At 37.6% G+C, this 68027-nt stretch overlaps 2 protein-coding genes across 2 annotated transcripts; both read left to right on the top strand.

The window, feature by feature from the left end:
• Positions 1-30171: 30171 nt before the first annotated feature.
• Positions 30172-41589, top strand: LOC145641733 (mRNA-decapping enzyme subunit 2-like). Its single transcript, XM_081692665.1, has 8 exons — positions 30172-30299; positions 30969-31120; positions 31417-31544; positions 34521-34616; positions 37513-37665; positions 38445-38548; positions 38632-38699; positions 41115-41589. The coding sequence occupies exons 1-8, from the start codon at positions 30220-30222 to the stop codon at positions 41297-41299; spliced, it is 966 nt and encodes a 321-aa protein (XP_081548791.1). The 5' UTR covers positions 30172-30219; the 3' UTR covers positions 41300-41589.
• Positions 41590-43140: 1551 nt separating this feature from the next.
• Positions 43141-50508, top strand: LOC145555861 (GCN5-related N-acetyltransferase 4, chloroplastic-like). The gene is made up of 3 exons (XM_081617577.1): positions 43141-43436; positions 44509-44902; positions 50014-50508. Exons 1-3 carry the CDS (start codon positions 43250-43252, stop codon positions 50303-50305), a joined length of 873 nt encoding a protein of 290 aa, XP_081473703.1. The 5' UTR covers positions 43141-43249; the 3' UTR covers positions 50306-50508.
• Positions 50509-68027: the final 17519 nt, after the last annotated feature.

Here is a 68027-nt window from a genome sequence, read left to right as displayed (position 1 = left end):
TATAATTGTGATTTTTAATAAAAGGGTGTGATTATCCATTAAAAAGGAGTTTAATTAGGGGTTTTTAAATAATTTTCAGATTATTATAAGTTATTTAAAGTGAGTTTAAGTTGCTGGAAATTGTGTATACAAGGGTAATTAATATAGTATTATTGTCTCTTTATGTAGGAGACTTGGTTCGAGAATTATTGTAGAGTACTCGGTTATTTTAAGAGCTTATGTGAGGTACGTACGCGTATTTAACATATTTTGATGATGTAGAATCATGCTAGGTTTGATTTCAATCAATTACAAGTAGTATCATGCCAAGGTTTATGTATGGAATTGTGAATTTATGGTGTTTGTGATTGAATTGTGAAGCATGAATTATTTGTGATGGTTATGGATTGGAAAATTATATTTTGGGCATGTTGTGTTTGAACCACATTTTTATTTATGGCATGATTAATTAAACTACATGTTTAATTATGTTTGGAATATTGAAAAGAAATTTTATTATGGTTCAAATAATTTTTTATTGATGCTTTAAGCATGAGGAAGGAGCTATATAAGTGCCTATGTACACAAGGAATAAATTGTATGTTGGTGCCTTTGTGCATCTAAGGTGTTTTTAACACCGAGGGATAGGATTTTTGGCGCATTATGCGTTTAAGGTGTCTTTGACACCGAGGTAGAATTAAAAAGGGTTCAACATTAAATAATATGTGGTCACTAAGTGTTCAAGAATTAATTTGGTATGTTTGGTTGATTGAATAATTATTGTTGATTGTTTTATGATGCTTTAAGAGTCATCACCAAGTCCAATAAAAGGTAAATAACGTAAAGTGAAAGAGATTACGCACCAAAACTCTTGGAACGTATATACCTTGAGTATGAACAATGGGGGGAGTTATGGGGTTTTATATTTAACCATAACTTCTAATGGAGTACAGGACGTTGTACATTCCTTTTTATTTATTATTATGCGCAGGAATTCCGCCACCTTTGAGTGGTTTTGTCGCTGACACGGTTAGCTCCCGTGTAAGTTAACCTCAATTTATTTGGGGGAGGTTAGGAGGAGGAAACCCGTTCGATGCGTAATCAACGCTAAATGAATTATTTAGTGTCTAGTTAATGTGTCTTGTTGATTGTTGTGTGTGCTTGTAAACAGGTGCAATGAGGTAAGTGTGTGTTGATAGGTGAAAGCATGTTAGTGTGTTTAATTACGCTTATGTACTCAGCTTTGCTGATTGTGTGTGTTTGGCCATGTCTTTACTTTGGCCCTATGACAACCCATTTTCTAATGGCGAGTAGTGGGGACAAGTAGAGAGGAGGTTTTCAGGTGATGAAGCATATTCATGAATGGGCATGAGTGAAGAGCAAATCATGCTAGTTTCTATAAGTATATGATGTGTTTAATGCTTTAATTATTTATGATATTATTATCATGCATGACTAACGCAAAAGTTTTAAAGTTGGTTTGGTTTTAATAAGGGCCTACAATGGTTCCAAGTTGTATGATGGTTTTATTTTACTTCGTTTGACTTTACTTTCGTTGGTTGACTTTTTAAGTTGACTTGTTTTGAATGGTTTTAAAATTAGTCTTCCGCTGTGTGTCTTTGATGGTTGCCTTAGCCGTTTTCACGGTGGCGGTAATTTCTTAGATATTCCTATTTAAATTTTTAAACAGGGCAAAACAGGTGTAGACACCTAAAAATGTCTCCCCAAAACCAAGCCCGATGATAAATAACCTTTCACCGCCACTGTTGGTCGGGTTTAGTATTTAATCCCGAGAGTGCTTAAAAAATCGTATTTTATTAAATTTATATTTTTGAAAGGTCCATGGATCAGTCTTGGTGTTTGGTAAAAGCATAGTTTTAATTTGTTAATTAATTTTAAGCCCAAACCTTTTTTTATTTTTTTATTTTTTTATTATTTTTGGCCCAAATATTTTATTTAATTTTATTTATTATTTTCTTATTTTAGCCCGAATATTAAAAGTCAGAAAAAAGCCCGTAATCATCAATCGGCACTCAAAAAGCCGAAAGAAATTAGGGTTAAAAATGAATTTAGACGGAAAAGTGAACTGGAATTGACCGTGTCACGGTCAAGCTTGACCGTGTCACGGGAACACTTCCCGTCTGACGGTGGGACTTCCCGTGACACGGGAGGTCTGCCGTGATACGGGGAGTTCCGTGTCCTTTCCGCGTAAACCCTTAACGCGTTTTCCGTTCCGTTTTCTGAAAATTTCCCGCGACACTCCAAAGACTGACCGTGTCACGGGAACTTGTACCGTCTGACGGTACTGTCTAACCGTGTCACGGTACAGTCTGACCGTGTCACGGGATATTTTTTTTAGGGTTTTTATCATTTTAGGGTTCCGTGTGCTCCCTCAGCACATTTCCCTATAAATACCCCCTCATTTCTGATGAACGGGGCAACGAGAATTCTATTATTCTTATTCTTTCTCTCTTCTATGCTCTTAACCTAAACACTAGCCTACCCTTTTCACTTCAAAATTCCCTCTTCAAGCACTCAAAGGAGTCCATATTTTACTCGAGGTTCTATCCTTAAACCAAGGCGTGAAAGGTAGAATCGTTTGAGGGTTTGGCCCCAAAATTAACCTTGTTTTTTTATTTAATTTAATTTAATTGTTGTTTTATTATTTCCTTGAAGTTACTAACTCGTTTTATTATTTTGTAGTTGCAAGCAAACAGATTCAAAGTAAGAGTTATGCTCTTTTTATTATTATTTTTCTAACAATTTTTCTGTTGTTAGAATTATGATTAAATTGATTCTTTTTATGTTTATATTGATTCTATTATTTATTTTGATCACAATATTGCATGTTAAAGGGAATATGTAATTGAAAATCACGACTAATAAGATAATTTGGACAACCGGTTTAGGTTCCTTTTTAATCTTGTTGTTTAATCAAGTGATCACCAAATATTTAGAATTATGTGTGCATTAATTTTGAACCAATTTAGTTAAATAATAGTTTGGAGCGAATTGAATTATTGTTTGTATGCCTTTGAGATCACAGGAATACTTTTCACTATAAGAATCGAGTAGAGGCCAATACGGGCGAATGTGACTCCATGACTCACTTCGTACCATCATCCCCGATCCTCCTTTCGTGGTTCCGAACCATATGGAGTTAGTAATCTCATGGATTATGAATGGGGTGTAACCTTCGCGGGTCAATCGTTGCCTTCGTTGTCCCTTTATCGTGGTTGCCTTTTTATGATCCGTGAACGGTTTACAAGTTCCTAAAAAACTTGTTGGCGGCTCCCTACTTTATTTGTCCCTAATCGTAATGTCAATTCCCACTTCCTATGAGTGCCAAGCATATTCACAACATGCTTTTAACGTAGGCGCACTTCGAGCGACGCCTACAATTTGGCGACTCCACTGGGACTGAACGGTTTACAAGTTCCTAAAAAACTTGTTGGCGGCTCCCTACTTTATTTGTCCCTAATCGTAATGTCAATTCCCACTTCCTATGAGTGCCAAGCATATTCACAACATGCTTTTAACGTAGGAGGGTTTTTTCTCACATAGTAATTAGTACGGACTTAAAATCGATTAAAATAAAAAAAAAAGTCACAAAACTGACCTGGAACTGTGCACCGTGTCACGGCATTTTCTGCCGTGTCACGGTGAACAGTGCCGTGACACGGTAAAAAATACCGTCTGACGGTTAGTCTTAACCGTGTCACGCCAGTCTGCACCGTGACACGGTGCCCAGGAAAATGTCCCGTCAGTCTTTTTTCTCGATTTTGTGTCCAGTATTAAGTCGTGTCTAGTTATATGGTCAAAACACGCGTCTATAACCTCACCTAATCACTTACATGTTATGTCCACACACTTTTCTTTTAGTCGTACACCACTTTTGACCGTATTTTAGGGAAGTCTCGTTTTTTGTGTCGTTTTTTTTTTCGGAGTAAGTCGGATGGTATCCTCCCATGTTTTTTTTTTTTTTTTTTTTTTAATCCGGATGGGTTAAGGTTAAGTGTGGTCATTAAAAGGTGTATTTGTTTCGGTGTCACAACGCTTGGGCAAGAAGCAAGGGTAGATTGTTACGGTGCGAGTCCATACCTCAACAACCTCTCGTACCAAAGAGGCGTACAAGGAAACCACCTCAGTCATCTCCACAAGATCCGTCTACAGTCTACTTTCAACCAATGGCCACTAAGGAAGACATCGAGAACCTCAACAGGACAATCGAAAGGTTGTCTGACATGATGCAGACACTCACTACTAGAGTCAGCACTGTAGAGCAAGACAAGCAAAACAGTGTTACTGCTGCTGCGATGGACAAGATCAAGGAACAGATGAGTAAGATTTCAGAAGAGTTCACTTATGTGGAACAGCCTGTCACTTCCGCGTCCATAAGAGAGAAACTCCCTGAAAAATTTTCAACTGCTGATATTCCCAAGTTCAAGCCTACTGATAACCCGTTGTTCCATTTGAAGGCTTTTTCTGCAACCATGGCTCTTAAGGGAGTAGATGTGACACTCTTCCCTACGGTGTTTCCTCTTTCCTTAGAGCATGCCTGTCAACAGTGGTTCTATTCCCTAGAATCCAAGCATGTCGCGACCTGGGAAGATGTTGCTGAAAGCTTTATGAACCGATACAAGTGCAACATTCAGGCCAAGACTTCTGAACGTGAACTCTCCATTCTCAAACAGAAAGAGAATGAAGGCTTCACTACTTACCTAAGTAGGTGGAGAGAAACAGCTGCACTCCTGGTAGACCCTCCCAAGGAGAAGGAAATGGTTCGCTTGTTCATTTCCAATCTGACGCATAAATACAAGCAACACTTGAAGTTTCTGCCTTTAAGTACCTTTGAAGCTGTATACGATATTGGAATCAATATCGAAGATGAACTGATGAAGTCTGTTGGTAACAACAATAACAGCAGCACTTGGAAAAACAAGAAGAACGACACTCCTTCTTCTTCGTCTTCTAAGCCCAATAATGCTACCAACAACATCGACATTAGTGATGTGCTGGCCCTTAATGCTCCTCCTCAAAAATTCCAAAGGCAAAGGAGGATTTATACGCCTTTGGGAATGACTTATGATGCTGCTTATGACCGTCTTCATAGTAAGGGATTGATTATGCCAATTGGACCATTCCCAGAACCTCGACCTGAGAATAGGACCGCTAGTTATGACCCCAATGCTTATTGCAAGTATCATCAAGGCAAGGGTCATAACACTGAGAAGTGTTGGAGGCTGAAAGACGCAATCCAAGACCTGATAGATGCTAACCAACTTCCTGTCCCTCCGGGGGGCAAGAAGCCTAACATTCAAACAGGTCCTCTTTCTGATGCTCTGGCTATCATGGGAGATGAAGTCTCCTTTGATCCGTCAATACTCATTCAACCTGTGAATGAACCTCTGCCAGAAGTTGTATTTATCTCAAGCACTGAAGAAGTGAATGGGATTTGGGATAGCGATGATGAAGATATCTATCTCAAAGATATAGCCTGTTCGTCTCTCGGCACCAGTGAAGATGTTTGGGGGGACCTTGAGGTCAAGGTTCTCACTAGAAGTGGACGGTTGCAACAACCTAACCCACCTCCACCTCCACCACAATCAAATCCGATAGTTGATCCCATCGACCCTGTGAATAGTGATGAGGTCAAACAGCTACAAAAGACCAAGGTGGAGATGAATGTATGGAAGCTTTTGGCCACTTCCCACGAGCATCGAAAGGCTGTAATGAATGCTCTGGTGAAGATAGGAGTCGATGACGACATGACTCCCCAAGGACTGGTCAACTTCCTCACTACTGAGCTGCCGAGTACCAGCAATTTGATTTCTTTTTCTGATAAGGATCTACCCCCGGAAGGGGATCAACATAATAAGGCCTTACACCTCACTGTGGTGTGTAGGCAGATGAATGTTCCTATGAGCCTGGTTGATAATGGCTCTGCAATCAATGTGTGCCCACTCCGTACTGCAAAGAAGTTGGGTATAAAGAATGAAGAGTTGACTCCCTCCACTCAGGGGATTCGCGCTTACGATAATACTCGCCGTCAAGCCGTGGGTACTATCATACTGAATATAACCACTAAGACCGTTGAGCGTCGCACCAAGTTTCAGGTGGTGGATATCAAGGCCTCTTTCAATCTGCTGTTAGGACGCCCTTGGCTTCATGAGCTAAAGGCGATTCCGTCGTCGCTCCACCAGAAAGTGAAAGCCATAGTGGGAGGGATTCCGATTACTATCGATGCTTCTCCTATGCGCATTCAAGTTATTGATACCCCTATCGTCCATGTTGAACACGACGAGGAAGATGAAGATCTGTGGGGTTTTTCTTTAGATGATGTTCTTGCGATCGAAGAAGAGGAAAAGTGTCATCTCGACTTCGATCCTTATTCAAACACTAGTATCAACGCCATTCTGAAGAAGCAAGGTCACTTTCTTGGAATGACCCTTGGGCTCAAGAAGAAAATGGCTAAATCTTGGGGCCATCCTGATGCAATCAAGAAAGACACTTTCGGCTTAGGATTCGAACCAACAAAGGAAGACTTGAAACGGGCCGCCTTGAAATTGAAGGCTCGCAACAATGCTCGAATCACGAAGACAGAAATGGCCATGGATCCATATCCGTTCACTCTCAACGGCCAGTACATCAAAGAAGGGGAAGACTTCCCATGCTATGAATTCCCCGAGCCATTTGTCCATGATGGGATCCGTGAACCAGGATTCGAAGTATTCCTCGATTGTGACTTCCTCGATGAAGAACTCTCCACAGTCGAGAAGCCAGCCAACCTGAACTCTGATGATCTGGGAATTAATCTTCTTTTTGGAATGGAGAAAAATGAATCCAAGCCGGTCTGCAATGATAACTCTGAGCTCGTTCAAGCGGTCATAGAAAACAAGGAGTTTGATCCCTCCGAGTTAATCGTCCAAGCTGACAACATTTCAAGGGGATGGCGCAAGACATTGAAGATTACTACGCCAAGTGGAGAGAAGTTGGAAATAACCGCTGGGGAGGGTCCTATGTTTGATGAGCCTGAATCATCTGGGTTCGAGTCCGAGTCTGAGTCTAAGTCTGTAGATGAGTCCTTAGAGTTTGAGGCCGACCCTCTTTCTGCTATAGAGTTCAGCCCTGAGTCTTTTGTTGAGCCTTATCTTTCTAGTCCTAATAATTCTGGTGAGGTCGCAGCTGACCTTGCCTCTCTTGATATTTTAGCCAGTGAATTCAATAAAATGAATACCTTTGCTTACGATGTGTGCCATTTCCCTAGCCCTGATCAATATTGCTTTGCTAATGATAAAAATGACAAAGAAATAATAAAAGCAATGGAAGAACACGAAAATAAAACAGCAGTTATTGAAGATACAGAAACAGTTAATATTTCCAATGATACGACTGTTAAAGAAGTAAAAATTGGATTAACGCTAAGTCAAGATGAACGCAAAGAGCTAATTAACTTGCTTAGTGAATTTGTTGATGTATTTGCTTGGTCATACCAAGATATGCCAGGAATTGACAGGGATATAGCTCAGCATACGATACCACTCATTCCAGGTATGAAGCCGGTCAAACAAAAGCTGCGCCGAATGAAACTAGATGTGGCTCTCAAACTCAAAGAAGAAATCAGGAAGCAATTGGCCGCAGGTTTCATCAGAGTATCCAAGTATCCGGAATGGATAGCAAATGTGGTCCCAGTTCCAAAGAAGGACGGAAGAGTCAGAATGTGTGTTGATTACAGGGATCTCAATAAAGCAAGCCCAAAAGATGGGTTCCCTCTACCTCATATTGACATTCTGGTCGATAATACAGCAAATCATGCACTCCTGTCATTCATGGATGGTTATGCCGGATATAACCAGGTATTGATGGCCGAAGAAGACATGGAGAAAACCACATTCATCACACAGTGGGGTACATATTGCTATACGGTAATGCCATTCGGGTTGAAAAACGCGGGTGCCACCTACCAAAGAGCAGCTACAGCACTCTTACATGATATGATGCATAAAGAGGTGGAGGTCTATGTCGATGATATGATTGTCAAGTCTAAAGATCGCCCAGGCCATATTGTCGCACTTCGCAAATTTTTTGTAAGACTCCGTAAGTACAACATGAGATTAAATCCAGCAAAATGTGCATTCGGAGTCACATCAGGCAAATTACTTGGATATGTGATCAGTTCTCGAGGGATTGAAATAGATCCTTCAAAAGTAAAAGCGATCATGGCCATGCCACCGCCCAAAAATGAGAAGGAGATTCGAGGTTTTATTGGAAGGTTGCAGTACATAAGTAGGTTCATATCAAAGCTCACAGCGATATGCGAACCTATATTCAAGAAGCTTAAGAAGAATGTCCCAGTCACGTGGGATAATGACTGCCAAAAGGCTTTCGACAAAATCAAAGAGTATTTGGCAAACCCACCCGTGCTAGCGCCGGCAATACCTGACTTTCCTCTTCGACTCTACCTTACGGTCACAAGAGAAACGATGGGGGCGATACTAGCACAAGAGATCAAAAGCAAGGAGAATGCAATCTATTACCTGAGCAAGAAACTCCAAGGATATGAGACGCGATACACGCCACTCGAGAAATTGTGTCTCGCACTTGTATGGGCCGCACAAAAACTGAGACATTACATGCTCACTCATACAGTGCACGTCGTGTCTAAGATGGATCCTCTCAAATATCTGTTCGAGAAAGCAACACTCAACGGCAGATTATCAAGGTGGATAGTCAATCTAGCTCAATTTGACTTGAGATTCATGCCACAAAAAGCCATCAAAGGTTCTGCAGTTTCTGACTTCTTAGCAGATTTTCCGCTAGAAGAAGCTGAAAAAGAAGAAGATGAGTACGATTTCCCTGACGAAGATTTACTCATGACCGAAGACGATAGTTGGACGCTCTATTTCGATGGAGCTTCAAACCAAAAGGGATGTGGTGTGGGAGTCTTGCTCGTATCGCCCAATGAAGAACACATCCCGATTTCCATGAAGCTCGACTTTGATGTCACCAATAATGCCGCAGAATATGAAGCATGCATTTTGGGATTAGAAACAGCTGTCGCCTTGGGAATCAAGAAACTCAGAATCTATGGTGACTCCTCACTAATCATTAACCAAATCTCTAAAAGATGGAAAGTGAGGAGTGAAAGTCTCGCTACGTATCAAGCTCATCTGGAAACTCTCACGGAGCAACTAGATGAAGTGGAATATACGTATTTGCCAAGAGAAGAAAACCAGTTCGCCGACGCACTAGCTAAGTTAGCATCAATGGTGCGAATTCCAGCTGACACGATCAGAATGCCACTGACCATAGAGAGAAGATATGAACCAGCTTATGTTCATGCACTTGATGATGAACAAGAAGAAGATGAAGAACCATGGTATACAGACATCCTCAATTATGTGACAAGAGCAGAGTATCCTCCTAATACTGATAAAAGGGCACGCCGTGCTTTGAGGCTCCTGGCCTCACAGTATGTGCTCATCAGGGGAGAACTCCATAAAAGAACCGCAACAGGAAGGAATCTCTTATGTGTAGCTAATAAAGAAGCACATAAAACCATGGAAAACCTTCATGCTGGTATATGTGGAACTCACATGAATGCAAAGATGTTAGTCCAAAAGATTCAACGACAAGGTTACTATTGGACTACTATGGAGCGAGATTGTCACGAGTACGTCAAGAAATGTATGAAGTGCCAAATCTATGCAAACTTACAACATGTTCCACCTTCACTTCTCTACACGTATACTTCTCCATGGCCTTTCTCCACTTGGGGCATCGACATCATTGGAAAAATCACACCACCAGGACAAGGGGGGCATGAATTCATTCTCGTAGCAATCGATTACTTCACCAAATGGGTTGAGGCAGCCTCATATGCCAAGCTGACGGCAAAACATGTAGCTCAATTCATTGAGAAAAATATTATATGCCGCTATGGGGTACCACATGAGATGATCAGTGACAATGGAACACATTTCCAAGCCGAATGCGCGGAATTGTTGCAGAAATATCACATCAAACATCATCGATCATCACCTTACAGACCACAAACAAACGGAGCAGTCGAATCGGCCAACAAAAACGTGAAGACCATCATCGAAAAGATGACGGAAAATTATAAAGATTGGCCAAGTAAGCTACATTTCGCCCTTTGGGGTTATCGAACCTCTGTCCGTACATCGACAGGGGCTACCCCCTTTTCCTTGGTCTATGGCGCCGAAGTTGTACAACCAATCGAGCTCGAGATACCTTCTCTCCGAATCGCATTGGAAAGCCAACTAGATGAAGTCGACTGGATTAGAGCAAGATACGACGAACTGGTCTTGCTTGATGAAAAATGCTTGGCAGCTTTGCATCATGTCCAAACCTACCAACAGCGTATGGCACGACATTTTAATAAAAAAGTCAAGACCAGGAACATCAAAGAGGGTGACCTAGTGCTTAAGGCCCTCCGCAAAAATGTGTTAGATCCAAGAGGAAAATTCAGACCAAACTGGTCAGGACCGTACATTGTTAAAGCCATTCTGTCCGGCGGAGCGGCACAATTGGTAGACATGGACGGTAACGGCTTCCATAATTTAACCAACTTGGATCAACTCAAAAAGTTCTACGCCTAGTCGCATGGGTTCATGACCCAATAGAGCTACGTCTGGCCTGATTCCTTTTTAGGATACGTAGGCAACCCCTCAAGGGGGCCCGGCCACTCTAAAATAAAAAAAAATGCTCCCTCTATTGATTTAATATGTGCCCGGTTCAACATTGCGTCACGGCCAAAAAAAAAAAAAAAAGGGTACATATGCCGCGACACGGAAAGAATTCCCGTCTGACGGGAGAAAATCCCGTGTCACGGCAAAATCTGAAAAAAAAAATCTGAAAAAAAAAAAGGGTTTTGCCGTGACGCGGGAACTTTAACCGTGTCACGGGACCTTTTGACCGTGACACGGCGGTTTTTCAGTTTCCCGTTTTATTTATTGGCGCATTCGTTGCGAATTTCCGGTACTAGCTTTGTTCTTCCATTGCGTCCGACTCCTTGACTCGGATAATATATAAAAGTCATCGTAATTTTTATTTAAGAAATAAATGCGCTATAAATGCGACTACAATATTGGCATCATACGCCTTATTTTAAATAAAAATTAAATAATAAAATGCAAAGCACTATTGATCTAATCTCTCTTCTCTTTAGGAACATCCTTCTCTTGCTCAATTAGGTCGGCCCTCACCATTAGTGTGTCTTTTGTAGCCCGAACCGTCACACCCCTAGTCGAGCTTTCGCCCCTTTCACCTTTCTTGAACTTTTTTGGTTGTTTTTCCCTATACACCATCTTTTCTTTACCCTTTCCTTTCACATAGGTCTTCTTCCTTGGCATCTTAGGAGTCTTAAACTCAATTCCTTGTGTTCTCGGACCTAGGCGATCTTTAAGAGGAGCTTTCTTATCTCCAAGACGACTCTTCACATCAGACTTGCGTGATCCGAATCGTTCCCTCTTGCTTCTAGGGTTCAACTATGCCTTGTATGCACTAGATAAGGGAGGAGGAGCTTGGTCACTTGCAGAAACGGTCCACAAAGGTCTTCCAATCCAATAAGTCTCGTACTTGTGAACGTTACTTTCATGCAACGATACTTCACGAGGACTATCGTTATAGCGTGGAATTACTTGTTCAAGTCCATACTGCCGCATCAGTCGAGAGGGACAGTAAAAGGTCAATTTGGAGATACTAGGAACACGGCAATATGGTGTTTCATTCGTGCCAACCATCCTAGTAAGCCTCCACCAAGGCACCACCCAACGAATGGAAAATTCTCTCTTTGCAAAGAAATTTTTCCAATCTTCATACGACATGTTCGCAGAATAATTCTTCTTCCTACGGACTAAGTCGTTAGGGCCATATTTTTCAATGTCATCGGGGGCTTCAAATAATTCCAAACGCTCCATCAACCAAATCTGCAAAACAAAAAGACCATTAATCGTCAAAAAAAAAAAAAAAAAAAAAAAAAAAAGAATGCAGATTCCCGTGACACGGCAGTTTTGACCGTGTCACGGCAGAACCTGACCGTGACACGGTGACTGTTTTGTGTCACGGGGGCTATTCAGAGCGTATTTTTACCAGAGAGCCCTTCCTGATGGCTTTCCGGTCAGATTTTGCCTCATCTAAACCACGAAATGTTTCTCCAAGGCACGTCGGCATAGGAGATCTTCCGGATTCCACATGCTCAAGCACAGACGCTAGACAAGCATGTCCTACCTTACCGTTTGCAAAAAGTAGCTTGCTAAACATGCAAAAAATATATGCCCTTCTACGATACACATGATAAGACTCAGAGACAGGGCGATTAAAATATAAGTTAGCAAGTTTTTCTATGTCTACTTCATTACCACAAACAATTCTATTTAAATCTGGATCTGTTAGATTCAGATGGCGTTCAAAGTCTTGGTAATAGTATTCACGTAAGGTAGGCATGGCTATAAGATTCCTAGCAGGAAATCCAAAAATTGCGCCAAATTCCTCCGGCAGAGGACAGATTTCATCATAATCAAATTTGAAACAGTGCGTTTCTGGACTCCAATAATCTAATGCTGCCCTAAGAAAATCATGTTCAATAGCTACATGTCGCAGGGCTAGCAAACCCCTGACATGAAATAGTTCTAACTCCTTTTTTTCAGCATTGGTCAAAGAATAAGACCAGTCGCGCAATGTATTATCAAAATTCTGAGACATGATTATTGAAATATGAAATTCTAAATTATTTTGTGTTTCGTAATTATGCATATCATGAATAATCTGGTCTTATTTTATAGCAAAAGCGCTCGGAACTGCCCAGAATTTATCTTTTCGCACGCGTAAAACAAACTGCTGAATAATAAGCTTCCCGTGACACGGGAAATTCCACCGTGTCACGGGAACCTTTGCCGTGACACGGCAGGTTTTGCCGTGACACGGTGAACAGTGCCGTGTCACGGCACCTTACGCGCCTGCTTTTGTTTCATCTTTTCCGTATCTATCCGGATTTTTTTTTGTATTTTCTTATCTTTAACATTTGTTTTTTTTAGTCTTTTATGAGAGTTCTATTCCTAATAAAATTCTCACCTTTCTATTTTATTTTTATCTTTATTTTCCGATGCTTTTTATTTTTTATTTTTTATCTTTATTTTACGATGGTTTTTATTTTTTATTTTTATTTTTTATTTTATTTTTTATTTTTCTCTTTGGGGAAGGTAATTTTATTTCTTTTCTTTTGGGGAAGGTCGGTACCCTCCATTACTCCACTTATGTCTTCTTTCATCGTGTCATTACTAAGTACACAATCACACACAAAGAGTCTCAAAACACACACTAACACACACAATAGTAGATATATAAACTGTAAATAATGTACAAAGAGTCGTAATACATAAATGTATCAAGTGTCATCACAGTATGCATATAAACCCTCGGTCAAAAATCTCTAGAATCAGAATCGGTCTCATCTTGTCCCTGTGCACGTGGACCCCCCTGTGTGTATGGAAACGGCGAACCAAAGAGTCCCTCGACCATCCGAGTACGGGGAGTAGCGTCCCTACTAGTCCCCGCAGGCCCAGTAGTAGTCAAGCTCAAAGCAGGACCCGTCCAGCCGGAAAGCGGAGTAGACTGGCCAAAAGATACTGGAATCGTCGGCGAAGGCATCGTCCCATATAGCGGAACCGAGAACAGGCCCGACAGTGGTGGAGGAACCCCGGATAATGGGGCCGAGAATGAACCAGGATCCAAAGGAGACCCAAACTCAGGAACTGGAGGCTGTGAAAATGACGGACGCTGAGAAGACTGCCCCTGCTGCCACTGAGCCTCCTGGAACGGCTGAGTAGTCTGCGGCTCTCGCTGAGAACGCCGGTGAGCCTCAGGAGATCGTCTACTACGACCAAGCTCCTCCTCGTCCGAGCCTCTGGGCCTCGAGCGCGAGCGGGACCTCCGTCGCTCCTAAAAAAAAAACACAAAATCAAAAGGTGTCAATGATGCAAAACAAAACAAATGGTGGAAATGAAAAAGTAATAAGTGATACAAATGGTGGAAATGAAAAAGTAATAAGTGATACCTCAAGGACGTCGCTAGAGCTCCGACAACTCGCACCACGCCGAAGCTTGATGATGCAATACTTCAGCGCGTCCACCAGCTTCATAATTCCCATCACCTCCGGGCGGTTAGGCTGAGGACAAAACAAAGAAAAATCAGTAATAAGCAGCATTAAAAGAGTGGATAATACGTCGAAGAAAACTCACCGGCTCAAAAGCCTCAGGCACTGACTCCTGCGCCTGTCTATAACCCTCCGGCGCGTCAGCAATATGGTCCTCCGTGATACCGATCGGCCCAGGGTAGCGGACAGACTGAGGAGGAATCTGAATCCTCCCCACAGGGTGAATGGTCGTCTGAAAATATGATCGAATAATCAAGTTATTCGACTATTTAAAACAGAGACCAGTAAAGAAGATTCTCAAAATCATACCTCGGGAAGACGGGGTGGAGGAGCCAGAGAGGGAAGCAAATCCCGCGCGTAGTCACTCTCCATGTGAACAAGCTCCTGCCACGGAAAAGTGTAGCGCTCTCCCCTGTTGATCAACCCTCTGATCAAGCGGGAGTCCAGCATCGACTCTGGCGGGGAAGAAGGCACCACAAAGCGATCGCCGCTATGCTGACGGACGACTCGCTCCCCCAAATACCAGACGAAGCGCCCAGTACCAACCAAAATGGTACGGTACACTGAAAGACGTAGGGCCTCGGGCAGATCAGTCATCCCGGCCCAAGGACGATACTGAACATCAATGGGAACCTGAAAACCATAAAATGTTAGGCGTGAAACGACAGAAACAACATCAGAAGGAAAAAACGCAACAAAGCTAATCCTTACGCCAACGGAAGAGGTGCCTCGGCGTAGTACCCCACGAAGCGCCGGAACAGACTCCACCCGTGACTCTCCTCGGTCACGCCAGCTGGCCCCGACGGGGAAGTCATGGACCACTCCCCGACGCCGGCGAGGAGCCAAGCCTGGGAAGTACTCATAGAACCATAACTGCAACAAAAATAACATTCAGCATACGAATCGAAAAGCCGAAATGGAACAAGAAAGGGAAAAGATCATCACCTCTACGACTCTCCACAGGCCGTAAACAGTGACAGGGGACTCGTCATTCAGCTGACGGCAGCCATGACGTAGAGATAGAAGAAGATCCGCGTATCCAAGACTGGCCCAGCTGTAGGATCCTATCTCGGAAATCCTGGCCAAAGAAGGGAGGTAACAGAGGAGCACGCGTGAACTCCTGTCAGGAGAGAGGGTCATAGAGATCAGGATCAAGATGAAGATCCGCACCCGCTGCTCGGCCGTCGTGTCCTCCATATCGAAGCCGCGAGCAAGAACTGAAGCCGACTCCGATCGTCCACTCCTAGGACCACCTCGTGACACCGGACGAGTCCTGATGTGCTGAACGATCGGACCTAACAAATCAGCTACCTCAGCCGATGTCCAGGATAGATCAGACATCTGGCCTACTGCCCGGTCGGTAAAGCGCAGTCCGCTGATCATGCTGAAGTCTAAAGGGGTCACCGTCATCTCCCCCCAGGCAAAGTGAAACGTGTTGGTAGTATCCCAAAAATACTCCAACAACGCACGAACAACCGTCGCGCCGCAACCCCGGGGGCTGCGAAACCCTACAATCGCCGCATAGAAATCGACCAAGCCAGACGACTCCCATAGGGCGCTCGTAGCAGGATCCTCCGTAATGACCTGGTGAAGTCGAGGGATCAAATCACCGGCCCCGGAACCATGTTGGCGAAGTGTGCCATCGACTATGCCGGAGAGTGCACGATGAGAAACGTGGTTCTCACGGCAGAAAACCAACTGGTCTGGAGTCCAGGGAGGTGGAACCCACCTACCCCTACTCGTAGAAGTCCGAGGCTCGGACTCCAAGACGTCGTCGTCCACGCCCTCAGGGACAGTGGGAGTGTCCTCCCGAAAAGCCCGACGCCGACCGCGGGTAGAAAGGTCGCAATCTCGTCGTCTAGGCATGCTATTGTCAAAATCTAAATGTTTAGCATCATTTCCTAAACATTTTAAATTGCAAAATAATAATCTAAATACTTGGCATCATTTCCTGAGTTATTTAATTGTTTATTGAATTATACGCTAAAATTTTACCTCAAGGCTAAAAATTGGCAAAAATTATAGTATTTAGTTTCTCCATGACAAACTAATGCTACAGTGCTCCTAGCCGCATGATACTATGTTCTCCATGACAATATAGTACATATACATCAACACATCATTTCACAAGATTCATCACTATTTTTTCACCATTTCTAAGCATGAACATTATCTCACAAAGTAGCACCCAAAAATGGGTGATTTGCTCAATTCTCCATCAAATCATGCAAATTTTGTCTCAAATTCCTCACAAACACACATGTATACATATACAAGTAAAATCATGGCAAGAATTTCAACATAAAGCTTCAAAATCAAAAACCCCCAAATTGATTTTTTAGGGTTTGTCATAAAATTGTTTATGTGAAGCAAATTCAAAGAAAAAAATCAAAAGAAACTTACATGAATGTTTGTAGAGGGTCGAAAATGAGGAGAATATCAGAAATTACAGCAAATTGGTGAGATCGAACTCCAAAATTCAAAAAAAATTTCCGGCCACCAGCAAAACTGCCGCGACACGGTCAACAACAACCGTGACACGACGAAGGAGTCCCGTGTCACGGCGAGCTTCAAAGCCGACGGAGCTCCGATGATTTAGGCGGCAGTTCCGGCAGACACAGCAACAACAGCAGCAAACAACAGCAGCGAGGCAGCAGCAAAACGCGACAAAAGAAAATAAAAAAAAAAAAAAAAAAAGAAAACAAAAATCAGAACAACCGTGTCACGGTTGCCATTTACCGTGTCACGGTGACCTTTGACGGCCGGCGGTTGACCTTAAACGTGGCTCGGCAATTTTGGTAAGCAAGGAGCAAAAATGGAGAAATGAAGAGGAGGTGTGAAATGGTGAAGTGTGAAAGCCAGTATGCGAATTTAAAGACAGAAAGGGACAAAAAGAAAAGAGCCGTTGTTGACTGATTCAAACAGCGCAAATGAAAAAAAAAGAAAAAAAAAAGGAAAACATGTGTCCCGTGACACGGGATACTAGTCCCGTCAGACGGGAATCCCTGACCGTGTCACGGGAACCTTCTGACGTGGCGCGGCAAATCCGAGTCTGGTCAGGGAATATTCCTAGCTTTTTGACCAGTTTGGCTGACTTTCCGGGTTTATTGGGAGATTATTTTTTTCGCTGCAGTTACGCGGAAAATCCCAACTGATGTTTAAGGGGGACTAAAATTACCATTTTACCCCTGGCAAGCGTCAAAGCCTATTTTGCGGCATTTTATATGGTCGGATAATCGGTTTCAAATTGTGAATCACTTATAGCCCATGTTCGGGGATAATCAAACCACCATACATTTATCAATTTTCAGCAACAGTCGGCTTTCCTCAGGCTTGGAAAGCGTTATCGGTGGATTTTTCTTCAAGTATAGAAAACCGCCAAGTCAGCTTTCCTCAGGCTTGGAAAGCGTTATCGGTGGATTTTTCTTCAAGTATAGAAAACCGCCAAGTCGGCTTTCCTCAGGCATGGAAAGCATCATCCGTGGATTTTTCTTCAAGTATAGAAAACCACGAAATTCCTTTGTCGGCTTTCCTCAAGTATGGAAGGCATTATCGGTGGAATTCTTCAATATTCCTAGCTTTTTGACCAGTTTGGCTGACTTTCCGGGTTTATTGGGAGATTTTTTTTTTCGCTACAGTTACGCGGAAAATCCCAACTGATGTTTAAGGGGGACTAAAATTACCATTTTACCCCTGGCAAGCGTCAAAGCCTATTTTGCAGCATTTTATATGGTCGGATAATCGGTTTTAAATTGTGAATCACTTATAGCCCATGTTCGGGGATAATCAAACCACCATACATTTATCAATTTTCAGCAACCGTCGGTTTTCCTCAGGCTTGGAAAGCGTTATCGGTGGATTTTTCTTCAAGTATAGAAAACCGCCAAGTCGGCTTTCCTCAGGCTTGGAAAGCGTTATCGGTGGATTTTTCTTCAAGTATAGAAAACCGCCAAGTCGGCTTTCCTCAGGCATGGAAAGCATCATCCGTGGATTTTTCTTCAAGTATAGAAAACCACGAAATTCCTTTGTCGGCTTTCCTCAAGTATGGAAGGCATTATCGGTGGAATTCTTCAAGCATAGAATGACACCAAATTCGTTTGTCGACTTTCCTCAGGCATGGAAAGTATTATCCGGTAGCTCTCTTCAGGCTTAGAAAGATACCAAACTCTTCAGTCGGCTTTCCTCAAGCATGGAAAGCGTTTCAACCAATGTCACTCGGTAGATTCCTTCAAGTATAGGAAAATACCAAACTCGTTTGTCACTGACACACTGGTGCCAGATATGTATTCTATCCCTTACTCTTTTATCTGTAGAACTAACATTTTTCTGCAGGTATCGGCGTATACAGATTGATTTAGGATCGCAGAACGTCTTAAATCATTCTCCGTCCCTATCGACTACTTTGACTATCGTTTTTGAAACTGACGTTTCTACAAACTCAGTCAAAGTGGGGGCTTCTGTAGACACCTAAAAATGTCTCCCCAAAACCAAGCCCGATGATAAATAACCTTTCACCGCCACTGTTGGTCGGGTTTAGTATTTAATCCCGAGAGTGCTTAAAAAATCGTATTTTATTAAATTTATATTTTTGAAAGGTCCATGGATCAGTCTTGGTGTTTGGTAAAAGCATAGTTTTAATTTGTTAATTAATTTTAAGCCCAAACCTTTTTTTATTTTTTTATTTTTTTATTATTTTTGGCCCAAATATTTTATTTAATTTTATTTATTATTTTCTTATTTTAGCCCGAATATTAAAAGTCAGAAAAAAGCCCGTAATCATCAATCGGCACTCAAAAAGCCGAAAGAAATTAGGGTTAAAAATGAATTTAGACGGAAAAGTGAACTGGAATTGACCGTGTCACGGTCAAGCTTGACCGTGTCACGGGAACACTTCCCGTCTGACGGTGGGACTTCCCGTGACACGGGAGGTCTGCCGTGATACGGGGAGTTCCGTGTCCTTTCCGCGTAAACCCTTAACGCGTTTTCCGTTCCGTTTTCTGAAAATTTCCCGCGACACTCCAAAGACTGACCGTGTCACGGGAACTTGTACCGTCTGACGGTACTGTCTAACCGTGTCACGGTACAGTCTGACCGTGTCACGGGATATTTTTTTTAGGGTTTTTATCATTTTAGGGTTCCGTGTGCTCCCTCAGCACATTTCCCTATAAATACCCCCTCATTTCTGATGAACGGGGCAACGAGAATTCTATTATTCTTATTCTTTCTCTCTTCTATGCTCTTAACCTAAACACTAGCCTACCCTTTTCACTTCAAAATTCCCTCTTCAAGCACTCAAAGGAGTCCATATTTTACTCGAGGTTCTATCCTTAAACCAAGGCGTGAAAGGTAGAATCGTTTGAGGGTTTGGCCCCAAAATTAACCTTGTTTTTTTATTTAATTTAATTTAATTGTTGTTTTATTATTTCCTTGAAGTTACTAACTCGTTTTATTATTTTGTAGTTGCAAGCAAACAGATTCAAAGTAAGAGTTATGCTCTTTTTATTATTATTTTTCTAACAATTTTTCTGTTGTTAGAATTATGATTAAATTGATTCTTTTTATGTTTATATTGATTCTATTATTTATTTTGATCACAATATTGCATGTTAAAGGGAATATGTAATTGAAAATCACGACTAATAAGATAATTTGGACAACCGGTTTAGGTTCCTTTTTAATCTTGTTGTTTAATCAAGTGATCACCAAATATTTAGAATTATGTGTGCATTAATTTTGAACCAATTTAGTTAAATAATAGTTTGGAGCGAATTGAATTATTGTTTGTATGCCTTTGAGATCACAGGAATACTTTTCACTATAAGAATCGAGTAGAGGCCAATACGGGCGAATGTGACTCCATGACTCACTTCGTACCATCATCCCCGATCCTCCTTTCGTGGTTCCGAACCATATGGAGTTAGTAATCTCATGGATTATGAATGGGGTGTAACCTTCGCGGGTCAATCGTTGCCTTCGTTGTCCCTTTATCGTGGTTGCCTTTTTATGATCCGTGAACGGTTTACAAGTTCCTAAAAAACTTGTTGGCGGCTCCCTACTTTATTTGTCCCTAATCGTAATGTCAATTCCCACTTCCTATGAGTGCCAAGCATATTCACAACATGCTTTTAACGTAGGCGCACTTCGAGCGACGCCTACAACAGGTATTTTAAAAGAAAGGAATTTCTAGGGTGTTACACTACCACCCTTTAAAAGAAGTTTCGTCCCGAAAGTTAAACGATAAAATCCCAACTTTAACACTCCTTGTAGTAAAAATAAATCTTGAACTTTTTCAAACTCAATATGTTGGTTATTTTTGCTGTACTCTTATGGTGTCTACTCATTTAACCTCATCCAAATTTGGACCATCAAAGTTAAAACTGCGTGAAATTGCACTAATTTTATTTGATGAAAAAGTATTAGGGAAAAGTGCGAAATTCTACCATACTCTACCTGTAATACCCTAAAATTTTCTATTTAAGTTTTGGGGACGAAACTTATTTTAAAGAGAGTAGATTGTAATACCCGAATATTTTATGATTTTATATAATATATTTTATAAAAATATAGTTTATTTTTATTTAGATTTCGTAAAGTTTTAAAACCCTATCTTGTTTAAATAGCACTGTACAATTCAAAACGTATATAAATTATTTTAAACCCTAAAAATATTCTTAACTCTCAAAAGATATTTTATTTTAAAAAAAAAAAAAATCTGTACGAATCTCTTTTGTGCGTGATGACTTCCATGATCCAACCCCAAAACTTGATTTTTCATTAAAGTCTTTCTTTCATTATTATTCTCCAATCTCCATTCAATATTTAATTCTCCAAACTCCATTGGATTTGCAAAATCAAAGCCCACAAATTGCAACGTTCAGTGCACATATTTTGTCTTGAATGTTGTGGTCCGATTGTAACTAGTCGGAAGGTAATCACCCTATCTTAATTAATTTTTTTGATTATAAAATGTTAGTATAAATTGTACTCCGTATTGTTATGTGTAAATTTTATAATTTGTGAATTATATATGATCATGATTTTTATATATATATATATATATATATATATATATATATATATATATATATATATATATATATATATATATATACATATACATACATGATTAGTGTGTGGTATAATATGATTCTAATTGCCGTATTATTTTGTGATATTGATTGATTGTGTTTTTTTTTTCTAGGGTTTTAATGTTGTTGTTATATGGAGTATTGTTTTGAGGTTTTAGGGTTGTTAATGCAGAGTATTATTTTTGGGTTGAGAATTAATTATTTTTGGGTACTAGTATTATTTCCCTAAGAGTTGAGATGTTTTTGAATTGAATTGTTATGTTATTTGGGAACATGTGCCATTGTTGAGATTGTTTATGAATAATTATTTGATCGATGTATGAGATCAAAAGGTTGAGTATTATTATTTTGTTATTGGTTTGAGGCTCGGCGTTATAGACCTTAGTCCTTGGCATGTTGGTAATGAGATAATGATCATGAGTTAAGAATGAGATACAATCTTTATTATTTATTTTTCTATGGTCCCCTACTGTGGGAATTGGCCCGTATGTGGACTTGTTCAAGGTGTTTTCTGGTTATTGGGAGTATTCAAGTTTTTATACTTGTTGGTTTTATTCGAATTACCCATGTCCAAGGCTAGGTATAAAACAAAGAGCATGGCACACTTATGGGTTATATGAGTTAATTGAGTAAAAGTTCGTATTATTATTCGAGGTTGAGTTGGTAAAGGTTGTTTTTCAGAGTATAATGTGTTATGTAGTTTTGAACTACATTATTTAATTGAGCTAGTAATGTTGATTATCCTATTATACTTTGTATTCTGATATGTGGTGATTACTCAGCTCTTTGCTGACGTGTGTGTTGTTTTATTGTGCTATTTGTGTTTGCGGCCATGTCTTTTTCTTATGGTGGCCCTACGACGATCTATTTTGGAATTTGTCCTTAATGGTGAGCAGTCAAGATTATAACAGGTTGATCTAGTGATGATCGTAGCTAAAGGAGCTCATGTGTTTCAATTAGTTTGTTATAACAAGTTTAATTTATAAAGTTGTACAAATAGCTCACTTAGATTTATTGGGTTGTAATTATTGGGATTTTTGTAAGCCTTAACATTTGACAGGTTGTTGAGTGTGGCGGTGATACCTCCGATGTAGGAGTATGCTTCCGCAATTTTATTTAAAGGTTGTCTATTTTCCCTTTAATTCTTATTTTTTATTAGCTAGTAAATCGGGGGTGTTACACTACCCCTTTAAAAAACGAGTTACGACCCCGTAACTCAACATACCTTAAACAACTCAGGATATTTCTTTCTCATCTCATCTTCTGCTTCCCATGTTGCCTCTTCATACTCTTGGTTGGACCACAATACTTTCACTATCTTGTCATCTTTATTGCTTGAAATATTGTAACACCCCCAATTTACTAACAAATAATAAACGAGAATTAAAGGAAAAATGAACAACCTTTAAATAAAATTGCGGAAGCATACACCTAAACCGGAGGTATCACCGCCACACTTAACAACTTGTCAAGTGTATGTTAAGGCTTACAAAATCCCAATAATTACAACCTAATAAATCTAAGTGAGCTATTTATGCAACTTTACAAACTTGTTATAGCAAACTAATCGAAACACTTGAGCTCCTTTAGCTACGATCACCTGATTAACCTGCTTAGACAAACTTGATTGCTCACCATTAAGGACAAATTCCAAAATAGATCATTACAGGGCCACCATATGAAAAAGACATGGCCGCAAACACAAGTAGCACAACAAAATAACACACACGTCAGCAAAAAGCTGAGTAATCATCACATATCAGAATACAGAGTATAATAGGATAATCAACATTACTAGCTCAATTAAATAATGTAGTTCAAAACTACATTACACATTGTACTCTGGAAGTAACCTTTGTCAAACCCAACTTCAAATAATGCTACAATCCTTCACTCAATTAACTCATAACCAATAAGTGTGTCATACTCTTTGTTCTATACCTAGTCTTAGACATGAGTAATTCGAATAACAAACCAACAAGTATAAAAACTTGAATACTCTCAATAACCAGAAAACACCTTGAACCAGACCACATACGGGCCAATTCCCACTGTAGGGGACCATAGAAAAATAAATAATAAAGATTGTACCTCATTCTTAACTCATGATTATCATCCACTTACCAACATGCCAAGGACTAAAGTATACAACGTTAAGCCTCAGACCAAGAACAAAATAATAATTCCTTAGCCTTTTGATCTCATATATCGATCAAATAATTATTTATAAACAACCTCAACAATGGCACATGTTCCCAAATAATATAATAATTTTCATAAATATCTCAACTCTTAGGGCAATATTACCAGCACCCAAAATTAATTAGTTCTCAACCCAAAATAATACTCTGCATTAATAACCCTAAACCTCAATAAAACAATACTCCATATACCAACAACATTAAAACCCTAGAAATAATTAATTATAAACAATAAAAGCAATACGATACTCATATCCAATCAAATCATATAATACCAATAATCAATCGTATACATATACAAACTTGATCACACAAATTACAATTATAAACTTTACACATAATAATAATACAGAGTACAATCAATAAATATATTATAACCAAACAATTTTAATAATTTAATGCAATCACATTATAATTAAGCAACTTCAAAAGATTGATAGTGTGATTACCTTTCAGAAACAATTAAACAGATACGAAGTATAGAGCAAGGTAAAGCATTGCGGTCTTTCGACTCACGACTTGCAATTCACACGCATGATATTGAAAAGATAAGTGGGCTCATATAGTATTGTCTAAATAGAAAGTTTGTTGGAAGAATTAGGCTACAAAATTGGCTGATGATTTGATAATCTAGAGTAAGTGGAAATTGTAAACTCTTTAATTGACGGAAGCATGATAATATTTATGATGATCAAAGTTTTGGTTTTGGTTAACAAATACCACCCACAAGAAGGAAAACGGCTGCTCCCTTTTTTTTTTCTTTCTAAAATACAATAATTTATTAGGGTTTAAATAATTTATAGTTCGTAAACAAGAGTTCTACTAGACGTAAAATAGGTTTTAAAAATTACTTTATTTTTTTTTCTATAAAATATATTATATAAAATCGTAAAATATCCGGGTATTACAAATACGCACCTTATGGCCGGTCAAGGATTTTGACCGATTTCTTCTTATAAGTCATTTTTTTTATCGAACTCTATTGTTTAGGGTTGCAAAACTAGAGATTTATCAGGAATGTATTTCCGCAATTGCAACACATGGAACATGTCATGTACCTTGATCAAGTCCATTGGCAAGGCTAGCCTATAAGCAACTTTGTCTATTCTTTGCGATATCCCATATGGTCCAATGAACTTCGAGCTTAGCTTTCTCTTTTTCTCGAATCTCATTATTACTCCTTTCATTGGAGACATTTGCAATAACACCTTGTCACCTACTTCAAATTCTTTCTCCTTTCGTTTCAAATCTACATAGCTCTTTTTCCTATCGTAGGCTGCCTGAATCTTAGCATGACTTTCTTTTACTTGCCTTACTAAGCCTTCAATCATTCGAGGCCCAAAGACTATCGTTTCACTAATATCATTCCAATACACTTATGTCCATATAGTGCCTCAAATGGTGCCATACTAATATTCGCATGGTAGTTATTGTTGTATGAAAACTCTATTAAATTTAGGCTATCTTTTCAACCACCATGAAAGTCAATTACACAAGATCTCAACGTATCTTCTAAGGTTTGAATTGTCCATTATGTTTGGCCATCAGTTGGGGGATGAAATATTACTCATCCTTTAGTGTAGTACCAAAGCTTTCTTGGATACTTTTCCAAAACTTTGAAAGAAACCTAGAATCTCTATCGAAAACAATGTCCTTTGGAACCCCATGCAGCCTTACAACATGCTTGATGTAAGCCTCTCTTCCACGTCTCTTTCATTAGTATAAACACCATAGACTTAGTGGTCCTATCAATCACAATCCAAATAGTATCATTTCCATTCCTTTGAGTTAAGTAAACAAGTTACAAAAGCCATCGAGGTGCAATTCCACTTCTAATAGGGAATCTCGAGTAGTTGTACTTGAGGTCTTTTGTGCTCTATCTTGACTTTTTATCAAGTCAAGCATTTTTCCAAGAATTCATCCACTTCATTCTTCATCATAGGCCACCAATACACCTTTTTCAAATCCTTACAAAGCTTGTCCCTTCTGATCCCGGGTGTATTAACTATGGTATATTATGTCCTTCTTCCATAATTTTCTTCTTTAATTCCTCATACTTTAGAGGTACACACCATCTACCTTTGTACCTCAGGCTTACACATCATGAATATTAAAGTCTTTTGCCTTTCCTTGGCTTATTTTCTCATGAATCCTATCCAACTTGACATCTCCTTTTAGATACTCGCCAATTTCATCGAATATTGTAAGTTGAATACTCAGGTTATACAATATCTATTGCACTCCACCACATTCGATGATTTCTAGATTCAACTTCCCCAATTCTATGTACAATTATTCATTGATCACTACTAATGCCACATTCACCCCATGATTAGACTTTCGACTTAGGGCATCCGCATGCAACTGCATTTGCCTTTCCTTCATGATATTGGATGTCCAAATCATAGTCTTTAAGTTATTTCAACCACCTATGTTGATGCATATTTAAATCTCTTTATGTAAAAATGTACTTAGACTCTTATAATTTGTAAAAATCCTGCATTTTACATCATAAAAGGTAATGTCTCCAAATCTTCAAAGCAAACAAAATAGAAACCAATTCTAAGTCATGTGTAGGGTAATTTGTTTCATATGGTTTCATTTGTTGAGATGCATATGCAATCACCTTTCATTTTGCATCAATACACATACACCCCAATCCATTGTCACTATATACATTGTAAGAATCACTGTCGTTAGGCAAAGTCAACACAATTACATAAGCGTCATCGTTAAACGCTCCTTCAACATTGAAATGCTTCCTTTTACTTATCACTCAAAACGAACTTACAATCCTTCTTCATTAGGGGTGTCGTGGGATTAGCTACCTTCGGAAAATCCTTAACAAACCTCCTATAATACGTAGTATCATGCTTGTAACACCCCAATAATTCTCTCTTAAAACCTGTAAATACCCTGAACAAAATCCAAGAGAATTACTGGCGTGCTACCGCCACGTGTTCAAACGTTAAGGCTATATCAGAAATTAGCAGCGGAAAAACTAACTCAGTTATAAATAAGTTTCAAAACCAATAACCAAAACCAAACTAAATCTTACAAGTTGGAACCATTAAGGCCCTTATTCAAAACCCAAATTAGTTAAAATAGTATAAAATGAAATTGAGTTTAATGAATTAAAAAGTAAGTAGCAAAATAAGTAGTGAAAAGTAACCAACACTCCACTCAAAATCCCACAACCCTGATGCGAATGCTGCGTATGTAATAACCTGTGGTTAATCTGCTCCCCAATATTACAAGTGTAAAAATTGGATCGTCACAGGGTCATTGAAAGGCGAAGGCCATGACCAAATAAAGACATATAAAGCACGCAATCAGCAAAGCTGAGTACATACAAGCTGCGAAATAAATTAAGAAATACCAAACATGCTACTAATAATCAAGCATAAGCATCATTAAATTATAGACTTAGCACATGACTCAACCATCAAATTTATTAAGACTTCACTAGTTAATATTAACTAACTCATTTATTTATTTCATTGGATTTAGCAATAGACAAGGTTGTCCAACCCATGTCCCATTTGGAACATCAATAAAAGAAAAACCCCATGCCTCCTTTCGGAAACATCAATAAACATCCAACGATCACGGGCGCGACTCCGTGACCGTAGTTAGTATGAGATCTCACCTAACTCCTTGTTTTAAAAAAATAATATTTGAAATAGGAGACTCGTAGATCAGACGGTCTCAAAAAAAGTACACGGCTAATACCCCATGTACCCCAGCCCCTGATTGTCATTACTCCAGATGTGCACCAATCCAGAGTTTTATTGCTCATCCATCTTGCACTTTACGTGATTTACAGGTTTAGATTTGGTGATGACTCATATACATTACAATACAAACATTCCAAAGACAATTCAACCAAACATGGCAAATTCCCAATTTAAATTCTTGATTTATTAGTGACAAACAACATTTATTAATTATTCCTTTACTACCTCGGTGTATAAACACCTTGAGTGCATAAGGCACCCCAAAACCTTAACCTCGTCATATAAGACTTGAATTCCTCCTTTACTCATCCTGTTTGCATAATCATGAATGAGTAATAATTTAATCTTTACACCAATCACATACCTTTGCCTTTAAGCGCACCTTGCATAATTAGAGCACAAATAATACTTGCAGTATAAACTAGCTAGTGTACATCATTTGAAATTCACAATGTATAACCAAACAATTTAACCCAGTCAATCCTATACATGATACTAAGTTCTCGATCCGTCCTTAAACATGCACCTACAAGCAAGCTAAGGTTTCGTAACTTGTACGTACCTTGAGCAAACGAATTGGTATGCCACTTTACTAACTATAAATCACCTTCAATAAACTCCTCTACTAAACCAAATAATAACATCTCAATCAATACCTAATCAATTAAATTTACAGCGATACTAACTTACTTTTAAAACCTTCAAAAATCCAAATCAAACAACACTTTAAAACCTTCCCTTTAGTTAAAATTCAAGGTTTATATATAGTTCTTTAAGTTTTCTTCATAAAAACCTTAAAATACACTCTTATACATGAAATTACAGCAAGTTTAAAGTTTAATAAAAATCTTAAAATTATTTAAAAACCCCTAATAATCTCCCTTTTTAATGGGTGATTAAACCCTCTTTATAAAACATCAAAAGTAATACTTAGAAACTATTTCGAGCACTTAAAACTTCAATAAAACATATATTTATGCTTAATTAACTTTAAACATAATTAATTTTATTAATCAAACTCAAGGATAATATTTTAAGTATTAAAAAACTTCGTTAAAATCAAAAACTGCCCAAAAATCATATTTAAAGGCTGAATTTGGCCACGAGAGGGTGATGCTCACCACAAAAGATGGTGAGCCTTTCTTAAAACGTTGTTTCCACATGAAAAAAACTAATTTTTCACCAAAATCGGATGAGTTCAGAACCTGATTGGGATTAAAACGGGATTAATATTAACGAACAGAAATCTAAAAATTAAAACCCGAATTTAAGTGTTCAAAATAATCTGGAATTAAGTTAAACTAATCATTAGTTATAATCACCAAAATTTCAAAACATCATTACTATAAAAGCCCTAAATCAATTGTTCATAAAAACCCTAAAATCATGATTTTCAATAATTAAAAACCCTAGGTTATAAAATTTACAAAATCTGAAAATTATGACATTTATAAAATCTGAAAATTCATCAAAATACAATTTGATACTAATTTAATTAATTTCAAACAATAAAATCAAAACCCATAAATCAATAATTATAATTACACAAATTAATAAAACAAAGGAGAAAGAAAACAAGACTAACCTTTTTGTGTGTGAAATTTTTGGGGATTCATGGGGTATTTATAGGAGAGAACGTTGTAGGGTAAATAGAAAGATTGAGTCTCATAAAATTAATGGGCCAAATGAATGAAATGGACTAAGCTTTAGTTGTATTAAAATAAATTATAGAATGAAGGTTCATAAAATAATTTGTACCAAAATAATTTTTGACCCAAATTAATAATTTGAATATTTTGAAATTAAATTACGAAAAAATACAAAACAATATTATAAATAAAATTAAATTTCATTTATAACATATTTAAAAATACAGGGGATTACAATGCTAAGCCCAAGAAACTTCTAATGTCTGACACTATCTTGGCGTTGGCTAATCCTTCACAACTTCAATCTTAGTTGGATCGACTTCCACTCCTTCCTTAGACACAAAGTGACCTAAGAATGCTACCTTTTTCCCACCAAAATTCACAACTTGAAAACTTTGCATAAAGTTGATTCCCCCTTAGAGTTGCTGGGACAAATCTCAAGTTATTTGCATGATCTTCCTTGGTCTTCAAATACACTAAAATGTCGTCAATGAAAACAACCACAAACTTGTCTAGAGAATGATTTAAATTCCCTATTCATTTACGTACACATATACTTTGTAGTTACTAAGAGGTGTAAGGAGCTTTATTATACAAACTACATAGTAGTAATTATCAAAAATTGTAGGTCTCGTTGGTTTATTGGATCTAAACGCTTCACAAAATATTTCAATTAAAGAGCCTTTTCCCTAAATAATGTTGGGAAAACACAATTTCCAAAATACAGCTGATTTTTTTTTTAATTCCCACCGTACCGTCCACTTCAGCTAAGGAAAACAAACCTTTTTTTTTTTTTTTTTTCGATCCAGCAACAAACCGCTACTTCAAGTAGCGGTGTTAAGAGAATAAACCGCTACTTGAAGTGGCGATTTTCCTCAAAACACCGCTACTTCATACACCGCGGTTATGATTTTGTTGGATTATTTTACAAGGAAAAAGGAGAAAGTGATTTTGTTAAAAAAAATACTTAATAAATTAGTAAACCGCTACTTGAAGTGGCGATTTTTAGTAACACACCACTACTTCAAGTAGCGGTTTTTAGTAGTACACCGCTACTTGAAGTAGTGGTTTTTAGTAGCACACCGATACTTGAAGTAGCGGTTTTCTAATGAACTCATTTAAAAAAAAATGCCCACTGAACCGATGATGTGGACGGTATGGTGGGAATTAAAAAACGATTAAATGTAATTTGAAAATTAGATAATTTCCCAACATTATTTAGGAAAAGAACTCTCAATTAAACCCGATCCAACTTTAAAAAAAAAAAATCCAATTCCATTTAAAATTACCCAATAACATCCCATAAATAAGCATCGAGCCCCTTGTTCCTCCTTCCTCGGGGATCAATTGATCAGCGACACACACAGACAGTCTCGGAGCGACGGAGTGATGTCAGGGCTTCACAGATCTTCTAGCGCTCCATTGAAGAACGGCCTTCCTCCTCAAGAACTCCTCGATGATCTCTGCAGGTTTCCATCTTCTCTCTCCTCTTTTTCGCCATTTTTACCACCTTTAATTCTCTCTATTCTACTCAACTCAACTTGCATTGTCAATTTAATTTTTAATTTTTTGCTCTCAATTTCAGCTAATTTGTTAATTTAATTGATTTAAGTTAATTTTCTGCTTATGATGTTTAAATTCGAGCCTCTACAGCTTTCTCGACACTTTGTATAACAATAATTTTTTTGTCCTTCAATTTTATTTTATTCTTCAATTTTTTTTTTGTTTGTATTGTGTTTGAGTTTGATTTGGGTAAGTCATCTTAAACCCTGTAAGATGATGAGAAAATGTTGATGTTGATCTACTTAATTTTGCTACTTTGTAATTCCTAATTACCTATGTGTTACAAGTAGAAGATCTAAATTGATGTATAGGCGCCACGGTTTAGTAATATATCTTAAGCTCACTCTATCTAGATAAATTGTCACGTTACTAGTTCAAATTACAGTATGAATAAGAGTAACAGTTCCGGACATAACAAAAAATTCTCCTTGGGTGTCATAGTATTTCATGCTTAATTTGGGGGATTCCTATTATGCACAAATTATGCTTCTGTTTGACCATGATCAGATGACTTTAGATATTTGTGCTGCTCTAACGCCTTATTTCTCCTGTTATATTGTTTTGAAATTGTGCAGCCGCTTTGTCTTGAATGTTCCTAAGGAAGACCAACAATCTTTTGAGAGAATCCTATTTCTGGTCGAGTATGCACATTGGTTTTATGAAGATAATACAGTGGAGAAGAATCCATCGTTGAAATCATTTACTCTCAAAGAATTTACGTCTTTAAGTATCCTTTAATCATTCATATTTCATTTTCATTGGGCGAATATCCCTTTTCCTGTTTTTCTTTTTCAAAGTTGCGCATGAATGCATATCTTGAACTTGCTTCCTTACGTGTGAAGAACGATTGTAAAATTTACATTTGAGATTGTGTGTGTGTGTGTGTGGGGGGGGGGGGGGGGTTGGGTTGGGGTTATGACTTGTGTTTGATCTAAGTTGGTTAAATTGATGGTCTAGTTTTGACATTTACTGCAAATTTTGTACTTAATGATTAAACACTTGTTTTACCTTCAATCCTTCTAGTGTTTAATAGTTGTGAGGTCTTGAAACCCTATGTTCCTCATATTGATGATATATTCAAGGACTTCACTTCCTACAAGGTTCGGGTTCCCGTCACTGGAGCAATCATTTTGGACAAAGCATACGAAAGGGTAATGTCCATGAATTTTCATCTACTCTCTTTGTTTTACTTCTTGATATTTTGTCTTTACATTGTCGTATACTCGTATGGGAAGCTGAAAACAGCTGTTACCTTGTGCTAGCACTTTTATTGGACGTATTGTGTTGGTAAGGCTTTGAGGTTTAGTGGAATCATAGACATTCGTTACCCGAATTATAGACATTTGTGAAATGTGGAAATAAAAAACTAAAAGGAATAGTTTTTTAATTTTATTTATTTGTCTGGTTTTCTTTTGCATAAGTTTCAATTCAATATTATACTCGTAATAATAGTATCTCTATGTACACATTTAAAAAAAAAAGTTAAAATTATTAATTAAGATGAAACTAGCTAATTCCATTTGCAATAGAATCTCTCCAGATTCCAAGTGGGACAAATAAAATTAGCATGGAACGCTATTCAATTCCTCTTTCTCTCATGCATTTTCAAACCTTAATAAGAATGCCATTAGGCCATCTACTTTCTTCAATCCCATCTTCTTTAACGTCATTTTGATTTCTCCCTTTTGAATCCTTCACATAAACTCCCGATAAACCATATCATGAGAAGTATTTGTATCACTAATATGTTAGGTTCGATCTCCATTGAATAGGTTATCAAAGTAAGGTCTCCATCTATCTTTTATCTCCTTGTCTCCAGCATGAACTTTTTGGTCGATATCCTTCACACACTTGACCTTTGCTCTCGCAACTCATCCCAAACATTTTACATCATTCTTGTTTGTTCTTTATCGCTGTAGCACTTCTTCATTCCACAAAGATGTGTCCTAACTTGATGGCATGCTTCCATTTTATTCTCCCAAGATTTCTTTTGCCATTTCATTTATGCCATGCTCCATTTTACTCCACATTGAATCCACATCCAAGTTAGTGCTAGTGGAATAAATTCTTGCATCGTCTATCTTTCCTACAAATTTTAGTTGGTTTTACCGTCAAAGTTTGCATCACTTAATTGTAGGCTCCACTTGCGGTCTCTGTCTTTTACACGTCCGCGACCTCGAAAATTGAGCACCAGTAGTCTAGGGATCACCTTGTCAACGTAACTCTTCCTCGGTGCATCCCTTACTACAAAGAAATTAGTTTAACATGCAGTACCCCACTTATAATTCACTAGGTGAGACCCAGAAAGCGCAGAGGAGGATATCAAGTTGTTCGTCCAGGATATTAGATCTGAAGCTGGTAGGAGAGACTATGTAGTATGCTTAAAGCTAGATAGAACAAATGTGGGTCTAGCACATAACATTGCTGTTAGAACCAGAATAATTGGATAGTGGGGTGTCCCACATTCTCAGTCCGTCTAAAAAAAAAAAAAAAAAGTCACTAGGTGAGACCGTGAGAGATCCTTTTCACAAACCAAGTGTTCATGATACTCAAGTCATATGTCAATGCAAAATCCAAGATTTTTATTTCTAACTTCATTCCTGTTTTCATAACCAAAACCTCCATGAATACTATCAAAGCCACCCCTCCTATTGCCCACATGTCCATTGAGATCACCACCAAATGACCTATTCCACACATTTGGGACTTGTTGCACCACTTCTTTGAAGTCTTCCCATAATTTTTGTCTTATAGAGGCATCCAATCTTACTAGTGGTGCATAAGCACTTGTAGTTACGACCTCATCACATATCAATCTATCATATGCTTAACACTCACAATTCGATCACTCTTCTAGACACTTCCATCACATCATCAACATATTTTCAATTAATGAGGATACCTACTCCATTCAAAGCTTACAACGCATGGAGCTACTTCCTTTGTCTTTGTCCAACCCACTTTCTTTTAGGCACATTATGTTAATTCTCCTCCTCTTCATTACCTCTACTAACTCAACCAATCTCCTGATCAAACAATAGACTTTCCAAGTCCCAAAACGCATCCTATTACCCATACTATCTCCATGGACTAGCTTCTTTATACTCATTTGTTGTCATGTAGGAACTCCTTGCATACTTAACACCACCCTTGGGAGCTGGGATGGTGTGTCGCTTGTGGGTGATGACCTAACAACTCTTGCATATTTTTCATTAGACCCTCTGCAGCTCGTTGTTGACTAGGGAACGCCTCCACGATATCCAAATTTCAATTCATGTCCGTAAGATGTGTACGTTGACGCCACAGACCTACCACAACTCTCCTCTTTTTTCCGGGCTTGAGACCGGCAGTGAATAATGGCATTCACTAGTTAAAATTATAAAATGAAGATTCTATACAGACTGAAAACTTATAACTTCTATATTAGTTAAAATTATAAAATGAAGATTCTATACACAACTGATAAATGGTGGTAATATCTTCATTGTGTTAACATTTTTTTTTATTGAAGTGGTTTTTGTTGGCTATTATATGCGTATACTTATTTTGAGATATGGAGCATCTGTAATGCCTTAGGCTTATGGGAAGGGGTTTATAGGTAGGTCAATTAACTAGAATGTTGAGGGGGAAGAAAAGAAAGGTAGTTGCTCCACCCCATATACCTGAAGCATTGCATGATCATATAAATGATATAATGTATAGAAACAAACCTGATCTTCCTACATATTCTTATCTAACTGTTTCTTGTATAGACCTTCTTTAGCTATTATGCTCACCGGTCGCCATCCCTTCGGGAGACTTCTGTTTAGGATTTTGATCTGAATATTCTTTTTCATTGATTTTCTTTTTGCATTTTTATTCTCTTTTCTTCTATTTTGAGTTGATTTATATTTAGAATCTTTGAGCTCTAAGTTACTAATCATGTTTTTTGTGTAATGCCAAAAACTAGGTAAAATATTATCAATAAATAGTGTGGTGATTGATTTAAGCCACACCAAAACTTTGTTAATCGATATTGCCTTTTGCGTATTAGATTTATCGTGCACTCAGTTCTATCCCTTTTACAAATATGGTATTCATATGCTACGTAGATATTATTGGTTTAAAGGACATTTTATTTTTTGCAGTGCTTGCTGGTTAAAGGGTGGAAAGGAACTAGCTGGAGTTTTCCACGTGGTAAAAAGAACAAGGATGAGGAAGATCATGCATGTGCCATCAGAGAAGTACAATTTTTTTTTTCCTTAGCATCTCTCTCTCTCTCTTCAATCGTGCCTTTAATGTGGATAATTCTAAAAAATTATGCTGTTGTATGTTTGTTGATTATATAGTGTCCATTATATTTATGAGACGGGTTTTGTAAGTAATCTTCATTTTGGAAAGGATTAGAACTTGCTAATATTTAGAAAACAATTCTATGATTTGTGTGAAAGATTTACTATGCGACATTTATCATAGGCTGTTGTGTACCACAGGGTCTCTAGAATCTATTATTAAGGACATTATGCATGTTGATTATTTAGAAACTGATATTTGATGAAACACTTGACTCATATTTTAGTGACTCTAAATGTTAATCTCTAATTTCACGACAAAACAACACGATTGAGCTAAAAAGTATTTTCAAGTCTTATTTGTAAATTTTGTTTATTACACTTAATTAGAATGTTAAGTAAGGCTCCATATTATCTAACTTATTTTGTTTGAACTTATCTCAAGCTATTTGAACTTATATTACTCGAACTTGTATTATTTAAACTTATGGCAGTAACAGTATTTTGTGAGCGTCTTTGAACTTAATTTGACAAGGGAAGAGGAAAAAAAAAAAAAAAAAAAAACTAAAACAGCTTGTCTAAACTTATTTGAACTTATTTTTTCTGAACTTATTTGTATCAGTAACGTATATATATGAACTGATCTAAAAACATTTTTGTGTGAATTAAGTCAAAATACATTGAACAGAGTGGGGTTTTAGACTCTTCCAACTTCTCAAATACATTGTCACAATCTTAAGGTGCTGTATTTGTAACTCTGTGACCACCAGTTCCACCACTACGATGTTGATAATGACACCAGTTTATTTATATTTTCCTATGCTGCCTTTTGATTAAACATTACTTGCACCACTTACTTTGTGATTCTTTAGATATCCGTTGTTTAGTGACCACAATTGTTTATTACTTGATGTGGTGGCTTCACATAATCGTATCATGGATGTAGTTCTGTTGTTGTGACTCAATAATGCTTTTATGTCCTCAAACATCCTTTCTTAGGTTTTTCTCCTCTCCTTAACTGGTAGTTAGCTGCTTGTATCTATATTTTATTCTGAACATGGTACAATGCAAAATAAAAGTAATTTATCTATATTATAGACCATATTAACATAACTAGAGCCACCGCTCTTCAGTATGGAATGAGGTAGCGTCCGGAAACTTCTCATGTGAAGCAATTGATACAAGCTCTGTGTTTTTTTAACCCTTCCTCATTGTATGGTCTTTTATTCACGGATACGTTCCTCATGGACTTCATGGCCATTGGAAGCTAAAATCTTGTTCCAAGAAGTTTTTTCATTCTCTAAGGTGTCCTTTGTTCTAGAAGGGGGAGTGTTTAGTGCGTAGAAAATCTCTTAGTTCCTGTTCTCTTCACTTTATTATTGTTTAATTGAAATTATTTTTACTGATATTCAATTATTTTTGTTGACATAAATTTTAGTGAATTGAAATTATTTTTATAGATTCTCTATTAGTTTGTTTGTTTGTTTGTTTTTTTTTCCTTTAAAGTTACTGATTTTTATTGAATAGAATTTTTTTTTACTAACTGAAATGAACTTATTTTTACTGCAGTGAAACTACTTTTACTGAAATGAATTTATTTTACTGAATATTAATTTTATAAAAGGTGAAGAGAGTTGGGCCTTATCCATACAAGTTTAAATTACTATTCTTTTAACTTTGGGAAGTCTTCATTAGGCACCACTTTCACAGGCTATATCGTGATCAATTGGCATTGAAAGGAAGTTGTTTTCCAATTGAAGTTTTCCTTTTTAATTTCAGCTCACTTGGATCTAGCTGTTGAAAGGAATGAGGGGGGATGAAGGGAAAAAAAAGGACAAGCCCTGATAGTGAGTTAGTGATTGGGTATCTTTCTTGAGGTCAAGGATAAAAGAGGTGATTTAACACATTTATGTTAATAGTATTCTGTTGTCAATCACGTTTTGGACGTCTGAGGAAGAGAACTCCATTCAAGTGAACTTTAGTGTAGCTTAGAGGCTTAGAGCTTCTCACTGCAATATTATGAGCTGATTACAAGCTTTAGTTGTGTATAGCAGGGGTAGAGAGGAAGACTATCAATATATGCATATCAGTGATCTCAAAAACCAATTTCCCATTTTGGTGTAATTTTCATCTGCATTTTCTGAAAAAGAAAATAGATATCATTATGTAATTTATCTCTTTCTTTCTTAGAATTGCTCATTGATAATTTGGTATTAACTCACTTTATAAGTATTTTTAGGGGGTGAATTGGAAAGGTGGGGAATCTGAAATAATAAAATGATAACAATTCATAGATTTTCTATATAACTTATGATTCCCAATTCATTAGCTAAGCTTTGGGGAGTGGGGGTGGTGGCAATGATCTTCCTCAGTCCTGAAAATGCTTTGTCCCTGCTTTTAATCCCAAGCACTCTCTTCTTGTAGTTGGAAAATATATTTATTAGCTGAGGGCAGTCCAGTAATTTGCTTACACTTGCCAATAATTGGCTAAGAGCAGTTACTTAGTAGCTGTGTGCCTCAAGCTTGTGGTTTCATCTACCTTTTACTTATCTATTATGAACAAGGAAATATTTTGTAAATTCGGGTTCTTCACATCTTGTTCTGTGACTTCTAAAAAAAATGACTTTGTGATGAATATTTGTTACCATTTGCTTAATTTTGTCTGCCATGGCTCTGATCCTGGTATATGAAAAATGGGGAACCAATAGTATAGAACATGGAAGTTAAAGCAGGATTTTCTGTTTGTGGGGTGGAGGGTGAAGAAAATGTGCTATCCTTTGTTTTTTTGTTTGACTCTTGGTTGTGTGGGTTTTGATTTATTGGATTATTGTTTCTATAATGACTACAGGTTTTGGAGGAAACAGGATTTGACGTCTCTGAACTTCTTGACAAAGATGAGTACCTTGAAGTAATATTTGGGCAGCAGCGGGTCCGCCTTTATATAATTGCTGGTGTTAGTGATGACACCTCCTTTGCTCCACAAACCAAAAAGGAGATTAGTGTAATTGTTTTCCTCCTTTTAAAATTCTTTTTGGAGATACTCTGTAATTTCTTTCATGATTTTGTAGTCATACTGCCCTCCAGTAAAGTGTCACATGTCCGTGACATGCTGGAATGTTGGAAATCCTAGTATCCCACTGGTACTTGAGATGAAACGAAGAATTCAGTTAACATAGGATACATTATACATTCATACAATCCTTATTCTGCAGAATAATATCACTGTACCTCCCCTCCCCCCCAGACCACTCACATCAACCTATATTTGCAGGAGTGTGGAAGAGTATATTTTTTCTGGAGTTGGCTGTTTTTGTACTTTAGGTTGTTTTGTATTTAGATTCTCTTTCTATCATACTATTGATTTTTGATGATTGGAATTTGAAATATTGCTATAAAATAATATCAAACCGAGAGTATAAACAAATTTTGATATCCAGCACGAGTTCCTTAATTTTTTCTTTCTCTCTTTTCCCCGGTTCCCCCTTTTTCTTTAAATACCTTTCTCTCCATTTTTGTTTAGTTTTATCTTTGGTTTCTCTTTGTTTAATCCATGCATGTGACCTTTTCATACTCTGAGATGGAATAAGCCTCCCCATATTCCATTTTAATCCCCTCGTGTGTGTAATTTTATATACTACGTATTAAAGTTACTTTGTCTAATAGTCATTCTTATTATATCACAGACCAGTCTTCCACAAGAACTACTCTTTCTTTAGTTTTAGGAAGTCTAATGTTTGCGGAGAATATTCATACCCTAACATTAATGTTTTCTGTGCTCAGGAAATTGCATGGCATAGACTAGATGATCTCCAACCTGCTAGTGATGAAGTTATATCACGTAGTGTCACAGGCCTTAAGCTTTACATGGTTACTCCATTTTTAAAGTGAGTTTATTTAACAGACCTTTTGTTTGTTCAGGTCTTTGTCATGTATGTCTTATGTCCCAGTGAGTTTTTGTACTTTTCAGATCATTAAAGACATGGATTGCAAAGCACGCGCCTGCAACTGTTTCAAAATCTGATGCTTCTCGCAGAGGTTTATCTTTATTTATTCTATATACGTAGTATTTATTTATATTATCCTTGGCTTTTCAATATCTATCAAACATATCCTTGTCGTTTGACCTGAAGACTTATGACTTGGAATTGAACACTAACCTAATAAGTAATAACCTTATGGTTAAAGTTGAAAAAGTTGAAATCACCCAAACTTCAAGTTTTTGCTATTTTGACTTGACATTCATTTTTCCTTGATTGATTTAATTGATTATGATATTGTATTCGAATTCCATGTACACTTTTTTCGTGAAACATGATATATTCCTGTATGAACCATTTTGTATGCGATTTGCAACAAATGTAATCTACTTCAAATGATTCAAGCCTTATTGCAAATTATATGCATACATAAACGATGGTGGAAAAAAAGAATGTGATTAGGTGACCCAAAATGACACGACCCAAATCCAATTCAAATGACCTATCTGCCACCTGCATTTTCTATGAACGATTGAAAAAATCTTATGCAGTGCACGCTCAGCTAGAGCATGTCCAGTGTGCTGAAAAGTTGTACTCCGTAGTTTGCAGAGAAAGAAAGGTCTGCTGCACCCCAAAATGGTCAGTATATTGATTTAACATTGGTTACCAGTGTTGGTATAAATATAACTTCAAGTGTTTGACACTTTGTCGCATCTAGTCTGGAGATAGGGACTCTTTAAATTGGACATCAGTCGGAAACATGATAAAGTTTTAAAGGACATTTTGCTCGTTTCATAATTTAATACTCCCTTTGTCCCCAAAACTTCGACTCTTTTGGCCTAATTTTAGTCCCAAAATAATCGACCCATTTGCATTAAAATACCCACCAATTTACAATAATATTTGTGTAAAATTAGCTTCCCCATATAAAATTTTGTTTTGTTTTGTTTTTTTTTTTTTTTTAATGTATATTTAATATTTTATCCCTCTACTTTTTTACAAACCCCATGTAAATTTAACTTTCCAATATGTTTTTATTTCTTTTTATTTAAATTTCTTAATAACCGCTAAATCAACCCAAAACGGTCGAAGTTTTGGGGACGGAGGGAATAGGAATTTACTTGGGGTGGCTTTTATGTAATTCTTACTAGGATTATTTCATTTCTTTAGTTGGTAATGTCATGTTACTTGCGAGTTATTGTTACCTTTCTTTCACTATCTTGAACATATTGTGCCACTTCACTTTGCAACTTAAAAGAAACAGAGGAAGTGTATGTCAAGCGAATGCGCAAGTGGATTTCACATGATTGAATAAATTAATGAAGGAAAATTTATATTTTGTTAAAAAAAAGCGTACACCCCAAAGAAGGGAGAACCTGAAGTGCCATAGTGGCAAAAGTATAATTGTATTGTCAATCTGTTTTTATTTATCAAAGGGACTGGGCTTTCAGTTTTATGTTCTTGTTTGCATTAGTTGGTTGGGTTGCTGATAAATGATAATAATTATTGAAAAGAAAATTAATATTTACTTATTAATTGTGTAATTATTAACATATTGAAGTATTTTACTAATAGTTACTCCCTCCGTCCCTTTATTAGATTCCTATTTCTAGCATTTATTCCTCACATAATAGAGAGAAGTAGGAATCTAATTAAGGGACAGAGGGAGTATTCAATACTAATTACAACCTAGTCATGCTATGGTAGCTCTGGTCATATTATGTTCAAAGTATGCTTCTTAAACTGAAGAAGTGCAATGTTAATGTAAAAAAAAAAAAAAATGCCGCGTTGGCTGTGATTTATTTCCATTACATTCAGGACAAGCTGCTCCCACAATTTTGCCTTCACTGGGGATCTGGTAATTGTTTTCTCTGTATATATCAGCCTATATGTATAAAACGGTTTTGGTGAGATGCACCAAAGATGTAGCTTGAGGCGCACAGCTTTTATTTTTTCAGTATTTTTTATCCGCTTTTTATTAAGTTCGCCTGACTTCAACAGGGCATACTGTATTTACCCTATCCCCTTGGTGCATCTTGATCCTTTCTTTACGTTGGTTTATTCACCAAGAATCACCTCTTATCATCATATCTGGCCTAAACTGACTCTTTACCATTATACATATATGAGGAATCACCCCTTTTTCCAATTTCAAGACTTTGGTAAAGTATACACTATTCTTTCTCATTATATTGCTGGAAAAATAGGAGGGGTTTCTGCTGACATTTATTAAAGCCTCATGGCACTGTCCAGCTGAATTTATGAAATATAACTGTAAAACGTGTTTTTGTTTGGATTCTTGGGGCACCTGTAATTGTTTAGTGTCGTGCTTTTTTCTCTTGCTTTCTGATTGCTTTTTAAAGCTCAGTTTGGATTATAGGTAGTAGGTGATCAATCATATGTGAAGTGTGCTTGTTGATGTTCCTGTTTGCCTCATGCTTTTTATCTGTATGACTTTGTTGATACATCACAGGACTTAGTGTTTGGAAGGCTAAAAATAACTCTGGGGGAAGCAGCTCAGCCATGGTTGAAATCCAGCCGCCTAAGATTGCACCTGATACTCATGTTACTGAAAAAGGCCCAGGCAAGACCCTTAGAAATTTTAATTTTGATACGTCATCAATCTTTCGAGCTATGGAATCAGGATTTTCTGCGTAAATGCTCTGCTTGATGCTAATTTCCAGAAGGCTGGCTCACAGTTTCTGCAACAATGATAATCAAGTTTAGTACTGCACATGAATTAGCCAAGGTAGTTCTGCTTCTGTACATTGTATTTGTCAGGAGTTTCAGGTTCTAGGTACTTGTACATTATGTACAGAATTCCTTCAAAGTAAAGGCCGCTGCTGCCCATTATGTTAATCCCTGCTTCTAGCTAAATGTCATTTTACCATGTGCCTTGAATATGTATAAGCTATTCATGGTAAATAGAATGGACTATTGTTCCTACTTATTCTACTCGAGTATTCCAGATTTTGTTATCCTTTAAAGGGCAAGACTACGATTAGAAACACAATGCTCAATTAGAGATAGTGGAGGTGCTACTAGGTAGAAGCATGAATCCTGATCACTGCTAAAGTGCTGAGTGACTCCGATGATACTAGATAGCAGTGTGAACAGCGTTCTGCTGCTTAATTTGAATTACAGAGTACTAACTACCAAGTGGTTGTCTTAAGAAATTTGCAATGTGATCAATATAAACTATCGAAGAAAAACAATTGATGGCAATTCTTACTTATTTTAAAATTGATGACAGATTTTAAGTTAATTAATATATCTATTTTAAGTTATGATGTAATGCTTGTTATCCGTTACAGGTTATGTGTAACGATTTGACATAAAGGAGAGAGGAAAAATGTTTGATTGTTGCATACAACGTGTAACGGAGGTAGTATATAAGATTTTTAGTTGTGGGTTTGGACTGGTTTGACCTTAAAGATAGAATGGGTATAAAAGTTTTTTTTTTTTTTTTTTTTTTTTTTGAAATACTATAAAAGGTTGTTTTATTGATTAATAATATTCGAAAACTGAATTATGAAAAACAAATTAGGCAAATGTTGGATTATTAGCATAAAATTTTCCAAAAAAAAATTAAAATGTGTCATCCTTTTATATTTTTCTTTTGTAATATTATATTATTGTGTAGTGAATGACAATATGAGTAACAAATTTAATAGCAAGAGAATTGAGTTACAAATTAAAAGTATATTAATGGTTAACCTATGAAACAAATGGTGGCATTGCTCGAGCTCAAATATTAGTATATACAAATTAATTCAGGTTGCAAGCCGTAGGTAGGACATACATGAGTTTTGTACTTTACAACTCGAATATATCAAAATCAATTTTTTTCATTGATATTTTTTTTTGACCCTTTTCCCTAAATAATGTTGGGAAATTATCTAATTTCCAAATTACAACTACTCTTTTTTTAATTCCCATTATACTGTCCACGTCAGCTAAGGAAAACAAACCGATTTTTTTTTTCTCGGTCCAACAACAAACCGCTACTTCAAGTAGCGGTTTTAATTTTGTAAACCGCTACTTCAAGTAGCGGTTTTCCTCAAAACACCGCGGTTTATGAAATTAAAACCGCTACTTCAAGTAGCGGTTTATGGGTTTGTTTTGTAAGTTTTTCTTTAAAAACAAAATATTTATAAATCAGTAATTAGTAAATACAAACCGCTACTTGAAGTAGCGGTTTTTAGTAGCACACCGCGGTTTTCTAATAAACCCGTTTTTTTTTAAAAATTCCCACTAAACCGGTGACGTGGACGGTATGGTGGGAATTAAAAAAAGAGTAGTTGTAATTTGGGAATTAGATAATTTCCCAACATTATTTAGGGAAAGTATGTTACGCAGTAGAACTTTTTTTAATGTCATTTTAGAATCGAACCTTTTTGCTCGGATCAAATCAAATCAGTAGAACTTATGGCATACGGTCAAATTACTAATTACCATCCCTAATTATCCCCAAGAAGAGGGACGGAGTGACGGACTAATCTTTGCCCATACAAATTGGCTAATTATTGGCCACTTGGCCAGTATAGGCGCTACTCTTTGCAGCCTCACCTCCGCTTTGTATCGCAAAACTCTCCGATTTAGGCGGAGATGCGGTCCATACCACTAGGCGGCGTCGGCATCACAGTAGCGCCGACTTCCAACGCTGCTTCCTGTAAATCTTCCATCTCTTCCACCTTCAACTCCACCAAACTTCGTCTTCCTTCTTCCTCCATTTCACCCCACTTCTCTCATCATTTCTTTCTTTCTTCGTCTTCTCCGCCTGCTAATTTCCCAGGTAAATATGTATATACTATATACTACATCCGTTTCAAATTATTTACAACGATGTGATATTAAGTGTGAGTAGAAAATGTCTAATTATTGCAAATAATTTAAAACCGAGGTAGTATTTTATTTTTAATAGTTTTTCAATCATGCTGATTTTTTGTTCAATTTTCCCATTCTTAACTTTCATTGATCATTGACTTGTGTTTTTATTATAGACATGTGATTAGCAATAATGGGTATCAATGGATTTCATAGAATTTTGGGTTAGTGAAATTGTAGCTCAAGTAATTTAGTATTCGTTAGGCCCTTTTTGGTTGAAGGTATTTGGCTAGAAATGAAACTATTTTGCCTATCTATTGAACAACTTGGCTTTTGCATTTGTGTTAGTTATTGCAAAACAAGCAATAATTCCACACTAGCTCAATGCAGTAAAGTTGGAGGGGGTGCCTAAGGTGCTTTCTATATGTGTGTGTTAATGCCTTTTAGATTAATCCCACATTCCTAGAAGACCAATTCTGAAAATTTATGTAGTCTTTACTAATACTAACTCTGTTTAAAAAAAGTTAACATTTTAACATTTGGCACCATTCATTTGCCTTAGTTTGACCATAATTTTCTACTAATGTATACAAGAAAATAATAATATGGCTAACTGGCCAAGACTACATCATATGAAATGCGCCGTAGACACTTGTAGATTGTGAGTCGATATTATTTTGGGTGGAAAGGCTAATTTACACAGTTACATAGCATCAGAAATGATCCTTGTAGATTGTAGAGTCAATATTGTTTTGGGTGGAAAGACTAACTTACGTAGCATCAGAAATGAGAATGGGTCTAATATCTTGCCCTATTCAATTATTATTGAGGGGTATGAAAAAAGTTAACTTATTATAATTATGATTTGTCAGTGTTGTCACAATTGTGTATATTGTTGAAAATATGTTAGTAGATTTATTGTAGGTAGTTGATGCATATAGTAATCTCCCTGTTTTATCGTTTCTAAAATTGCCTGCTTGGAGATGATAACTTGTAACTTAATTGCATGTTTACATTGGTGGTTGTGGTCTCTATTCTAGGAGCTTGCCAGGCTAGTCAAGTTGCAGACTTGTTTCCATCTGTCACACCTGAGGTAGTTGTTCGAGAAGCTAGATTGGATGACAGTTGGGAAGTGGTTGAAACACATTGTAGCTCCTTCTTCCCTGAATATTCCTTCCCTTTGGACTTTGTAATGAGGATTGATAGACTCATTGCAATGATTTTTGGATTTCCTGTTCCTCATGGTTGCAAAAGGACTTGCTTGGTCGCAGTTGTTGGTAGCTCTACAAACACCTTCTACATTGAAAGTGATGATCTCAAATTTGGTGGATTTGATGCGAAGTTCTCTCTGAATAAAGGTCATGTTGCGGGAATCTTAACTGTGGACACTGTTGCTGATTTCTTACCTAGAAAAGGATCTTTGAGGCAACGAAGGTGCGTTCTTTTTAACCTTTGGCTTTTGTGTTTGGATATGTGCATTTCATTAGTAGCATCTAATTTCTTTCCAACAAAACAGAAATTGGAAAATAGCATACTTAAATCTTAATTTTGTTGAGTGATTGTTTCGTGCACCAAACACAAATACCCAATACTTCAATATTCTTCCAATTACTATGTTTTTTATAAACCACTTTTGTACAAAACGCAAAAGAAAAGAGAGAATGATTGGATGTGTGCTAATTAATGGGCTTAATATTTGAATTAAGGATAGAAAAGAGAGAATTGTTGGATGTGTGCTCATGAATGGGCTTAATATATGAATTTCAAGGACTAACAATTAGGCCGTCATGAGTCAAGTGCGTATGTATTTCAATATAAATAGCTTAGGCGAATAATCTACATCCTGATTTCATAAAAGCACTCAAGTAAGTATATGTTTAACAAGAGCCAAGGCTATGTATAACATCTTGCATTGTTGCTTTGCATTAAGGTGTTCATATGCGTGCATGATGTATTTGATAATGGGTAATCATTTGCGCCTTATTTAGAACAATCAATCAATCAAAGCCTTAATCCCATAAGTGGGGTCCTTATTTAGAACAAGAACAATATAAATTTCACTTGTGGTGAGACTTAGGGCGACTAATATGTAGTAGAACACTCTTTGGAAAAACGGAATCAGATTAGGCTTTGAATTGCTTGATTCCCACACCATCTTATAGTTGTTTCAACTGTCATTTTGGATTGACATTTTGAATTCGGAATCTTTACATTACCTAGTAATCTAGTATGCTCTTGATGAGGCAATTGGCTTGGTGAAGAATATTTTACAATACTAACATTGGTTGGCTATGATTTTTAATTTGATATAAAATTTAGGCAATAAATATATAATGGAATGCTTAGAAGTCTACTATAAAATGGTATTGGTTTGATCCAAAAATAATTATTGCTAGAGAACTCATGGTCCATATAGTTTAAGAGTGCTTGTTTTCTGAAATCATGAATTATTTTTAAGTCTCTACTTTGTTTTTAAATATAAGGGCAAGATATGTTGAAGTTTCGGGGAGTTTGCGCCCATTAAGTATCTCTGTATCTTTCAGTTTTTTGTTCTTGAAAGTCGTATTATATACTTTCTCCGTTCTTTTTTAATCACAACATTAGGGATATCATACTTGCAAATGGACATTTTGAAATATTAATATCTTAAAGGAAAAATTGTCAAAAATATTATGAATTTTGGATAGTCTTCCAAAAATTAAACGACCTCTTAATTTCCCAAAATTATACGAACTTTGGGGATATCCGCTTTAAATAGTGCATGACCGGTTGGTAGCTTGCTTAATAGGTTAATTGTGACAAGTGGCACATTGTGATTGGTAGGATTTTTATTTATAATTTTTACATTTTTTTTATTAATAATTTGTCTGTAATTTTTTTTTTTTATTTTTTAAAAAAACAAAAAAAAAAACAAACATCCCTCTCATTGACCCGACCCCTCTCCTTGTGAGCCCCCTTCCCGGCCACCGCAACACCCTGGCCACCACTCGCCCAGGCACAACCAAGCCATCAACAACCTAGGCCACCACCATCTTATCTGCCCTTCTTCTCACCCAACCATCCGTAGACAACCACCACCTTCCTTCTTAAAAATAGTTGAGGGGAGGGGGAGTTTGGTTGGGGTGGTGGAAGGGGGCTGGTCAGGGGAGTTGGTCGATGGGGGGGAGTTGAGAGAGAAATTATAAGGTTGTAATGAGGTTATTTTATAATTTTTTTGTGTATCATGTTATTAATCAATTTTTTTTGAAGTGATATATAACATGGCCATTGAATTATATCAGTACAATGTTCTTGTAGAGCTAAAAGTTTATAAATCATATATCACTAGTGCTTTTTCAAGGCTTTTCCAATTTGACCTTAAGTGTTCATATAAGGATGGTTAAGGAACATCCTAGTTTCCACCATTTGTTGATTGTGCTATAGAGGCTTTTGAATTGGTAGAGTTTCTGAACTAGATTGATAAGAAATAGAGAGAATTTTGATGAGTAGTTTACTTTTACTAAATATGTCACTTCTTGTTCTAAAATCCTGCAGGTAACATATTAATTATCATGTAAGTTGTTGAGAATAAAAAATTTAATTTGGGTTTTTGCTTGGGTAATACCATAATGCATGGAAACAAACAAAGAAATATAATCTATGTGCGGGGGACCTTGAGGTTTTTCATTCATTTATTGGTAGTTTCAACAATCCATCCTTTGATGATTGTGATTCTTATTTGTTAAAAATATGAATGGGGAGAACATCATTTTTGACTTGGAAAGAGCCCTAGGTTTAATTCAGTTTTAACCAAAACAACTCATGAAATTTCTGCAAGACATTCTATGTCCTTTCTATTAGAAGTGGAGACATATTCTACTACTCATGCTAATCAAACATATTGGAAAGAGTGAGGAGTGTGTTAATTTCTCTATTAACTTTTGACATCATTGTAATCAATTGAAATACTAGTGCAGGTTAAGATGGTGAGTACTAGGACATTATTGTGTATAAAAACATTGCAGGTACTGTCAATGCTATCTAATAGGTGCAAAGGTTAAACTGATTTATATCTATGGAATATGCATGAAATCTGAAATTTTACAATTGGATAACAAAAGTTTCAATGATTTTTCTAGATATGGAATATAGCATGTCCTGAAATTTGTATATCTGAAGCATGCCTTTCCTTGGAATGGTGCTCCTTTTTGATAGACTGTTTGTCACATGTTGACATGTCTATGATTATGGGTAATTGGGTATAGTACTATAGTTAAAGGGGTGACTCCCAGGCTTCTGAAATTAGGTCTTAGGGGTTTGAATTTCGGAAGATGTAAAATAGCAAGCAGGACAAAGAGTTTAAAGAATAGTCCCCTTTGGCAGATGTGTGGGCATCAAGGAGGAAGCTGGATGAGAGGCATCTTCCAACTTCCTATATAAGGCACTGATAAAATTGTCTAGGTACTGTATCTTTCGTGAGTGTAATAAACAACCAACATCCCGTTAAACTTATGAAGAACATTCCATGTCAATACAAGTAATGGTAGTCCCTCGAGGCCCGGATTCCTAATTTTCTTCAAAAAGTTTCATTATTGGATATGGAGTACCATTTTAAAGGTTACTGATAGTGATATTGCTTGCTAATGGAAATTTGTGGGGAACAAAAAAAACACGTTTAGAGGTAGAGTTTCATTCACATGGTAATGAACATGAAATTTTGTAGTACAATTACAAAATAATTCATTACCATTCCCACAGTTTAGGACCAGTTATTAAACGTGTCGTAAGAGCTCATTGTCATCCTCTTACTTGGCTATGAAAGTATTCAACTGTCAGAATTTTATATATTTTTCGTATTTGATGTTTTGAACGTGAGCATTTAGAGAATAGATTACCAAGCTAAGCTTAGTATAGTGGAAAGAAGAGCACCTTTCAACCATGAGGTTGGATATTCAATGCCCACTAGTGAAATTTGGGGGATAGGATTCCTTTACTTTCCCCCTACTCCCAAATTGTTTAGCCTGCAAACCCAGGACGGGTTTAACTCGTGAGGGGTTCTGGGCCTTCAGGTTCTTTATCTTACCTTAAAAAAAAGGGTTTTTCTACATGGTACCCCCCAATTATTGCGTATTCTATATTGTGCCCTTTTAAATCCAAACTTCTACACGGTGCCCACAAGTTTAAGTAACTTTATCACTTTTAACCATTCATTAAGTTACTGTCAAACACTTTAAATTAACTACTAACTATGGTTAGCAATATATATTTTTTTTCCATTTATTTTATTAAAAACAAGGTTAATAAGATGTAATTATAACTTTATAAGATAATGTGGTTCTATTTCCCCAAATTCAAGATCTTCCACCATTGTCAGATTCTTCTTCTCCATAATAAACATTGATAAAATGAACTCTTTTTCTCTGAACTTTCTCAATCTTCTCATCACTAATTAAAATCCAAATTCTACAACAACGAATTAGCAAACAACCTCAACCAATTTCTAATCCGCAACCTTCCCCATTAAAACCCAAAAATCCCTCTCCCGTAAAACCGTCCAATTCAGCCCCAATATTCACCGTATTGTCATTCTCCGATGTCAAATCGACTCAAATGTAATTGCAAGACACCAAAACATGCTAAATTGAAGGTGTCTTCTACGAATCACAATTTCAAGAAGGGGTGAATAGCAATCCGTCATTATTTTGCTGGTTATTTTACGTGAAAGTGAATTAAGGATGAGTTAGCTTTGATTGTAGTAAGTTAAAGGATGATTAGCTTTGTTTGTTTTGTAGGTGGATTTGTGTGAACATCATCAATGAAAATTCAAATTTGTGCCAATTCTTTCTCTGTCATTTTGGTTTTCTTTGCCTAGATTATTTTACAATTCTTTCTGTCAAATTTGTGAACATCATCAATGAGTGTGAGAGGTTTGATCAGAATGGGGTTTTATTTATGTATTTTATGTCATTTAAATTTAAGTAGTAATTAACTAAGGTGGGTGGTTAACTTAACCATAAGTTAATTACAGTTAACAAAACAACTTATGGAGGGCATATATAAAACAATACACAAAACTTGTGGGCACCGTGTAGAAGTTTGAATTTGGAAGGGCACAACATAGAAAACACAATAATTTGAGGGTACCATGTAGAAAAACCCTAAAAAAAAAAAAAGAGAGAGAGAGAAGAAAATAGGGGTTGGCCAAAAAAATTGTCTTCTTTTGTTGATATTATTCTCATTCATTCCTGTATGCACTTGATAACTTACACATGTACACTAATTAGAGTTAAAAGCATTTCGTGAACCAGCGGAGAACCCTATCAACAATAGTGCTGTTTTTTTTTTTTCTTCTTACTCTTAGTGGTCAATGATAACAACGATGTTAGATGAATTTGGGTCTAAATGTTAGTATAAATTTAAGCAGATACATCAGATTGTTCAATTTCGCATATAATGGCTTTTTTTTTTGTTTGAGTTATGAAGTTACTGAAGAAATTTCAGCTGTCATTAGTTTAAATTTACTCCCAGAATTTGGGAAGCTGTCTGATAATTTAGTGCTATGACAGGACCGGCATAGCATACATTTCAAATGTGGCGGTACGAGAGAAATTTCGACGCTTGGGGATAGCTAAAAGGCTCGTCGCCAAGGCTGAGGCTCAAGCCTGGAGCTGGGGCTGCCATGCTGTTGCACTTCATTGTGATTTGAACAACCCAGGGGCGACAAACTTGTACAAAAGTCAGGGTTTTAAATGTATAAAAGTTCCCGAGGGAGCGAATTGGCCCCAACCCAAGACCTCTCCGGATATCCAATTCAACTTCATGATGAAGCTTGTGAGAGCTCCAACAACCTCCTCATAAGTTGTGCTTGTGCATATTCAAAGAGATTTATATCAAAGAGGGGGGGAGGGGTAATTAGGAATCATTTCTTGTACAAAATTTGCCTCGCTTCTCATATTCGTCTGTACATGCCATGTCCTTGTACAAGGTGCGTTCCACCGGACATGGCTGCTGTCTGTATAATCAAAGCTAGATTATTATTAGTGTCACTTTTATTTTATTTTTTTTAAAAAAAAACTCTTAACAGACCACCATCCCACCGTATAAAAGTTGCTCAACAAGCCCAGTCATACTCGGAATCAACATTCGTGCACCAAACTTTCTACCCGACTACTGTAACATCTTTAACGCTTTTTAATGCAGGACATTGACATTGATAATGTTGAAATGAAAGTAAAAGGGTTGTAGAAAGTTGAAAAGTGTTATGAGACGAAGTAAGACTATGTTGTTAAATGCCCACTGTTTGACAAATGGATACACTCTCATTCAAGTGGTTGTTAACAAAGAGTGAAAAGGCATGTGTTTAATGTAAAAACTAGTGTGTACCTTAGGCGATGTCCCGGGTTGCTAATTTGTGTACTTCTTGCTTTAATTTAACAATTATGTTCAACTATCGTTTATGTAGTTAGTGTGTGTAGTGGTTCGGGCATTGCCTTGAATGCCACTTTGTTTTTACATCATATGTATTCTTTTGTTAATCTTGTTAAAAATAAATGTATTATATTACTTTATAAATGAAAGGAATATTATAATATTATGTGAAACTTAAAACATTAATAATAATTGGTGAAAGCATATTTTGTTTTGTTAAATGAAGTGGCTAGCTTACGTGACGAATATACTTTGGATGATGACGTGACGTTGTGATAGAGGCACACATACTTTGAAGAGTGCCACGTGGCACCATTCCTTTAAAAGGAACGCCTTTTAATATATAGTATAGATACACCTACCATGCGGATAAGTGATATGCTGCCACACGGACCATCAAGAGCTAACACGTGTCCTTTGCCTATGCACAAATGACCGAATCTGTAGGACTTTACACACTCTAAGAGGAATTATATAAATCATATTCATAAGGTTCTAATAACCAAGATCATGCATAACACATAAAGAACAAGTAATTATACCTTTGAAGCGTGATTCCACCTACAATCGAGCAAGAACAATGGGAGATAAAGAAAATCAAGCGTGATTCCTCTACTTGGTCCACGGGCACAGATTAAACCTCCACTAATGTTAGTTAGCCGTGATTGAACCTTACAATCAACCTTCTACAGAGAGGAGAGGAATGAACCAACCAAGAACCACCACCACAAACACCACACACCACATAGGGTGGCAGGCATTACGAAGGGGTGAGAGAGGAGGGTGTGCGTAAGAGTGAGAGAGAGAGAGCTTAGGGTTTTTAGGATTGGTTGCCTTGTTTCACAATCTACTGTATGTTAATTGTGACTTAAAGCAACCTTAGGCATGGATCTTATTTATAGATCATATCTCTAAATAAGAGTCCATGTTAAGTCCAAATACCTAACTCTAATCTAACTACTCTAGCCCAACTCCATTCATGGTATGTCATATCCTCATAAGGCCCAATAATGGGCCCCTAACTTGTTTAACCCAATACCCTTGTTGTGTGAACTCATAGGATCTATTCTAGTGGGCTTTGGAATGTTTGACTAGCCCAAAGATCATTTACCATAATCTAGCATTACACAATGACGACCCAAAAGAACGAACTTATTATATCCACAATAGAGATCCTTAATATATCTAGTAATTGCACTTATCGAAGACATAATTCCTTCAATATCCCACTTGTCTAAGACAAGTACGCAATATTCAAATTCCTTAAGCAATGTGTGTCGATTTGATAATATGGTTGCATCTTATGTCGTGATCATATTAATCTACAAATCTTTTCTTGAAATCTGAGTTAGAATTACAAAACAAATGATTACTACCCCATTTGAGCACAACCATGCATTTTCTGAATTCTCCCTCTTCAAGGGGCCGAGACACATTCCTAATTAAATAGGTATACTCAATCCAATTTTGTGGCAACCAAAGCTTCCACTCAACTTCTAAAATGACTGGGAAACATCCTTTATAATCTCCAGTTACGAGAAGACGTTTGAATGTACCACAGTCAAATCATTTATTGGATGGAATCAGTATTCCACTCATGTCAAAGGAATCCAATAATATATCTGGAAGCTCTATACTTGAACTTCAAAGTAGGTCTATAGTTCGATCATGCATCATTCATGCACATCCATGTGATTGACCGAGCTTCACTACACTCCTATAGCCCATGAAACTGCGCTATCCAATCAATCTTACATGCTAATCCATTTATTGAAATCATTTATGTCCACTTTAATGATTTCGAACTAGGAAATCTAATAATATATGAATTTAGTTCACCTGTGGGGTTTCATTCACCAGGTCATCAACCTGATGAGCCCATCAATCCATAATTACTTTGGACATTTTATTTAATTTCAAAAACCATAATTAAATAAGAATAAAACTTTGTTTCAATTGATAAACATAATTCTGCAAGTTAATGTATTACTTATATGATATGTTTTCTCAAAACATATACAACATAAATTACATAACTTGCTACAATCCAAGAACCTTAGTATGACTCTCATACCTTGGTCATAGAAGGGGTTTAGCAAGTAGAGTTCATGCGACATTCCCATAAACATGAATTTTGCAACATCTAAATTTTACAATAATCTTCATCTCCATACACTAAGAATTTTCCTTCGCCCTTTCGCAAGGAGCTTAAAAATTTCTAATTTGTATTCCAATGTTACATTGGATTTCGATTGATATCTATCATCACTTGTTCTTGAAACACGTGAATCAAATATAGTCCATGACATGCATGATGCATCCTTTGCATATTGCATAATTTAAGGATCATCACTCAAAACCTTAATTTCATCAACCTTTCTCAAAGCATTGAATCTTGTTAAGCAATGTGCCATGTTATATGGGATTGAAACTCCTTTCAATATAATGTTGAACCTTATAAGAATCTTATCAATATAAGCTTCTTAACTAAGCTCAAACTTACTTCAAAACCTATCTCTATAGATCTTGAATCCCAACTGTACTCATCTTCTTCTTCTAGGTTTTTCATACAAAATGCATTAGCCATTACTAGACCCTTCAAGCAATGAATAATTGCTCTCTGTACTAGACCAAGAAGATTGTATAGCTCCCACTAAACATCTTGTATACACAAGATCTTCATTTTATGAGAACATCAAATAATTTTTATTAACTCACAAAATTAAGAACATCAATCCATTAAAGGATCTTTTATGCATGTAACACCTTAATAATTCTCTCCTTAAACCTGTGAGTACCCTGAACAATACTGTAGACACCTAAAAATGTCTCCCCAAAACCAAACCCGATGATGAACAATCTTTCACCGCCACTATTGGTCGGGTTCAGTATTTAATCCCGAGAGTGCTTAAAAAATCGTATTTAATTAAATTTAATTTTTAAATAGTCCATGGATCAGTCTTGATGTTTAGTCAAAGCATAGTTTTTAATTTCAGCCCAAACCCTTTCTATTTTATTGTTTTATTATTTATTTTGGCCCAAACCTTTTATTTATTTTATTTACTTATATTTTTTTAGAGCAAATAATAATAAATCAGAAATGGCCCGAAATTATCAATCGGCACTTAAAATGCTGAGCGAAATTAGGGTTAAAAATGAATTTAGACGGAAAAACGGACCAGGACTCCCGCGTCACGACATTTGTCCATCGTGTCACGGGAAACTGTCCCGTCTGACGGTGGGATTCCCCGTGACACGGGGCACCTACTGTGACACGGGGGTTTCCGTGTCCTTTCTGCGTAAACCCTTAACGCGTTTTCTCCCCCGTTCACTAAATATTTCCCACGTCACACAGCAGCACACCGTGTCACGGGAATGTTTCCCGTCTGACGGTGGGATTTCCCATGTCACGGTACACTTTTTAGGGTTTTTATCTTTTTAGGGTTTTTATCTTTTTAGGGTTTTTATCTTTTTAGGGTTCCGTGTGTTCTCTCAGCACATTTTTTCTATAAATACCCCCCCATTTCTAATGTGCGTGGCATCAATTAATTCTCTATTTTTCTCTCTTCTATGCTCTAGCCTAAACACAAGCCTACCCTTCTTCTTTCAAAATTCCTTCTTCAAGCACTCCAAGGAGTCCATACTTTACTCGTGGTTCTGTCCTTAAGCCAAGGCGTGAAAGGTAGAACTGTTTGAGGGTTTGACCCCAAATCAACTCTATTTAATTTAATTATTGTTTTATTATTATTATTTCCTTGAAGTTACTAACTCGTTTATTATTTTATAGTTGCAAGCAAACAGAATCAAAGTAAAAATTATGTTCCTTTTATTTCTATTATTTTTCTAACGATTTTATATTGTTGGAATAATTGTTAAATTGCTTCCAATATTAATGTTTATTCTATTATATTTATTGATCACCATATTTCATGTTTAAAGGGAATATATGTAATTGAAAATCACGCCTAATAAGATAATTTGGACAAGCGGTTTAGGTTCCTTTTAATCTTGTTATTAAATCAAGTGATCACAATATATTAGAATTATATGTTGCATTAATATTAAACCAATTTAGCTTAATAATAGTTTGGAGCAAATTGAATCTCTGTTTGTATGTCTTTGAGATCGCATGAATCATTTTTTCGCTATAAGAATCGAGTAGAGGCCAATACGGGCGAATGTGACTCCATGACTCACTTCGTACCATCATCCCCGATCCTCCTTTCATGGTTCCGAACCATGTGGAGTTAGTAATCTCATGGATTATGAATGGAGTGTAACCTTCACCGGTCAATCGTTGTTGCCTATCATTGTCCCTTATCGTGGTTGCCTTTTTATGATCCGTGAACGGTTTACAAGTTCCTTAAAAAACTTGTTGGGGGCTCCCTACTTTATTTGTTCCTAATCGTATTATGTCAATTCCCACTTCCAATGAGTGCCAAGCATATTCACACATGCTTTAACGTAGGCGCACTTCGAGCGACGTCTACAATTTGGCGACTCCACTGGGGAGGATTCTTGGTTATTTATCGATTTGAGTGATCGATATTTAATTAAGATGAGTGGATGAGACTTGAAAGATTCTTGAAAAATATTCCTGTGATTAATTTGGCGTTTTTGCATAAGCATAGATGTTTTAACGTCGCATTTAGGTCTGTCCCGTAGTAAAAATTGAATAATTTTATTGCATACGAAGGTAAACAGGGCAACAATCAGATCTTCTGACTGCCGTGCCACGACAGAATTTTCCATGTCACGGTGCAGTTCACCATCTGACGGTGGGCTGCACCGTGGCACGGTGGTATCTGGCCGTGTCACGGCAGTCCTAAAATTAGTCTGGTGGCTTGTTTTCCCTTCTCACAGTCAACTTCCTTCGATTTTTATGAAAAAACGTGTGTGTTCTACATGCGTCTTAGCCCTAGGGGATTTAAGCTCTATCAACCTAAAAACTCTCATGGCAATAAGGGTTCATCCGAGTTTTTAAATCCACCCAAACCATGGAGTCGAGTTCGATTTCATCACGAACTCGCTGAGCCGCTTGTTGGCATACACCCTCAAGGGAGGTTGCCTTACTAACGCGTACAAACTCTTAACCATGGTACCCTTTTGACACCCAAAGCTTGACCAATAGTTGAACATAGATCTTGACCTTAGGTTGCGAACTTTTTTTTTTTTTTTTATCATCGTGACTAAATGCTACATGGTTTGTTTGGTGCTAATCCTCACGTGTTTGCTCTTTTTGTTTAACCCATGACCTAGGGTTTTTATTTCCACATAATAATTAGTACGGACTAAAACTGATTAAAATCTGGAAAATAAGCAAATTTAGGCCTGGAATTGCGCACCGTGTCACGGCAGGTCTGCCGCGCCACGGTGTGCAATGCCGTGGCACGGTGCATTGCCCCGTATGACGGTGCTCTGTACCGTGTCACGACAGTCAGCACCGTGACACGGTGCCTAGGAGGTTAGTCCAATCAATTTTTTTTGGTCTTCGTGCATGCTTTTGTGGTTCGTATGTCTGGTTTGCTGTCCCGTCTAGCTGTACGGTCATAACACCTGTTCATAAACTTCACTTAATCACTCACATGTCGTGTTCACACGCTTTTTCCGTTAGTCGTGCACCATTTCTTGACCGTATTTTAGGGTAGTCTTGTGTCGTTTTTTTTTGTGTCCTTTTTTCGGAGTAAGTCGGATGTTATCCTCCCATATTCTTTTTTTTTTTAATAAAAATGAATAAAGAGAATTTCAAATTTCAAAATAAATAAGTTTTTTTTTCGGATGGGTTAAGGTTAAGTTTGGTCATTAAAGGTGTGTTTGTTTCGGTGTCACAACACTTGGTTAAGAAGCAGGGGTAGATTGTTACGGTTCGAGTCAATACCTCAACAACCTCTTATACCAAAGAGGCGTACAAGGAAACCACCACAATCATCTCCACAAGATCCATCTCCAGTCTACTTTCAACCAATGGCTACTAAGGAAGATATTGAGAACATCAACAAGACAATTGAGATGTTGTCTAACATGATGCAAACACTCACAACTAGAGTCAACACGGTAGAGCAAGACAATCAGAACAATGTCACTGTCGCTGCAATGGACAAGATTAAGGAACAGATGAGTAAGATTTCTGAAGAATTCACTTATGTGGAGCATTCTGTCACCTCTTCGTCCATAAGGGACAAGCTTCCTGAGAAGTTTTCCACAGCTGACATTCACAAGTTCAAGCCTACTAATAATCCGCTTTTCCATTTGAAGGCCTTTTCTGCGACCATGGCTCTTAAGGGAGTAGATGTGACACTCTTCCCTACTGTGTTCCCTCTTTCCTTAGAGCATGCCTGTCAACAATGGTTCTACTCTCTGGAATCCAAACATGTTGCAACTTGGGAGGATGTCGCTGAAAGCTTCATGAATCGTTACAAGTGTAACATCCAGGCCAAGACTTCTGAATGTGAACTCTCCATTCTCAAACAGAAAGAGAATGAAGGCTTCACCACTTACTTAAGCAAGTGGAGGGAAACAGCTGCGCTCTTGGTGGATCCCCCCCAAGGAAAAAGAGATGGTTCGCTTGTTTATTGCCAATTTGACTCATAAGTACAAGCAACACTTGAAGTTTCTGCCTTTGAGTACCTTTGAAGCTGTATACGATATTGGAATCAATATCGAAGATGAACTGATGAAGACTGCTAGTAGCAACAATAATAACAACAACACTTGGAAAAACAAGAAGAACGACACTTCTTCTTCTTCGTCTTCCAAGCCCAATAATGCTACCAACAATATCAATATCAATGATGTGCTGACCCTTAATGCTCCTCCTTAAAGATTCCAAAGGCAAAGGAGGGTTTACACGCCTTTGGGAATGACTTATGATGCTACTTTTGATCGCTTGCATTGTCAAGGACTGATCATGCCAATTGGACCTTTTCCAGAACCTCGACCAGAGAACAGAACCGCTAGCTATGACCCCAATTCTCATTGCAAGTTTCATCAAGGCAAGAGTCATAATACCGAGAAGTGTTGGAGGTTGAAGGATGCGATCCAAGACCTGATTGATGCTAATCAACTTCCTATCCCTCCAGGGGGCAAGAAGCCTAACATTCAAACAGATCCTCTTTCTGATGCTTTGGCTATCATGGGAGATGAAATCTCCTTTGATCTGTCAATACTCATTCAACCTATGAATGAACCTTTGCCGGAAGTTGTATTTGTCTCGAGCTATGAAGAAGTGAATGGAATTTGGGATAGTGACAATGAAGACGTCTATCTCAAAGATATAGCATGTTCGTCTCTTGGTACAAGTGAAGATGTTTGGGGAGACCTTGAGGTCAAGGTTCTCACCAGAAGTGGAGGGTTGCAACAGCCTAGTCCACCTCCACCACAATCACAACCAATAGTTGATCCCATCGACCCTGTGGACAACGATGTGGTCAAACAATTACAAAAGACCAAGGTGGAAATGAATGTATGGAAGCTTTTAGCCACCTCTCACGAGCATCGAAAGGCTGTGATGAATGATCTGGTGAAAATAGGAGTTGATGATGATATGACTCCTCAAGGACTGGTCAACTTTCTCACTACTGAATTGCCAAGTACTAGCAATTTGATTTCCTTTTCTGACAAGGATCTGCCCCCGGAAGGGGACCAACATAACAAGGCCTTACACTTCACTGTGGTGTGTAGGCAGATGAATGTTCCAATGAGCCTGGTTGATAATGGCTCTGCAATCAATGTATGCCCACTCCGCACTGTAACGAAGTTGGGCATATAAAATGAAGAATTGACTCTTTCTACTCAAGGGATTCGCGCTTATGATAACACTCGCCGTCAAGCCGTGGGTACTATCATGCTAAACATAACTACTGGAGCCATTGAACGTCGCACCAAGTTTCAGGTGGTGGACATTAAGGCTTCTTTCAATCTGTTGTTAGGACGTCCTTGGCTTCATGAGCTAAATGCGATCCCATCGTTGTTGCACCAGAAAGTGAAAGCCATAGTTGGAGGGGTTCCAATTACCGTTGATGCCTCCCCCATGCGTATCCAAGTTATCGATTCTCCCATTTTCCATGTTGAACATGACGAAGAAGATGAAGATCTCTGGGGGTTTTCGCTCGATGATCTTCTCATGATCGAAGAAGAGGAGAAGTGTCATCTCGACTTCGATCCTTATTCAAATACCAATGTTAATGCCATTATGAAGAAGCAAGGGCATTTCCCTAGAATGACCCTCGAACTCAAAAAGAAAATGGCTGAACTTTGGGGCCATCCTGGTGCACCTAAGAAAGATACCGTTGGCTTGGGATTCAAGCCAACAAAAGAAGATATGAAACAAGCCCTCCTAAAAATGAAGGCTCGCAATAATACTCGAATCATGAAGACGGAAATGGCCATGGATCCATATCCATTCACCCTCAATGGCCAATATATCAAAGAAGGGGAAGACTTCCCATGTTATGAAATCCCAAAGCCTTTCGTCCACAATGGGAGGCGCGAGCTAGGATTCGAGATGTTCCTTGATTGTGATTTCATCGATAAAGGCGAAGAACTCTTCACAACTGAGAAACCAGTTAGCCTAAGCTCTGATGATCTAAACATTAACCTTCTTTTTGGACTAGAGAAGAATGAATCCAAGCCTGTCTGCAATGATGATTCCGAGCTCATTCAAGCTATTATATCAAGCAAGGATTTTGACCCCTCCAAGTTAATCGTCCAGGCTGATAATATTTCAAAGGGATGGCGCAAGACAATGAAGATCACTACGCCAAGCGGAGAGAATTTGGAAATAACCGCTGGCGAAGGTCCTATGTTTGATGAGTCTGAGTCGTCTGGGTCCGAGTCCGCGTCTGAGTCTAGTCTGTAGATAAGTCCTTAGGGTCTGAGGCCGACCCTCTTTCTGCTATAGAATCTAATCCCGAATCTCTTGTTGAGCCTTCTCTTTCTGTCCCAAATAATTCCGGCGAGGTCACAGCTGACCTTACCCCCCTTGATGTAATGACCAATGAATTCAGTAAAATGAATACCTTTGCTTACGATGTGTGTCATTCCCCTAACCCTGATCAATATTGCTTTTCTAATGATAAAAATGACAAAGAAATAATAAAAGCAATGGAAGAACACGAAAATAAAACAACAATTATTGAAGATACAAAAACAGTTAATATTTCCAATGATACGACTATCAAAGAAGTAAAAATTGGATTAACACTAAGTCAAGATGAACGCAAAGAGCTAATTAACTTGATTAGTGAATTTGTTGATGTATTTTCTTGGTCATACCAAGATATGCCAGGAATTGACAGGGATATAGCTCAGCATATGATACCACTCATTCTAGGTATGGAGCCTGTCAAACAAAAGCTGCGCCGTATGAAATCGAATGTGGCTCTCAAAATCAAAGAAGAAATCAGAAAGCAATTGGCCGCATGTTTCATCTAAGTATCCAAGTATCCAGAGTGGATAGAGAATGTGGTTCCAGTTCCAAAGAAGGATGGAAGGGTCAGAATGTGTGTTGATTACAGGGACCTCAATAAGGCAAGCCCGAGAGATGGGTTCCCTCTACCTCACATTGACATTCTGGTTGATAACACAGCGAACCATGCACTCCTATCGTTCATGGACGGCTACGCCGAATATAATCAAGTATTAATGGCCAAGGAAGATGTGGAGAAAACCACATTCATCACACAATGGGGTACATATTGCTATACGGTAATGCCATTCGGGTTGAAAAACGCGGGTGCCACCTACCAAAGAGCAGCCACAACATTGTTACATAATATGACGCACAAAGAGGTGAAGGTCTATGTCTATGATATGATCGTTAAGTCAAAAGATTGCGCAGGCCACATCATTGCACTTCGCAAGTTCTTCGAAAGACTCCACAAGTACAACATGAGATTAAAACCAGCAAAGTTTGCATTTAGGTTCACATCAGGCAAACTACTTGGATATGTGATCAGTTCTCGAGGGATTGAAATTGATCCCACAAAAGTCAAAGCGATCATGGCCATGCCACCGCCCAAGAACGAGAAAGAAATTTGAGGCTTCATTGGAAGGCTGCAATATATAAGTAGGTTCATATCAAAACTCACGACGATATGTGAACCTATATTCAAGAAGCTTAAGAAAAATGTCCCAGTCACATGGGATGACGATTGCCAAAAAGCTTTCGACAAAATCAAAGAGTACCTGGCAAACCCACCCGTGCTAGCGCCAACAATGCCTGACTTTCCTCTTCGACTCTACCTTACGGTCACAAGAGAAACGATGGGAGCAATGCTAGCACAAGAGATCGAAAGCAAGGAGAATGAAATTTACTATTTGAGCAAGAAGCTTCAAGGATATGAGACACGATACACACCGCTTGAAAATTTGTGTCTCGCACTTGTGTGGGCCGCACAGAAACTAAGACATTACATGCTCACTCATACAGTGCATGTCGTGTCCAAGATGGATCCTCTCAAGTACTTGTTCGAAAAGGCAACACTCAATGGTAGGTTATCAAGGTGGATAGTCAACCTTGCTCAATTTGACTTGAAATTTGTACCACAAAAAGCCACCAAAGGTTCTGCGGTTTCTGACTTCTTAGCAGATTTTCCGCTAGAAGAAGTTGAGAAAGAAGAAGATGAGTACGATTTCCCTAACGAAGATTTACTCATGACCGAAGATGATAGCTGGACGCTCTATTTAGACGGAGCTTCAAACCAAAAAGGTTGTGGTGTAGGAGTCTTGCTCGTATCACCCAATGAAGAGCATATCCCAATTACCATGAAGCTCGACTTTGATGTCACCAACAATGCCACAGAGTACGAGGCATGCATTTTGGGATTAGAAACAGCTGTGGCCTTGGGAATTAAGAGGCTCAGAATCTACGGTGATTCATCACTAATCATTAACCATATCTCCAAGAGATGGAAGGTGAGAAGTGAAAGTCTCGCTACGTATCAAGCTCATTTGGAAACTTTCACGAAGCAACTAGATGAAGTGGAATATACGTACTTGCCTAAAGAAGAAAACCAATTTGCCGACGCATTGGCTAAATTAACATTAATGGTGCGAATACCAACAGATACAATCAGAATGCTGTTGACCATAGAAAGAAGATATGAGCCGGCTTATGTTCACGCACTTGATGATGAACAAGAATCACAAGAAGAAGATGAAGAGCCATGGTATACAAATATCCTTAACTACGTGACAAAAGGAGAATACCCTCCTAATACTGATAAAAGGGCACGCCGTGCTTTGAGGCTCCTGGCCTCACAGTATATGCTCATCAGGGGAGAACTCCACAAAAGGACCGCACTAGGGAGAAATCTCTTATGCATAGCCAAGAAAGAGGCACACAAAACCATGGAAAATCTTCATGTCGGCATATGTGGAACGCATATGAATGCTAAGATGTTAGTACAGAAGATTCAACGACAAGGTTATTATTAGACTACCATGGAGAGAGATTGTCACGAATACGTCAAGAAATGTATGAAATGTCAAGTCTATGCAAATTTACAGCACGTTCCACCTTCGCTTCTCTACACATATACCTCTCCATGACCTTTCTCTACTTGGGGTATTGACATCATTGGAAAAATAACGCCACCAGGACAAGGGGGGCATGAATTCATCCTCGTAGCAATCGACTATTTCACCAAATGGGTTGAAGCTGCCTCATATGCTAAGTTGACAACAAAACATGTAGCTCAATTCATTGAGAAAAATATCATATGTCGCCATGGGGTACCTCATGAGATGATTAGTGATAATGGAACGCATTTCCAAGCTGAATGCGCGGAATTATTACAGAAATATGATATCAAGCATCACAGATCATCACCTTACAGGTCACAAACAAATGGTGCGGTCGAATCGGCCAACAAAAATGTGAAAACTATCATCGAAAAGTTGACGGAAAATTACAAAGATTGGCCAAGTAAGCTACATTTCGCCCTTTGGGGTTATCGAACCTCTGTTCGTACATCAACGGGGGGCTACCTCTTTCTCTTTGGTCTATAGAGTTGAAGCTGTACAACCAATAGAGCTCGAAATCCCTTTTCTCCGAATCGCGTTGGAAAGCCTACTAGATGAAGTTGGCTGGATTAAAGCAAGATATGATGAACTAGTCTTACTCGACAAAAAACGCTTGGCAGCTTTGCATCATGTCCAAACTTACCAACAGCGTATGGCGCGACATTTCAATAAAAAAGTCAAGACTAGAACATCAAAGAAGGTGACCTGGTGCTTAAGGCACTTCGCAAAAATGTGTTGGATCCAAGAGGAAAATTCAGACCAAATTGGTCAGGCCCGTACATTGTTAAATCCATCTTGTCTGGCGGAGTGGCACAATTGGTAGACATGGACGGTAACAGTTTCCACAATTTAACCAACTTGGATCAACTCAAGAAATTCTATGTCTAGTTGCTTGGGTTCATGACCCAATAGAGCTACGTTTGGTCTGATTCCTTTTTAAGGATACGTAGGTGTAGACACCTAAAAATGTCTCCCCAAAACCAAACCCGATGATGAACAACCTTTTACCGCCATTAGTGGTCGGGTTGAGTATTTAATCTGGGAGTGCTTAAATCCATATTTCCATTTCATAAAACCAACCTAATTCCTAGCCCATTTCCCGAAACCTTCACTTATTTTCCTCTTTTCGTGCCTTTAAACCAAAAATAATTAATTTTGTGTCCTTTAAAATCATTCATTTCGTGTACTTTTTATAAAAACGTTTATTCCAGTTTATTTTGGTCCATAATATGGGTCCATTGATTGAATAGTTGGATGGATATTTAAAAGAGCTTTCCAAAGATATATTATAAGCCCAAATCCGAGTTATAACGAATAAGTTATGGCCAAAATATTTAACTGAGCCCAAACCGAACCTAAACCCACCTTACCTACGACCCAATGATCATGTGGAGGGTCCAAGTTATTTAATCCCATTCCTAAACCAATTAGGATTAATTGGAAGCTTCTATAATTTTCTAAAAGATCTTAATTATCCGTTTTGAAAAGATAAGATTAAATAGTTTGAAATTGAATAAAACTTTTCTCTTTGAAAATCCTATTTCTATCCGAATTGAAAGACATTCAAAGATAGACAGATATTATTTTCGTGACTCATATTTTTTATCCAATTTTTATATGGTTGGATAGCCCTTGAAATTATCTTTCCAATGATATATTATAATATCAATTCCGAGCTATAACGGAAAAGATATGAATAAAATGTCAAACTCTATCCAAAACTAACACCGTCTCACTATTTCGGCCATATCTTTTGTTATCCAAAATATTTTAATCTGATTCCAATTGGGTTAGAAAGTAGACTTCAAGATCTTTCCAAAGATATCTTATTCTGATTTCTGGATCAAAAGATATGATAAAAACAAAAACCGCAAAAACTGCTGTCTATCGCAAGAGTTTTAATCCGATTCGAACTCGATCTTTTCTTTATTCTTCGACCCCTCTTTTTTCTCTATAAATAGAGCTCATATCTTCCCTTTTTAAATGATCAAAAAGCTTGATCATCAAATAATTCTCTTCTCCCTCTTTAGCCTAAACACTAGCCTCCCTATTCTATCATTTTTTCCTTAAGCACTCCAAGGAGTCCATACAATACCCAAAGTTCTATACTTAAACCAAGGCGTGAAAGGTATAATTGAATGAGGGTTTGGACCAAATCAAATCTATATTTATTTAATTTAATTTCCATTTGATTTATATTTTTATTGAAGTTACTAACAATTTATTCATGATGTAGCAGTTAAAAGGAATGCGCGGAATGTGAGTAATTAATTAATTTAATTACTTATTATTTTTATATTGCTAGTATCATGATTAGGTTTATTTATATTTGATTTGACTAACATTGTTATTGTTGAATTGCTTCCAATATTAATGTTTATTCTATTATTTTTATGATCACCATATTGCATGTTTAAAGGGAATATGTAATTGAAAATCACGCCTAATAAGATAATTTGGACGACCGGTTTAGGTTCCTTTTTAATCTTATTGTTTAATCAAGTGGTCACGATATTTTAGAATTATATGTTGCGTTAATATTCAACAAATTTAGCGTAATAATAGATTAGAGCAAATTGAATATTTTGTTTGTATGCCTTTGAGATCGCAAATCATTTTTCACTATAAGAATCGAGTAGAGGCCAATACGGGCGAATGTGACTCCATGACTCACTTCGTACCATTATCCCCGATCCTCCTTTTGTGGTTCCGAACCATATGGAGTTAGTAATCTCATGGATTATGAATGGGATGTAACCTTCACGGGTCAATCGTTGTTGCCTATCGTTGTCCCTTAATCGTGGTTGCCTTGTATAATCCGTGAACGTTTACAAGTTCCTTAAAAACTTGTTGGTGGCTCCCTACTTTGCTTTGTCCCTAATCGTAATGTCAATTCCCACTTCATATGATTGCCAAGCATATTCACACATGCGTTAACGTAGGCGCACTTCGAGCGACGCCTACAGTAGGCAACCCCTCAAGGGGGCCCGACCACTTTAAAAAAAATAAAATCCTTCCTCTTTCGATGAAGTATACGCGCCAGTTCAGCATAGCGTCACGACAAAATGGAGCTAAAATCAAAAAATTTGCCTGTTCAGCATTCGGAGTCCACCATGGCACAGGAGTTGCCACCGTGTCACGGCAGCTACCACCGTGGCACGGTGGAACTGCAGCCAAAAAAGAAAAAAAAAATTTGTCGCGCCACGGGAATCTCCACCGTGTCACGGCAGTTTCCACCGTGGCACGGTGGTCGTCCAAAAAAAATGCCGCGCCACGGGAATCTCCACCGTGCCACGGCAGTTTCCACCGTGCACGGTGGTAGTCCAAAAAAAAAAAATGCCGCGCCACGGGAATATCCACCGTGTCACGGCAGTTTCCACAGTGGCACGGTGGAAGTCAGCAAAAAAAAAAATTGCAGCGCTACGGGGTATTCCACCGTGTCACGGCAGTCTCCACCCTGGCACGGTGGAATCTCAGACTTTCCGATTTTTATAGTGACGCAGACTTTGCGAATTCTGTTATTTGTTCAACTTTTTTTTTTTCATTCTTCCATTGCGTCCGACTTCTTGACTCGGATATATAAAAAAAAGTCATTGTAATTTTTATTTAAGGCAAAAATAAATATGCTATTATTGAAATAAATGTGACTACAATTATTGGCATCATGCGCCCTATTTTAAAAATTATAAATCATATAAGTAAAGAAATACTGATCTAATCCTTCTTCACTTTAGGAACCTCCTTCTCTTTTTCAACTAGGTCGGTGTTCACCATTAATGTGTCTTTTGTAGCCCGAACCGTCACACCCCTAGTCGAACTTTCACCCCTTTCACCTTTCTTAGAATTCTTTGGTTGCTTCTCTCTATAAACCATCTTCTCCTTACCCTTCCTTTTCACATAATTCTTCCTTTTAAGCATTATAGGAGTCTTAAACTCAATCCCTTGTGTTCTCGGACCTAGACGATCTTTAGGAGGCGCTTTCTTACTTCCAAGACAGCCCTTCACATCATAGTTGCGTGATCCGACTCGATCCCTTCTACTTCTAGGATTCAACCATGCCTTGTATGCACTAGATAAGGGAGGAGGAGCTTGGTTACTTGCAGAAACGGTCCACAAAGGTCTTCCAATCCAATAAGCCTCGTACTTGTGAACGTTACTTTCATGCAACGATACTTCACGAGGACTATCGTTATAGCGTGGAACTACTTGTTCAAGTCCATATTATCGCATCAATCGAGAAGGACAATAAAAATTCAGCCTTGAGATACTAGGAGCACGACAATACAGAGTATCATTCGTACCAACCATCCTAGTAAGCCTCCACCAAGGCACCACCCAAGGTATGGAAAATTCTCTCTTTGCAAAGAAATTCTTCCAATCTTCATATGACATGTTCACAGAGTAATTCTTCTTCCTGCGGACTAGATCGTTGGGACCATATTTTTCAATATCGTCGGGGGCTTCAAAAAGTTCTAAACGCTCCATCAACCAAATCTACAAAATAAAAAAAAAAACAGTTGGAAAAAAAAATTGCAGAATCCACCGTGTCACGGTAGAATGCACCGTGTCACGACAAAAGTGCACCGTGACACGGTACCTGTTTTGTGTCACGGGGGCTACTCAGAGCGCGTTTTTACCTGCAGCAGTACTAGAGAGCCCTTCCTGACGGCTTTCCGGTCAGCTTTTGCTTCGTCAAGGCCGCGCAAAGTTTCTTCAAGACACATAGGCATTGGAGATCTCCCAGATTCAACATGTTCAAGCACAGATGCTAGACAAGCATGTCCTCCCCTACCGTTTGCAAATAAAAGCTTGCTAAACATGCAAAAAATATAAGCCCTTCTACGGTATACATGATAAGACTCAGAGACAGGGCGATTGAAATATAAATTTGCAAGTTTTTCTAAGTCTACCTCATTACCACACACAATTCTATTTAAATCTGGATCTGTCAGATTCAGATGGTGTTCAAAGTCTTGGTAATAATACTCACGTAGGGTAGGCATGGCAATAAGATTCCTGGCAGGAAATCCAAAGATGGAACCGAATTCCTCCGGCAGGGGACAAATTTCATCGTAATCAAATTTAAAATAATGTGTTTCTGGACTCCAATAGTCTAATGCTGCCCTAAGAAAATCATGTTCAATTGCTACATGTCTCAGGGCTAATAAACCCTTGACATGAAACAATTCCAACTCTCTTTTGTCAGCATTGGTCAAAGAATAAGACCAGTCGCGCAGTGTATTATCAAAATTCCGAGACATTATTATTGTAATATGAAATTCTAATTATTTTATGTTTCGTAATTATGCATATCACAAATATAATGGTCCTATTTTATAGAAAAAACGCTCGGAAATACTCAGAATCTATCTTTCTATACGCGTAAACCACACCGTTGCAGAATACGCGCACCGTGACACGGGAATTACTACCGTGTCACGGGAATTTATACCGCGACACGGAAGCTTTTGCCGTGACACGGTGTACAGCCGTGTCGCGGTGCCCACGCGTTTTTTTTATCCTTTTCCTATTTTTATCCGGATTTTTATTGTTTTATCTTCTCCGTTTATCTTTTAATTCTGTTTTTCGAGAGTTTCATTCCTAATAATATTCTCAATTTTTTCTTATT

This window comes from Chenopodium album, chromosome 8 (assembly GCF_948465745.1).
Source record: "Chenopodium album chromosome 8, dcCheAlbu1.1, whole genome shotgun sequence".
NCBI classification, from domain to species: Eukaryota; Viridiplantae; Streptophyta; class Magnoliopsida; order Caryophyllales; family Amaranthaceae; genus Chenopodium; species Chenopodium album.
Note: the sequence above shows the minus strand (reverse complement) of the source record. Positions and strands in the feature narration are given on the sequence as shown.

Coding starts and splice junctions, on each gene's coding strand:
- LOC145641733 (XM_081692665.1), top strand. CDS start 30,220: ATGTCAGGGCTTCACAGATCTTCTAGCGCTCCATTGAAGAACGGCCTT. Junction 31,121..31,416: donor CAAAGAATTTACGTCTTTAA/GTATCCTTTAAT, acceptor CAATCCTTCTAG/TGTTTAATAGTTGTGAGGTC. Junction 34,617..37,512: donor ATGCATGTGCCATCAGAGAA/GTACAATTTTTT, acceptor TAATGACTACAG/GTTTTGGAGGAAACAGGATT.
- LOC145555861 (XM_081617577.1), top strand. CDS start 43,250: ATGCGGTCCATACCACTAGGCGGCGTCGGCATCACAGTAGCGCCGACT. Junction 43,437..44,508: donor TCCGCCTGCTAATTTCCCAG/GTAAATATGTAT, acceptor TCTCTATTCTAG/GAGCTTGCCAGGCTAGTCAA. Junction 44,903..50,013: donor GGATCTTTGAGGCAACGAAG/GTGCGTTCTTTT, acceptor GTGCTATGACAG/GACCGGCATAGCATACATTT.